The sequence below is a fragment of the Mobula hypostoma genome, chromosome Y, assembly GCF_963921235.1.
Source record: "Mobula hypostoma chromosome Y, sMobHyp1.1, whole genome shotgun sequence".
In the NCBI taxonomy this organism is placed as follows: Eukaryota; Metazoa; Chordata; class Chondrichthyes; order Myliobatiformes; family Myliobatidae; genus Mobula; species Mobula hypostoma.
Genome location: NC_086130.1, coordinates 3,387,670 through 3,459,758, shown reverse-complemented (window position 1 = coordinate 3,459,758; position 72,089 = coordinate 3,387,670). Strand labels below are relative to the sequence as shown.

Genomic DNA, 72,089 nt, shown 5'->3' with positions numbered 1-72,089 from the left:
TTACTACTTTGATATTAATGCCTAACGATTGAACCTTCCTAACTAACCCTCCGTGTGCAACCTTGTCAAAGGTCTTACTGAAATCCATATAGACAACATCCACTGCTTTATCCTCGTCAAGATTCTTAGTAACCTCATCAAAAAATTCAGTAAGATTTGTCAAACATGACCTTCCACGCACAAATCCATGTTGACTATTCCTATTCAGACCCTGTCTATCCAGATAATTATATATACCATCTCTAAGAATACTTTCCATCAATTTACCCATCACCGACATCAAACTCACAGGCTGATAATTGCTAGGTTTACGCTTCTAACCCTTTTTAAACAATGGAACAACATGAGCAATATGCCAATCCTCCGGCACCATCCCCGTTTCTAATGACATTTGAAATATTTCTGTCAGAGCCCCTGTTACTTCCACACTAACTTCTCTCAAGGTCCTAGGAAATATCTTGTCCGGACCCAGAGACGTATCCACTTTTATATTCCTTAAAAGCGCCAGTACTTCCTTTTCTTTAATTGTCATACTTTCCATAACTACCCTTTCAGTACGCTGGATGAACTCAGCAGGTCGGGCAGCATCAGTCAGAAACGATGAGTCGACGTTTCGGACTGGAACCCTTCATCAGGACTGAAGAATGAAAGATGGGGAAGGATTTGAAGAATGCTTGTAGGGTCAGTTGAAAGACCAGTAATTTGAAAGACAAAGGGGTGGGGGAGGGGAAGCATTGACATCAGAGCCCTGAAAACAATGGGTAATAGAAGAAGGAGGCGGAACCATGAGGGAGCTGAGGGAGGGGGCAGAGTGAAATAGGGATAGAGGAAGGGAGGGGGAGGGAATTACCGGAAGTTGGAGAATTCAATGTTCATACCAAGGGGCTGGAGACTACATAGACGGTATATGAGGTGTTGCTCCTCCAACCTGAGTTTAGCCTCATCATGGCAGTAGAGGAGGCCATGTATGGACATATCTGAATGGGAATGGGAAGCAGAGTTGAAGTGGGTGGCTACCGGGAGATCCTGTCTGTTGTGGCGGACAGAGCAGAGGTGCTCGATGAAGCGGTCCCCCAATCTGCATTGGGTTTCACCGATGTATAGGAGGCCGCACCGGGAGCATTGGATGCAATAGATGACCCCAACAGACTCACAAGTGAAGTGTTGTCTCACCTGAAAGGACTGTTTGGGGCCCTGAATGGTTGCAAGAGAGGAGGTGTAGGGACAGGTGCAGCACTTACGCTTACAGGGAAAAGTGCTGGGTAGGAGATCAGTGGGGAGGGACGTGTGGATAAGTGAGTCGTGGAGGGACCGACCCCTGCGGAAAGCGGAGAGGGGTGGAGAGGGAAAGATGTGCTTAGTGGTGGGGTCCTGTTGAAGGTGGCGGAAGTTGTGGAGGATAATGTGCTGGATCCGGAAGCTGGTGGGGTGGTAGGTAAGGACAAGGGGAACGCTGTCTCTCTCGTGGTTGCGGGAGGATGGGGTAAGGGCTGAAGTGCGGGAAATGGCGGAGATGCAGGAGAGGGCATCATTGATGACAGTAGAAGGGAAACCACGATCCTTAAAGAAAGGGGACATTTGAGATGTCCTGGAACGGAAAGCCTCATCCTCGGAGCAGATGCGGCAGAGACGGAGGAACTGGGAATAGAGAATGGCAGTTTTGCATGTGGTGGGGTGGGAAGATGTATAGTCGAGCTCCACTAGCCTCCGGATCAAGTCTACCACCCACCAGCCTCCGGATCCAGCACATTATCTTCCACAACTTCCACCACCTTCCCTCCATTTCTGTGAACTTGTACACTTCCATTGATACCACCATATTATTGTCCAGTCTTCCTCAAATATAATTATCCTTCCTTCCTTCTCCCATTTTGTTTTAATGTATGAAGTCGAATGTGTTTTAAGATTTGACAAACCCTTATACACGCTTTAAATGATACATCAGACATAATGAAGTTATCAGGGGAATTACTATTAAAGGGACAGAGCATAAATTGGCCTGTTATGTGGTGACATGTTGATCTATCTAGGACAACCAACAGACTCTTTACCTAAATTGGTGCAATCCTTTGAACAATACACGATCAATCTAGATTAAACCCAATTACGTTCATATAACTATAGTCCACCAAGAGAAATTGAAAGTAGATATCCCTGGGCATGGCAAACAGAGTCTACCAAATATTTGGGCATCATTATCTCAAAAGATTTGGCAAAATTATCAGAATGCAATTATCAGCCTATATAAAAAAAATTAAGGAAGATATAACAAGGTGGAACCTAATCCCTTTTCTTGGTCTCAGTTCAAGGATTGAATCTACTAAAATGAGTATACTGCCCAGACTACTATATCTCTTTCAGACCCTACCAATAGAGATGATCTAAAATCAATTCAAAGAATGGAACAAAATGTTATCAAGATATATATGGCAAGGTAAAAGGCCTAGAGTTCATCTCAAAACTTTTCAATTAGCCAGGGAAATTGGGGGATGGGGCCTACCTTCTCTTAGATATTATTATTTTGTAGCACAGTGATATTTTGGTGTAACCCATCATATGACGCTCAATGGAAAAACATTGAGGAGAGGATACATCCCCATACAGACAATTTTGGCTGATAACAACCTACAAAGGTACATAAATACTATTGATAACCCATGGGTGAAATGGACTCTTAAAATACAAAAAAGTATTATAAAAAATATAAACTAGAGGGAGATACTGCAATTCTTAAATGGTGTGCGTATGACTCGGATTTTACGTAGAATAAACGGGATGCTAGATTTAAGAACTGGACAGCTAAAGGAATAAAAGTTCTTTGCAATATAATAAAAGAAGGAATACTGTTCAGTTTTGAAATACTTAAAGAGAAGCACTTACTAGAAAAACAAGACTTTTATCGGTATTTACAGATGCAACATTATGTTAATAGGACAGTTTAAAATGTAACCAAGGCAAGTACATGTTTGATGAGTTATTTAGCATATAGTTCAGATAGTGGGAGCTAATGGTTTCAGATATAATGTGAAGAATAGCGGTAATCATGCACAACTCTGTCTCGTGCCCATTTCTAGGGTAAAACTATTTGACAAATATCCATTGATGTTAATCCTAGCAGTAGGGTTGTCATATAGTGCATGCATAGTTTTAATGACTGTGTCATGGAAACCAAATCTATGTAAAACTCTGTAAAGAAAAACTCCAGTTAACAGAATCATATGCATTTTCAGCATCCATGCTTATCACTATTGCTTCATTTTTATTTTTTTGTATGATCCATAATGTGAAGTGTCCTTCATATATTGTCTTGTGTTTGCAGTTGTTATATAAAACCTGTCAAATCATTATGTGTCAGTGTGGGTAGAAACTCTTCTAATCGTTTGGCCATGATTTTAAGAACGACCCACATTCCATTTTATCCCTGCCTTCTTTTGGTATAGCTGAGATTATCACTTCCTTCCAGCTAGGTGGTATTTGTGCCTTTTTTAGAGCCCAGTTCAGTTTGGGGAGTTAACTCATTTTTAAATTCTTTGTACTACTCTGCCATATACTCATTTGATCCTGGTGGATTGCTTAATTTAAGCCTACTAATTGCAGCTTTTAGTTTAAGTTTAGTTATGTCAGCAGTCATCATTCTATTTTGTTCTTTGCTTAAAGTGGGTAACTCTAGAGAATTCAGGAAGGTGTCAATTTGGGTTATACTCCCCCCCCCCCGTCACCTGGAACTTTGGAATACAGAGTTTTGTAAAACACTTCAAAAGCTTCTTGAATTTCACTTAGCTTATTTTTTTTATCACTTTTGTTCTTGGATCCCTAATTCTATGAATTGTATTTTCTGCTATCTTTTTTTTCAGTTTCCATGGCAGTATTTTCATAGACTTAGATCCACTTTCATAATGTCTCTGTTTCAGAAACATTAAAATTTTCCCTGATTTCTTGCATAGCCAAACTATTAATTCCATTCCTACTTTTTAAAATTTCCTCTAATGTATCCTGTGCCAAATTCAATTTTGTGTTTTTTTTCTAGTTCCTTCAGCTTATTTCGTAATTCCTCTAGTGTTTTATTCCTTATTTTTTCTTATATGAAGATATTGCTATAATTTTCCCTCTTAAGACAGCCTTCAGAGTATCCCGTAGAATGGGAGGTGAAACCTCTCCAAGTTCTTTTCTAATTTGTTCCTTAAAGTAGAGATCATTGAGTAGGCTTGAATTTCGTTTCCAAGGAGTATTCTTTGGTTGTAGGTCAAAATCAACAGATACATATATAAAAACAACAGGAATTCTGCAGATGCTGGAAATTCAAGCAACACACATCAAAGTTGCTGGTGAACGCAGCAGGCCAGGCAGCATCTATAGGAAGAGGTACAGTCGACGTTTCAGGCCGAGACCCTTCGTCAGGACGTCAGGGTCCTGATGAAGGGTCTCGGCCTGAAACGTCGACTGTACCTCTTCCTATAGATGCTGCCTGGCCTGCTGCGTTCACCAGCAACTTTGAGATACATATATAGTTGCATGGTCAGTTACATCTATTGTCCCAATTCCACAGGTGTTTACTTTCTCTTTCTCTTTTCCAAATGTTATGAAATAGTCTATTCTTGTATGTACCGAATGGGGGGCAGAATAATGAGTGTAATCCCTTCTGTTGGGGAAAAGGTCCCTCCATATATCAATTAGACCAACATCCTCAAAAAGTGTATTAACTTTCTTATGTAAGGATTTTGTTTCATAGGTTTTTCTATTGGAAGAGTCTAACTTTGGTTGTAATTGTAAATTTAATTCTCCCCCACATATCAGGAGACCTACAGTTTCCGTTACCACAATATAAGTAATTTTCTGGAAGAAACTAATATCACTTCCTGGGAGTGCGTATATATTCAATAAAGTAACTGGATTTCTGTCTATATTCCCCCTTACCAGAATATATCTGCCCTCCTTATCTCCCATTTCAAATACTTTTTCAAAATTTAGCTTACTTGAGATAAGAATAGCAACTCCTCTCCTATGTCCTGATTCATATAAGGAGAAAAACAACTTAGTGAAGGCCATTCTCTTTAATTTTCCATGCTCATTATCACTTGTGAGTTTCCTGTAAATATACTACATGGGCTTGTTCTTTTTTCAATTTTACTGCATTTGATTGGATTTTACAGCCCATTGACATTAAAAGTAATGAATTTTACTTCGTCCTTGGCCATGTATATTTATCTGTCAATATATCATTGAAATTAGCAGAATAAAACTTAATCGATCTACTCCCTGAACAAATAAGAACCAAGAAACGCAAATAATTTTAAAAAAGGCAACAAGGGTGTGATTCCAAGGTCAAGGTCTCTAGTAGATGACTCTGGGTTGAGCTAGAGGAAACGTCTAGCCGTGGGGGATATCCTCTCCTATCTGTGAGTTGAGGGCCCCAATTGCAGTACCCATAAAAGTAATTGAACAAATCTATGTCTGTTACACAGAAAAGATTTCCCTGTGTATTCCTCCCATATATATACAGTATTCTCATTTAGGTGGGAAAAAAGGTGTGAATGAATGAATAAAAAAAACTGAATAATATAAAATCTGCATTATACATAATAAGTATTTCTTGAGATAGGTATAGCACGATCTATTTTTGCTTCTGTTTAGCTTATCAACACTTTTAAAGTTAGACAAACCTTATGGCTCTTCTGGAGGGGGTGAGGGCTGTGTCTGGAAAACTCACAGTCTCTTCCTGATATTCTTCTCTCACCCTCCTCCGTCCCCTGCTTTCTCAGTTCTCTTGCTATTTCCCAAGCAGATCAAGGTAACTGCTCAGCCAGGCTTTCCCTCTGTTTGCTAACGGGCAGTCCTCTGTTGTTCATGTCTGTGGTCTCCTCTTCCACTGTCTGATACAGTTGCGTCCCATCTTCAAAAAACACTTGCAGTTTAGCAGGGTACGGAGTTTGGAATCTAATCTTTCCTCGCTTTACTTCAGAGTATTCCTTATGTTTCTGCAGGACCACCGGCGGGGGGGGGGTGGTTATCTTGATTGAAATATATTAATTTCCCATTCAAAACCACTCCTTTCTTACCCCAGGCCCTTTGTAGAATCTCCGCCTTGGTATTGTATTGAAGGAATCTAATTACTATTGACCTTGGCTTACCTTCTCTGTCTCTAGTAGGCCTCGGGATGAGTGAACGATGTGCCCTCTCAATTTCAATCTCCATAGTCGGGGGAATTTCCAGTGCATCCCACAGCAACTTTCCTACAAACTCCATCACAGACAAACCTTCCGCTCCTTCGGAAACATTGTATATCCTGATTATTTTTCCATTGTGATCTTCCCTCCTGGTCAATCAGTTTACTTTCTTGTTGATTTAATATTTTTATCATCTTACTTAGTATCCGTTCCACGTTTTGTACGCGATCTTCCACCTTCTCAATTTGTGTCTCTGCCACCGTTATTTTTTGACATTGATGAGCTCTGACATGGTATCATTTAGTTGCTGTTTTATATCTTTTTGGAATTCCCATATCCCTTCCAGAATCCTTATCATATTTGTTGCTTCGCCTGAACGAGGCCCATCGTCAGCCTCGCTAGCATGCATTTGGGTAGAAGAGCCACGCATTGCACCTCTCTCATCCCTAAGCTCTGCAATGTTTTTTTTATCTCCATTCTTTTTCCCCATTCTTGCCCCCTTTATCAATTCAGATATTTTTGAAATATCTTATATTTGATGGATTAACGGGGCAAAATACGCGTTTTTCTGGAGCAGCTATTGATTTAAGCTGCCATTCTGAACAATGACGTCACCAGAACCGGCATCTGTGTGTTCTAACCCTTGAATTACAGAATTAAGCATTCTCTGGAATGTTCCTGGAGCATCTTTCATTCCAAATAGCAGAAGATTGTATTCCTACAACCCAGAAGGCGTCACAAGGCAGAAATTTCTCTACCTCTATCCGTTAATGGAACAGACCAATATCCTTTTAACAGATCAATCTTTGTAATAAACTTAGCTTTTCCAAACTTGTCTACACAATCATCAACTCTAGGGATTGGATAAGCATCTATTTTTGTTTTAACATTCACCTTTCGGTGATCAGTACAGATTCTGATAATACCATCTGGTTTAGGTACCATGTCACAAGATGAACTCCAATCTGAAGTAGAAGGTCTAATAATATTATTTTCTAACATCTACTCAATTTCTTGTTCAGAAAGTTTACATTTTTCAATATCCGTATGATATCGATGTTGTTTTATAGATGTGTTATTACCCACATCTACATCATGTAAGGCCACTGTGTTTCTTTTTGGGATATCAGGAAATAAATCCTTAAATTTCATAATTATCTGCTTCATCTGCTGCCGCTGCTGTGGCTATAAATGAGCCAGTTTCTCATCAATATTTTCCAGTTGTTTACAGCAACTGCCACAGCTGCAATTTGTTTTTCATGATACAGCTTAAGCATATTTATGTGACAAAGCTGCGTTGGCCTTTGTCTATCTGGAATTTTGACTACATAGTCCTTATCATTAACCTTAGCCACAATTTCATAGAGACCATAAAACTTAGCTTGTAGAGGGTACAGGAAACAAAACAAGTACTTTATCTCCTGGCTTGAGTGACCTCATTCGGGCTTGTTTATCATACCAAATTTTCATTCTTTCCTGGGCTGATTTTAAATTTTTCTTTGCTAGGTTGCAATCCCTTTGCAATTTGTCCTTGAACTTCAAAACATAATCTAGCATATTAACATGCAAGTTATTGTCAACCCACTGTTCCTTTAACAATGCCAAAGGTCCTTGGACCTAGTGACCAACCTAGTGATCAAAGGGACTAAAGCCTAGGGACTGTTGTACTTACTCCCTTACTGCAAATAAAGCCAAATAAACTCCCTCATCCCAATCCTTCTCATTTTCAATACAGAATGTCCTATTCATAGTTTTGAGTGTAGAATGGAATCTCTCTAAGGCCCCTTGGGATTCTGGATGATATGCAGATGACGTAATCTGTTTGGCTTCCTCTTTGTATATTCCTGCTGGAATAATCTTGATATAAAATTACTCCCTTGATCAGACTGAATTTCTTTAGGCAAACCAAATATAAGTAAGAAAAAACTTTACGAGAGCCTTCAACACAGTTTTGGCTTTTATATTTCTGAGAGGTATTGCCTCCGGAAATCTAGATGCTGTACACATGATAGTTAGCAAATACTGATGACCAGCTTTAATCTTTGACAATGGGCCAACACAATCGACAATAACTTTTGAAAAGGGTTCACCAAATGCAGGAATAGGCCGCGGTGGGGCCACTGGGGTGACCTGATTAGCTTTACCCACAATCTGACAAGTGTGACAAGTCCAGCAAAATGTTGCAACATCTTTCCTCAAACTAGGCCAGAAGAATTGTTTTAAAAATTTGTTCACAGCTTTCTTCACACCTAGACGGCCCCCAAGGATTTACTATGGATCAAAATAAAAATCTCATTCCTATAGGCTTTAGGAACTACAACCTGGTGAACAATTGCCCATTCCTCACTTGCAGGAATATCAGGTGGTCTCCACTTCCTCATTAACACTCCATCTTTGAAATAAAACCCCAATGGCACTTTGTCAATCTCCTCACCTGAGAGAGCTTTTTCTCTTAAAGCTTCAATCTCAGGGTTTCTGCTCTGTTCTGCTATAAACTTCTTCCTAGACAGAGATAAACCTTTATTATCAGAATTAATACCTGGATCCTGGTGAAACAATATTTCACCATATTTCAAATATTGTTTCACCAGGATCCAGGAAAGTCCCTGACAAGTCATCAAAATCTGATTCCCTATTTGGGCTATCATGAGTAGCCGAATCATGCTGCACAGGCCCATCCGTATTGGCAAGTTTCTTGGCCTAGCTCGGGTTACTGCACACTAAGGATAAATGTTAGGGTCTGTCTTTGAATCATCATTGATTGTCTTAGTTGTCAGCTGCACTGCAGGAACAACTTTACCACCTGTTAGGTCATTCCCAAACAACAAAGAAATACCTTCCACCGGTAAATTGGGTTGTAGTCTTATTGTAATGAGTCCTGAAACTGACTCTGACTTCAATATTACCTTGTGCAGAGGTACAGGAACAGCGTCACACCCAATACCTCGAATAAGATTTACCTCACCAGTGACATTCTCATCATCAAATGTTAGAACACGGTGTAACATAAGTGACTGAGATGCCGCAGTATCTCAAAGAATTTTTACCGATACCAGGGTTGGCCCTTCCTTTACTGAAACAAACTTTATACTTTATACTTTATTGTCACCAAACAATTGGTACTAGAATGTACAATCATCACGGCAATATTTAATTCTGCACTTCACACTCCCTGGATTACAAATATTAAATATTAAAATATTACAAACAGTTAAAATTAGTAAATATTAAAAATTTAAATTATAAATCATAAATAGAAAATAGAAAACTAGGAAGCAAGGTAGTGCAAAAAAACAGAGGCAGGTCCGGATATTTGGAGGGTACGGCCCAGATCTGGGTCAGGATCCGTTCAGCAGTCTTATCACAATTGGAAAGAAGCTGTTCCCAAATCTGGCCGTATGAGTCTTCAAGCTCCAGAACTTTCTTCCAGAGGGAAGAGGGACAAAAAGTGTGTTGGCTGGGTGGATCGTGTCCTTGATTATTCTGGCAGCACTGCTCCGACAGCGTGCAGTGTAAAATGAGTCCACGGACGGAAGATTGGTTTGTGTGATGTGCTGCGCCGTGTTCACAATCTTCTGCAACTTCTTTCGGTCTTGGAGGACAACTCCCATACCAGGTTGTGATGCACCCTAGAGGAATGCTTTCTACAGTGCATCTATAAAAATTAGTGAGGGTTTTAGGGGACAGGCCAAATTTCTTTAGTTTTCTCAGGAAGTAAAGGCGTTGGTGGGCCTTCTTGGCAGTGAACTCTGCTTGGTTGGACCAAGTCAGGTGATTTGTGATACTGACCCCGAGGAACTTGAAGCTTTTGACCTGTTCCACATGTGCACCACCGATGTAAATTGGGTCGTGCGGTCCGCTACTCCTTCTGAAGTCAACAACCAATTACTTTGTCTTGCTGACGTTGAGGGATAGGTTATTGTCTTCACACCATGCCACCAGGTTCTTAATTTCCTCTCTGTACTCAAACTCATCATTACCCAAGATACAGCCTACAACTGTTGTGTTGTCAGCAAACTTATATATTGAGTTTGATGGAAACTTGGCTACACAATCATGGGTGTACAGTGAGTACAGCAGGGGGCTGAGTACACAGCCTTGTGGGGCACCGGTGCTCAGATTGATTGTAGAGGAGAGCTTGTCCTCTATTTTACAGCCTGGGTCCTGTCTGTGAGGAAACTGAAGATCCAGCTGCAGATCTTAGTGCTAAGGCCCAGGTTCCAGAGCTTAGGAATCAGTTTATTTGGAATGATGGTACTAAAGGCAGAGCTGTAGTCAATAAAAGGAGCCTTACATATGCATCTTTATTCTCCAGGTGTTCTAAGGAGGAATGTAGGGCCAGAGAGATGGCATCTGCCGTTGACCTGTTGCTCTGGTAGGCGAATTGCAAAGCGTCGAGGTTGACCGGTAGGCTGTGGTTGATGTGTGCCATAACCAATGGCTCGAAGCACTTCGTAGCAATTGATGTCAGAGCCACAGGTCGATAGTCATTCAGGCATGCCACCTTGCTCTTCTTCGGCACTGTTGCCTTCTTAAAACATGAGGGGTTCTTAGATTGAAGCACTGGAGCAAACACTCCAGCTAGCTCGCTTGCTCAGGCCCGGAGAACCTGTCCTGGGACACCATCTGGGCCCGTCGCCTTCCTTGGATTTATCTTCAGGAAGGCCCTTCTAACGTCCTGCTCAGTGATGATGAATCTCGATGCCACCAGGTCCGGTTCATCCGGAGGGAGCGGGACGCTCCTCTTCTGTTCGAATCTTGCATAGAATACATAAAGTTCATCAGGAAGAGAAGCACCACAGTTATTGATATTCCCAGACTTTTCTTTGCACCCAGTGATCTCATTTAGACCCTGCCATAGTCTACTGGCATCCCTTTGGTTAGCCTGGGCTTCCAACTTGGCTCAATATTGCCTCTTGGCACCCTTAATGACTTTCCGGAGTTCACGCCTGGATTCTGTGTAGCGACTGGTATCCCTGGACCTAAAAGCCACAGCTTCTGCCTTTAAAAGGGACTTGACCTCATAATTCATCCAAGGTTTCCAGTTAGGAAATACCTGGATCGTCTTGCAAGACACACAGTCCTCCGTGCATTTCCAAATAAAGTCCGTGACAGCTGAGGCATACTCATCGAGGTTAGCTGCCGAGTCCTTGAATACTAACCAGTCCACCGATTCAAAGCAGTCATGGAGGACCTCATCTGTTTCCTCCATCCAATGCGACACTACTTTTGACACCGTGACCTCCCGCTTCAATTTTCTCACCAATGACATTCTCATCACCAAACTTTAGAACACTGTCTAACATAAGTGACTGAGAAGCCATAGTATCTCGAATAATTTTCACCGGTACCCGGGTTGACCCTTCCTTTACTGAAACAAACCCATCTATGCAAAATGAAGGAATTCTTTCCTAACCTGACCAGATGTTTTAGCCTTTGACAGAGCTTCATAAGAATGTTCAGAACCCTGTGGGTTCACAGGTGTTTCAACATTTTGAACACAGGAATCTGGAACTGCATCCCGTTCCTTCTCTTTTTTCAGAAGGAAACAGTTAGCCATAACATGACCAGGTTTCCACAATAGTGACAAGTAGGACCAGAGGGTTTCTCCTTAATTGTTTCCCTTCATCCTTACCTTTGTCACTAGACCGAGATTTGATTTCTGGTTTACCCTGACTATCCATTCTATTTTTTTGAAAGGTCTTACTCGGGTAAACTTAAACTTGTGGGTTAAGTTAAACTCATCTGCTAATTTAGCAGACTCTTTTAAAGTGCCAGCATCCTTTTCATCTAAATAAGCCTTTATGTCATTATGGATGCAAATTTTAAATTCTTCAATTAAAACCAACTCTTTCAAGTTGTTAAAATCACCATCCACATTTTGAGATGTGCACCATTGTATAAAACACACAGATTTCTCATAAGCAAATTCAACATGAGTCTGGTTCACAGATGTTTTCAAATTCCTAAATCTTTGCCTATAGGCTTCTGGAACCAGTTCATAGGCTTTAAACACAGCCTGCTTCACAGCCTTATAATTAGCTGCATCTTCAATTGATAGGGCAAAATAAACCTGTTGAGCTTTACCCTTAATTACACTCTGTAACACAAAAGGCCAGCTTCCTTCCGGCCAACTTAGGCTCTGAGCCACTTTCTCAAAATGCTGTAAGTATTTATCAACCTCAGTTTCATCAAATGGAGGGATCAATTTAACTTCCTAACTTGCAAAAAACTTATCACCAGAGTCAAGCGCTAGACCCCTTTGCTGCAAACTTCTCTACCTTCTCTAGCTTAAACCTCTGTCTCTCTGCTTCCTCCTTCTGTTTTTCTGCATTCTCAGCTGTAAACCGCCTGTTTTTGTCGTAACTCAATCTTGAGCTGTTTTCCTCTTAACACTCAGCCTCAGCTGTTTTTGCTTTAACTCAGCCTCCATCTTTAGTTTTTCCAACTTGACTTGGAGCTCAAGATCATTGTGTTTACTTTCAGGAAACCTTTCTAACACCCCCTCATCAAACTTCCTCAAAGAAATATAGTGCTCAGCTATTATCCTCTGAATCTGTACCTTTTTAATATCCTGTTTTACCGCAGTAAGACCCAGCACCTTAGCAATAGCCAACAAGTCGTCCTTTCTGGCATCCCTTAACGTCTTAGGGGTTGGCAATGTCAGAAATTCCCCAATATCCATTGCTGCTAGTTTCCCCACACAAGTCAATCAAAAGCATAGTAGCCAATGAGATCGATAATCAATCAATCAATAAGCTCCAATTATGTTCATTTTGAGGACGAGCTCCTAAATTTGTTATGATTTTGTAACATACCAGCAGCAAAAGATGACAAATTGAGTCAGGTTTTAATATTAAAACCTTTATATTTATTTACATTTACTCAAAAATATAGAAAATTAAATAACCTACTTTCTTAAACAGAAATTAAGTGTTATGCATCTATAGCTCCCCTACTCAAATTTAGAACCCGTTCTTAACAAATCTTACTCAAGTACAGTCTTAAAGTGGCAGTTCAGAGAGTCCCAATAATTCATGAACTAGGTGAGAGGAGATACTTGTGGATTCACGATGCAGCGACGAGATGATCACAACGAATTCCAAAGATTCCACAGCTAGTGAATGAAGAAACGGTTACTGAAGATCCCAGCTGAGGAATACTGTTCCAAAGTCCACGAAGAGCAATTTCACAAAGTGACTGTCACGAAATCCACACCCATGGATCATATGAAGGACAGACACATCTCCACAATGCACAGTGTGCCGTTGATTAACCCAATCATTTGTGTATTGGTAAGCGTTAGACTTTACCCTTCTCGATCATGAGCGATTTCCTGATAGCTCAAAGTCTGCAGTCTTCACTCTCTCTCTCTCTTTCCTTCGACTCCTTCTCAGTACTATGTCCACATTTCTTTTATACCGTCTGCACCTGTCCCTACACCTCCTCTCTTGCAACCATTCAGGGCCCCAAACAGTCCTTCCAGGTGAGACAACACTTCACTTGTGAGTCTGTTGGGGTCAACTATTGCATCCGGTGCTCCCGGTGCGGCCTCCTCTACAGCGGTGAAACCCGATGCAGATTGGGGGACCGCTTCATCGAGCACCTCTGCTCCGTCCACCAAAACAGGCAGGATCTTCCGGTAGTCACCCACTTCAACTCTGCTTCCCATTCCCATTCAGTTATGTCCATACATGCCCTCCTCTACTGCCATGATGAGGCTAAACTCAGGTTGGAGGAGCAACACCTCATATACCGTCTAGGTAGTCTCCAGCCCCTTGGTATGAACATAGAATTCTCCAACTTCCGGTAATTCCTTCCCCCTCCCTTCCTCTATCCCTATTTCACTCCGCCCCCTCCCCCAGCTCCCTCATGGTTCCGCCTCCTTCTTCTATTACCCATTGTTTTCAGGGCTCTGATGTCAATGCTTCCCCTCCCCCACCCCTTTGTCTTTCAAATTACTGGTCTTTCAACTGACGCTGCAAGCATTCTTCAAATCCTTCCCCATCTTTCATTCTTTAGTCCTGATGAAGGGTTCCGGCCTGAAACGTCGACTCATCATTTCTAACTGATGCTGCCTGACCTGCTGAGTTCATCCAGTGTACTGAAAGTGTTGCTTTGATCACAGCATCTGCATATTATTTTGTGCTTAACATTCAGATTGGAGGATTGTGACTAGTGGTGTCCCACCAGGATCTGTTCTGCGACCTCTACTTTTCGTGATTTTCATTAATGATCTGGATGCAGGGGTAGGAGGGTGGGTTGGCAAGTTTGCAGACGACATAAAGGTTGGTGGGGTTGTAGACAGTGTACAGGATTGTCAAAGATTGCAGAGAGACATTGATAGGATGCAGACAGGGGCTGAGAAGTGGCAGATGGAGTTCAACCCGGAGAAGTGTGAGGTGGTACACTTTGGAAGGACAAACTGCAAGGCAGAGTACAAAGTAAATGGCAGGATACTTGGTAGTGTGGAGGAGCAGAGGGATCTGGGGGTACATGTCCACAGATCCCTGAAAGATGCCTCAAAGGTAGATAGGGTAGTTAAGAAAGCTTATGGGGTGTTAGCTTTCATAAGTCGAGGGATAGAGTTTAAGAGTCGCAATGTAATGATGCAGCTCTATAAAACTCTGGTTAGGCCACACTTGGAGTACTGTGTCCAGTTCTGGTCACCTCACTATAGGAAGGATGTGGAAGCATTGGGAAGGGTACAGAGGAGATGTACCAGGATGCTGCCTGGTTTAGAAAGTATGCATTATGATCAGAGGTTAAGGGAGCTAGGGCTTTACTCTTTGGAGAGAAGGAGGATGAGAGGAGACATGATAGAGGTGTACAAGATAATAAGAGGAACAGATAGAGTGGTTAGCCAGCTCCTCTTCACTAGGGCACCACTGCTCAATACAAGAGGACATGGCTTTAAGGTAAGGGGTAGGAAGTTCAAGGGGGATATTAGAGGAAGGTTTTTTACTCAGAGAGTGGTTGGTGCGTGGAATGCACTACCTGAGTCAGTGGTGGAGGCAGATACACTAGTGAAGTTTAAGAGACTACTAGACAGGTACATGGAGGAATTTAAGGTGGGGGTGGGGTTATATGGGAGGCAGGGTTTGAGGGTCGGCACAACATTGTGGGCCGAAGGGCCTGTACTGTGCTGTACTATTCTATGTCTATATCCATGTCTATATCTATGTCTATGTCTAACAAAATATACTTTATAGCAATTCATAACGATGGATTAGTAGAAACAACTAAAAGTCACCAAAAAAGTAAATTTATCAGTCTTGTGCACATAATATTTTAATACATTGGAGCTCACGCCTCCGATTCCATCCACAACATCCTTCCGAGACTCCGGCCACCTTCCAAACCCCCGAGGTCCGGTGTCCGCTGCCCTGGAACCGCTGTCTGTTCCTCACATGTCCGTCCTCTCTGCTCGCCTCCCGAAAAAGCCCGCGCTCCTCAACTCAGCACACATATACAAGATAACAGAACATGACTTCCATTGGCTAACAAATGAATACAATTTCCATTATCACACTGTATAACCCAAACATTGCAGTTACAGAGAACCCCTTGCTCAGCAGTTAACATTACGAGAAGCCATTTTAATATAACACTTCAGAGAAGCCATTTTGGTAATAAGCGATCAACAGTTAACACTCCATCTGGTATACTGAGAGCCCTACATTCTCCCCCCACCGAAATAAGTGATGCCCTCATAACGCTCAGATAATTCGCCATCCCTTCCTCTAGAACACACAGCCCAATCCACGTGCAGAAAGCAGTGATCTGCCTCCCCAATACAGTAGAGATCACACCTTGTTCCCCAGGTGCTACGTAGGCCAACCTCCCAGGGAGTTTCCAACTCCACTGAGGCCTACGTAACCCCTCGTCTACCCCTTCTGCCTTGGACACTACAGAGGACCCTTTGAAACTACGAGGCAAATCCTCCCCCGAGCGGTCACCCAAGTCCCTCTGCACCTCGGAACCCTCTATCTCTGGTTCAGGCCCTATATCCTCTCCTCCAGCGCCCTGCGGTGCCATGGACTGCCCCTCACTAGCCCGTTCTAACCCAGTGGGGGAAAGACCAGGAGTCTCTTCCTCCATCCCGGGAGCATCAGCGAACGGCAGAATGTACCAACCATCTCAGTTATCATCTTCTGAATCAGTATCCCTCACAGGGGCTGGGCCCGGGCCTGTCTCTCCCGGGGTAGGCACATCCTCCACCCTGTGGGGACACAGAGTCCTGGTACTGAATGCAGCCACCACTTCAGGCTCCTGCTCTACCTGCACATCTTGCCCCAGGGGCAACAGGCGATTCTGATGGAGAATCTTGACAGCCCCCTTTCCATCCTCAGGCTGTACCCAGAAAACCAGCAGGTTTGGCATCTAACTCTCCACCACATAGGGCGTGGCTGCCCAGCGATCAGCCAGCTTGTGTTTTCCCAGTCATCCCAGATTCCTGATGAGGACTCGGTCTCCCGGCAGGAGTTGAGAGAATTTTATTTTCTGGTCGTACCTCCTCTTATTTTCCTGATTCTGCCAGGCAGCAGCCTCCCCGGCCAACTCGTAAGTTCTTTTCAGTTCTTGCCTCATATCAGACACCTACTTCAAGTAAGGCTTCGGCAACACCTCACCCGCATCAGTCCCGAAACAAAGGTCAATGGGCAACCTTGCCTCATGCCCAAACATAAGATAATAGAGCGAGTAACCAGTAGCTTCATTGCGTGTACAGTTGTAACAGTGAACAAGATGTCCAATATGTTGACTCCAACGATTCTTTTTGCTGATCTCCAGAGTCCCGAACATGTCTAGTAGCATCCCATTGAACCTTTCTGGCAGGGGATCACCCTGCAAATGATAGGGTGTGGTCCTCGACTTCTCAACCCCTAGCATGCCCAGCAACTCATAGATGAGTTTGCTCTCAAAGTCTCGTCCCTGGTCACTATGGATCCGCCCAGGAAGACCATAATACACAAAATACTTCTCCCATAGCACTTTCACCACTGTTGTCACCCCCTGATCCCTAGTAGGAAAAGTTTGAGCATACCTGGTGTAGTGGTCCGCGATGACCAAGACACTTGCCGTGTTGCTGGTATCGAGTTCTCTGGACAGGAAATCCATACACACCAGGTCCAAAGGCCCTGCACTCTGCAAGTGGGACAAAGGGACAGCCTGCCTGGGCAGCGTCTTCCGTCGTATGCAACGAATGCAGGACTTGCAGTACTCTTCAACCTCCGTCCTCTTTCGGGGCCAGTAAAACCGATCCTTGAGCAATCCATAGGTCTTTTCCACCCCCAAATGTCCAGAGTCATCATGGAGGGACTTCAACACAACCTTCTGATACTTCTCCGGCGGGACCAGCTGCCAACACCGAGGTCGGTCCGGGGGTGACATTACCCGATATAACATTTGGTTCTTCAACCTCAATCGAAGCCATTCTTTCAGTAACGGGGACACGGGACTGTGCTTAGCCTTTTCCGCCCGTGTCACGTCCCCCTCTTCCATGGTATACCAGACCAGGCCAATGTCTGGGTCATCTCGCTGCACAGCAGCCACTTCCCCAGGGCTTAACCCTGGCAGCTGCATGGTCTTCAGAGTAGTCATGTCACAGTACACTAGGGGCAGAGCGTCATCGGATGCCCCAATGAGTCCACTGCTCGATCTGGCTTCTCCTTTTCCTCAGCCTGCACAGTGATAGCAAACTGGCACATCGCCTTCACCCCGGATGCAGAAACACTCTACCACTCCTCGTCCTACCCTGGCTCCTCATGGCCCCGTCGGGACAGAGCATACGCATCGACATTCCGGCTCCCCGGCCGGTACTTCGGCTGAAATCATATGAAGACAAAGCTGCCAGCCACTGATGGCCTGACACATCCAGTTTTGCTGAGGTCAAACTGGATGTGTCAGGCCATCAGTGGCTGGCAGCTTTGTCTTCATATGATTTCAGCCGAAGTACCGGCTGGGGAGGGGAGGGGAGCCACGCAGAAGCTGGTTCAAGGGATGACTCACCTTGGTGTAGCCCTTCACGAATCTCGGATAGTACCCACAGAGTCCTAGGAACGAGCGCAGAGCACTCAAGGTCTGGGGCTTCGACCAGGTGGTCACTGCTTCGATCTTAGCCGGGTCGGTCGCTACACCATTCCGCGAGACAATGTGTCCAACATAGCTAACAGACATCTGGCAGAACTGGCACTTGTCCAGGGAAAGCTTCAACCCTTCCTGCTTCAGCTAGGTGAGCACCTTCATTAGCCTCGCTTCGTGTTCTTCCAAGGTAGATCCAAATACTATGAGATCATCCAAATATACCAGCACTTCGAGCAGGTTCATATCCCCCACTGTCTTCTCCATGACCCTCTGGAAGGTGGCAGGAGCCCCCGATATGCCCTGGGGCATCTGTTCGAACTGGTAAAAGCCCAAAGGGCAAATGAAGGCCGTCTTCTCCTTATCGGCCTCACTCATCGGGATCTGGTAATACCCACTCAAGTCCAGCACGCTAAACCACTTCGCCCTACTCAGATAGGCCAGCGCTTCTTCTACCCGGGGGACCGTGTACTGATCTGGGACCGTGCGCCCGTTCAATGTTCTATAGTCCACACACATGCGAACCTTCCCATTCTTCTTCCGGGCCACTACGATAGGAGACGCATACAGACTTCGGGACTCCGTGATGATCCCGGCCTCCTTCAACTTGCCCAAGTGCTGCCACACGTCTTCCACATCTGCAGGGGCCAGTCACCTTGATCGTTCTCTAAACAGAGTATCCTCAGTCACCCATATGGATTGGCGAGTGCTCCTGGAACAACCCACATCAAACTCGTCAAGGGAAAAAACATCTGTCATCATCAACATCTTCTCCACCAGCCTCCGCTTCCAGCCCTCCGGTACAGGTGATACCCCAAAGTTAAAAGCTTCAGCAGTCAACTTAGGCCTTTTTCCCGACTGCTCTTCCCCAACTGGCCTCACGGGGGCGCTATGCATCACCGTCACCAGGAACAAATAAGGCACTCCTCACTTAAAGGTGACCTCCCGTGCAGTAGTGTTCCTGATGATCACCACCAGCCTGCGTGCCTGTACCACCGAGGGCTTCTGCAACTCAGGTCGCACCAGCACCCCAGCAGGGAACCTCGACTCCTCCTCGAGATCTTCTGGGGTGTCCACTAAAAGTGCTTCACCCTCAGGCACCCCCAGGAATCTAGGGATCCCCATCACTCTCGCTACTTCACCCGGCCGCACCACCCTGAGCTTCGACTGGGCACAACACACAGTGCCTCGGTCACTCGTCACGTCCAGCCCAGAGCGACCCCACGCTTCCTCAAAAGCAGCTCGGAACACTGGGTGCACTGACAGGGTCTCCAAAAAGTCTTCACCCGCCTTCTCCTTGCAGGCTCCCAGGAGTACCCGCATAATAGGGGTGTTGGTCCCCACCACAATTGACACTCCCCAGTCTCACTGGGGTCTGGGCACACCAGTACCAGGGCCTCATCAGCCTCATACACCTCCACCTCAGCTTCCAGGAACTCCAGTTTCACAGACAAATAGCCATCGTACGGGTAATCACCATCACTGATGCCCCAAATCTCCAGTGCACTGAAAGATGTCAGGGGTAAATGCGCCAGATACTGGTCATAGAACCATCGGTACAGTAATGTGACCTGCGACTCCGTGTCGAGTATGGCTTTTGCATCGAATCCCCTCGATCGGTATCGACACGCTGGATCGGGGCCCCACCAATCCTTCTGGGATAGGGCCTTTTCATCTCGAGGATCCCGCGGCACATTGTTGGGAACGTATTTTCCCAGAGACTCCAGTCCGTTCCCTCACTGAATCCCCTCTAAGTTTCACGACCCCCCCCCCGCCCCTTCCTGCTGGGACACCCGGGGACTCTCCCTCCGAGGGGCTCCCTGCCATTCACATTCCCATCTGAAGTGCCCTTCTTCTCCACAGTTATAGCACATGCCTTGCCTCGCCGAACCCCGGCCTCCGCCTGGCCTCAGTGCCATCCGCAAGTCCCCTCCCGCGGAGGGACCCCACCTGCCGCGACCCCCTTATGTGTCTCCTGCGTGGAGCTGGCCCTGGTCATTTCACCACAAGCGGCTACTACGGAGGACTGTACCTTGTTACCAGAGCCTTCTTCCGCTTCCAATTCGTCCTCCTCCTCCCTGACCTCTCTGAGCAACTCAACAAAAGCGGGGGGGGGGGGGGGGGACGCGCTCTACGAGACTGCCGGAGGCTCTTAGCGATCGCATAATGTCTCTGCGTGCTCCTAACTACCTGGTCGATCCTTATCCGATCCACCTCAGTGGCCGAAATGACCCCCCGGCGCCTCAAGCAATTTAGCCTATGCTCAAGTTGGAGAAGATACTCAGAAAGCTTTTCCCCTTTCTCCTGATGCAGATTCTGAATCCCCGCTAAAAGCTCCACCAGGCTTCCTGTCAGCCCAAATGCCTCCTCTAGGATGACTAGACACTCCCTCCAAGAAGCCAGGGGCTGATTAACTCTCACCCCTTTTACCACCTCAGCTGCCGCCCCTCTCATACTGTCACCCAATCTTTGCCACTTCTCCTCAGAACACTGCCACTCACCTAGCAACTGAGAAATATGTTCTACCCAGGACTCGTAATCATCCTCCCCATCGGGGATGGGTACCCTCCCTGAGAAAAATGTTAACTTCTGTTGTGGACCCACCGCCCGGTTCACCAAAGAGTTAATGGCTGAGGCCAACTCAGAGCCCTCCCCCTTCCGTGGGGAATGAGAACTAAATACATTCTCCAAATCTGACCACTCCCTTCCTTCCTCCCTCAAAAACGATTGGACCCGCTCTCTAAAATCTCCACCCCTAGCTTCGGGCAACCCCTCTGGTGTCTCTTCAAACCCTTCCTCCATGACAGCCCCACCTCACCGAGGTCACCGATACACGGCGGCAGTCCCAATTCCTTGACGTCAGCACCCATCTGTAACAGCAAAAAGGCTGAGTCCCCCGCTTTACCAATCTTTCTGCTTACAATCTCAACCTTACCGATAGCTCTGACTGTACTCAGACGTCAAATTAACACATCATCCGGAGTACGTATATCCACCCCACTTAATACGCTGGCATGAGTAACCGGAACATCCTCGATCTCACACCAAAGTTCATCTTATCCATGTCCATCCCTATTAATTTAAATGGGTGATTTACACCGTATCCGCCAGAATTCAGATCGCAGACGAGCAACCCACAGTGTAACCTCTTTAACCCCACCTGACTCCCGTTGTCTAGGGTGCATAGCAGTCGACCCCCCCCCCCCCGCCAAACAGTGTAAATGCTTGGTGCAGATATGGTGTGAGACCCCTAAATATCAGCAGCGACACAAATATCAAACACTAGACTTAAGTGCGAGTAACGAAATATACTTCATAGCAATTCGTAATAATGGATAGTAGAAACAACTAAAAGTCACTAAAGAAGTAAATTCATCGGTCCTGTACACATTTTAAAACGTTGGAGCTTACGCCTCCGAGTCCATCAAGAACGTTTTTCCGAGACTCCGTCCACCATCTGAACCCCCCAAGGCCCGGTATCTGCCGCCCTGGAACCGCTGTTCGTCCTCTAAGCTCGCCTCCCGAAAAAGCCCGTGAACCTTAGCTCAGGACACATACATATACAGGATAACAGAACATGACTTCCATTGGCTAGCAAATGAATACAATTACCATTATCACTAATTATAACCCAAACACACTGTTACAGTACTCCTTACTCAGCAGTTAACAGTACGAGAGACCATCTTATTTTAACACTTCAGTGAAGCCATTTTGTAATAAGCAATTAACAGTTTAACAGTCCAGCTAATATTACTGAGAGCCCTACAACTCCTTTCCAGAATCTGTCTCCCCATCTGCTCCTTAATGTCCCTGTTACTATTGGGTGGTCTATAAGAAACACCCGGTAGAGTTATTGTCCCCTTCCTGTTCCTAACTTCCACCTACAGAGACCCGGTGGACAATCCCTCCATGATTTCCTCCTCTTCTGCAGCCATGACACATCTCAAATCAGCAGTGCCACACCCCCACCTCTTTTGCTTCCTTCCCTGTCCTCTCTGAAACATCTAAAGCCTGGTACCCTAAGTAACCATTCCTGCCTGAGCCATCCAAGTCTCTGCAATAGCCACATCATCATAGCTCCAAGCACTGATCCACGCTCTAAGCTCATTCACTTTCTTCACAACGCATTAAAACAGACACATCTCAAACCATCGGTCTGAGCATATCCCTCTCTATCACCTATCCCTTATCTCAGTGACTCCAAGGTTTCTCTATTTGTGAGCCCCTTCTTCCATCTCTTCAGTTCAAATGATTGGCGTATTTGATCAGTTTCCTTACTAACCAAGATTTTCACCCTCCAAAATCAAAGTAAATTTATTAAGCAATGTAAATGTCACTATATACCTTGAAATTGATTTTCTTGCAGGCATTTTCCAGAGAAGAAATGCAATAGAATTTATGAAAAACAATGTAAAAAAATCAACGACCAATGTTGTTCAAAGGCAAATTGTGAAGTTACTAAGTGATACCGAGAACGAGTTGTACGAGCCCTTGAAAGTGAGACCATAATTTGCAGGATCAGTTCAGTGTTGATGTGAATTAAGTTATCCACATTGGTTCAGGAGCCGGATGGTAATAGGGCATTAACTGTTAGTGAATCTATTGCTGTGGAACTTGATCTATATGTTTTCTCTTGTACATCTCTATCAAGTTACCTCTGTTTTGTGGAATTAGTTCGGAGTAGAAGTGAGTAACATTTTTCACAACAGTTCAGGGACCAGATGGCTGAAGATCCTGCTATGTGCTGTGATATTCTATGTTCTACTACACACTGTGCTTGGATTTCTCTCTACCCTATGCCTGTTACCATCAATGTTTTAGATACAGCTTCTTCCCTTTTGTCAGCTTCTGATTAACAATGAACCCATGTATACTACCTCAGTATTTTTACTTATGCTTTGCGCTATTTAATTTATAAGACCAAGCAGCATCTATAGAAAAGAGTAGTTGAAGCTTCAGGCCGAAAATTGCTTGGATCTCCAGCACCCGTAGATTTTCTCTGTGTTATTTTTTAATTCTTATGGATTGCAGAGTACTGCTGCGACATAACAAATGTCACGACATGTACCAGTGATGTGATGACTGATTCCGTAGGAATTTCACAGGTATCACTCGGCCACTGTAGTTCTCAATTATGTTATCAATTCAAATGTCAGAATCAAGTAAAGCTTATAAATTTGATATGCCCACCATAAGAAAAATACTGAAAAGCGTTCACCAGCAACTTTGATGTATGTTGCTTGAATTTCCAGCATCTGCAGAATTCCTGTTGTTTGCTGAAAAGGAATGGTATTGATATAAGGACACCACTCTCCAAAAGAAAATTTCAAAAGAACACCTGGATTTTCCACACCACTTTTGGCACAAGGTTCTGTGGATAGATGAGACAAAAATTGAACCTTCTGGCAGAAGTGCACATTGCTATGTTTGGAGGGGAAAGGGCACTGCACACCAACACCAAAACCTCAACTCAACTGTGAAGCACGGTAGAAAGAGCAGCTTGGTTTGGAGCTGCTTTGCTGCTACAGGGCCTGGACAACTTACAGTTGAGGGAACAATAAATTCAAAATTACATTAAGACATTTTAAAGGAGTATGCGCTTGAAGCTTAACGGAGCCTGGATGATGCAATAAAACAATAAGCTGAAACACATGAGTAAATCAACAACAGAATCGTTTAAATAGAAGAAAATTTGAGTTTTGGAATGGCCAAGTCAGAGTCCTGACCTTAACCCAATTGAGATGTTATGCCATGACCTGAAGAGGGCTGTTCATGAAAGGAAACCCAGAAATATTGATGAACTGTAAGTTTTGTGTGGAGGAATGGTCTAAAATTCCTCCTCAGCATTGTGCACGTCTGATCACCAGCTACAGAAAACATTTGTTGGAGGTTATTGCTGTGAAAGGAGTTTCGACTAATTGTTAGAAACAAGGGTTTTCGTACTTTCTCCATCCTGGACTGTGAATGATTAATCAACATGTTCAATAAAGACATGAAAAGTACAATTGTTTGTTATTAGTTAGGCAGATTATAATTGTCTACTACTGTATCAAACCACATTTTCTAAGTAGTTAATGCGGAAAACCAGATAATGCAAAGGGTTCACCAACTTATTCTTGCAACTGTATGAATTATTAGCTTCTTTACTTCCTATGCTCTTTCCCTATTTAATTACACTTACTTTCTTTATTGTATTTTCTTCTCTTTTCAGATTAAAAATTTTGGTATCAGCCCTATCTTTTGAACATGTTGCACCTTAACAAGTATAGAGTAGAAAGAAATCCAAGCACACTGTCTGTAATAGATCATTGAACATCACAACAGTACAGGCTATTCAGCCATCAGGCCCCTGCACTAATGTGGATAGCTTTAATCATAGCTCTCAACTGATTCCACAGAAATGCAAGATAAATTAATAGAGGTGTACAAGATGAGGCGTAAGTGGATAACCAGAGACCTTCTTCCTAAGACAAAAATGGCTCATACAAGACACAGATTTAAGTGAAGGGCAGGTTAAAGATATATTACTACCAAAGGAGGTGTAAGGCATTCCTTCTCCCCACTGGCTTGCAGGTCCCCTGTGCGCTAAGTGTAGCTCCTACATAGCCCCATCAATCAGGGTCATGTGAAGCCGTGGGAGCAGCTGGTGTTTATCAGATCCTGGTTAGGCGACCACTGACACCAAGGCAGACAATCTCTGAACAGAGTTGTTAATGGCTGGAGTCACCTGTCTTTTAAAGAAACTCCCAGAAGAAAGCAATGACAAATTATTTCTGTAGAAAAATTTGCCAAGAACAATGATAGTCATGGAAAGACCATGAATGCCCACATCTCAATACACAGAACATGATAATGATGATAATTTTAAGCTGATTGGAGGAAAGTATAATGGAGATGCTTGTTTTCTTTAGAGTGATGGATATGTGGAACACTCTGCTAAGATGTTGGTAATGGCAGATACTTTACACTTAAGAATCTCTTAAAACAGGCACATACATGATATAAAAATGTAGGGCTATGTAGAAGTAAAGGGTTAGATTAATTTTACAGCAGGTTAAAAGGTTAGCACCTCACAGGCTTAAGAATCAGTACTGCTCTATTAAATCGGAGCACCCTGATGAATACCACATGGTTGCAGGGAGAACACAACAAACTCTTTACGCAGTGGCAGGACTTGAACTATGGCCTTGCAGCTGGTGGGGTAAAGTGTTGTGCTTACTGTATGCATTGTTTCTAGACCAGAAACCTTCATTGACTGCATACTTCTCAGAAGATTGTTTAACCATTTTATTCAGACATTAGTCCTGTTGTATTAAATCAAAGCGTTGTCAAACAATTGACTGGACAAAACGATACCCCATTTGAATACTCGGTGGCAGAAGCCATCTATCCATTACTCTAATTTACTCTTCCCCCAGCCATCTTCCAGATCTCACAGGAATTTACATGGCAAACAGGATGAGGAAGGCAACCATCAAACAGAAGAGCCCCATGGCCTCAGAGAGGGCAAAGCCCAGGATGGCGTAGGAGAAAAGCTGCTGTTTCAGGGAAGGGTTCCTGCAGAGGAAAAAAAGACGTAAAAAACTTTTAAACGCAAGAAATTCTACAGACACTGGAAATCTTCACAACATACAAAATGCTGGAGGAACTAGGCTGGTCAGTTATCACCAAAGGAGGGGAAATAGTCTGCGTTTCAGGTTAAAACCTTTCATCAAGATTGGAAATCAAAAATAGTTGCTTTCTCCAGGCAGTAAGGCTGATCAACACCTCCACCCATTAATCCATTCCACCAGACACCCAACCAATACTACTTCACCAATTCCTGTCAGAGTCACCCTATGTACAGACACTCCTGTGGCGACCGTCACTTTATGGACATACAATCAATCAATGTATATAAGCTATATCACAAATTTATATTTATTGTGTTCCTTATCTTATTCTGTTGTTTGTACTGCACTGAATCAAGAGTAGCAATTATTTTGTTTTCTTTTACACTTGTGTACTAGAAATGATATTAAACCAGGGGTTCCCAACCTGGGGTTCACACCTTGTCCAAAAGGGTATTGGTCCATGGAATAAAAAAGGTAGGAAACCCTGTATTAAACAATCTTGAAAAGAAGGGGAAGAAGCCAGAATAAGGCAGGGGAGGGGAAGAAATACAAGCTGGCAGGGAAGACACTGCCTGAAACTTATGCCATCTACAACATTCAATGCACCAACTCCCCCAACCTACACTCAACGGAGTTAAAATGGGCCAACTTGACATTTGGTGCCTGGGGGTGGAGAGGGGAGATACTGTCCATGGCTCCCAGAAGTTGAAGGTATTCAGTTCACAAAGAACTATACAAAATAACTTCACTTTTTACCATGATGAAGCAGGATGGGTGTAGAAGAGCAATAAGCTATATTCTGCCTAGGTAGCGTTCAACCAGATGGCATTATTTCTCCTCCCAGTAAAAATATCCCTCCTCTCCCCTCAATTCCCACTTTGACTTCTTACCTCTTCTCCTCACCTGCCTATCACCTTCTCCTGGCTCCCATACCTTACCTTTCTCCAATCAGATCCCCTCAGATTCCTTTCTCTCAAGTCCTTTAACTTTCCCGTCCACCTGGCTTCACCTATCACCTTCCAGCTATCTTTCTTCTCCTTCCACCTTTTTATTCTGACATCTTCTTTCCTTCCCAGTCTTGATGAAGGGCCTTGGCCCACAATTTCAGTTGTTTATTCTAATGACCAGAAGCCTCATGGGTAACTGGCAGTAATGAGATTAACTACAGCATAGTACAAGCCCTTTGTTGCATGATCTTGTACTGACCATTTAACCTACTGAGAATAATCGAAACCCCTCCCCTAAATAGTCCTCCATTGTCCTATAATTCAACTGCCTTTACCACTACCCCCCGCTAGACATTCCAAGCACTCACAACACTGTGTTTAAAAAAAACGATCTCAAACACCCCTTCCTATAAGACCATAAGATATAGGAACAGAATTACATTTGGGCCATTGAGTCTGCTCCACCATTTTCCTCTCAGCATCAATGTCCTGCCTCCTCCCCATAACCCTTCACGTCCTGACTAATAAAAAATCTTTCAACCTCTGACTTAAATGTATCCAATGACTCAGCTTCCACAACTGCCCGTGGCAATGAATTCCAGATACACCACCCTTTGGCTAAAGATATCCCTCCTCTTCTCCACTGCAAATGGACATCCATCCATGCTGAGGCTGTGCCTAGACTCCCTTCCCATGGGAAACAAGATCACCACATCCACTCTATCGAGGCCTTCAATATTCAATAGGTATTAATGAGCTCCCCACCAAAACTTTACTTCAATTACCTGAAAAATGTGCCCCCTCATATTAACCATGGCTGCCCTGGGGAAAAATGTCTGCCTCTCCACTCTATCTATGCTTATTACCATGCAAACAGCATTCTTCTAGGGTGCATCACAGTCTGCTAGAAAGGCAAGTCAAAACTCCCGTTTGACTGCAAAAGACCTTCAGGAAGTTTTAGCAGACTCTGGAGTGGTGGTGCAATGTTCTACTGTGCAGCAACACCTGCACAAATATGACCTTCATGGAAGAGTCATCAGAAGAAAACCTTTCCTGCATCCTCACCGCAAAATTCAGCGTCAGAAGTTTGCAAAGGAACATCTAAACAAGCCTGATGCATTTTGGAAACAAGTCCTACGGACGGTGAAGATAAAATAGAACTTTTTGGCTACAATGAGCAAAGGTATGTTTGGAGAAAAAAGGGTGCAGAATTTCATGAAAAGAACACCTCTCCAACTGTTAAGCATGGGGGTGGGTTGATCATGCTTTGGGCTTGTGTTGCAGCCAGTGGCACGGGGAACATTTCACTGGTAGAGGGAAGAATGAATTCAATTAAATACCAGCACATTCTGGAAGAAAACATCACACTGTCTGTAAAAAGCTGAAGGTGAAAAGAGGATGGCTTCTACAACAGGATAATGATCATAAACACACCTCAAAATCCACAATGGACTACCTCAAGAGGCACAAGCTGAAGGTTTTGTCATGGCCCTCACAGTCTCACGACCTAAACATTATCAAAAATCTGTGGATAGACCTCAAAAGAGCAGTGCATGCAAGACGACCCAAGAATCTTACAGAACTAGAAGCCTTTTGCAAGGAAGAATGGGCAAAAATCTCCCAAACAAGAATTGAAAGACTCTTAGCTGGCAACAGAAAGGGGTGTTACCAAGTACTGACCATGCAGAGTGCCCAAACTTTTGCTTCAGGCCCTTTTCCTTTTTGGTTATTTTGAAACAGTAAAAGATGGAAATAAAAAAGTAATCTTGCTTAAAATATTAAAGGAATGTGTCATCTTTAACTTTATGCCTTTTGGAAATCAGGTCATCTTTTACTCACTTATTCACAGTAACAGAAATTTTGAGCAGGGATGCCCAAACTTTTGCATGTCACTGTATATCGTTTATTTATAGGTTCAGTAGTTCTTTATCCTTTCAAGATCATTTGTTTTTGTTGGTTTCCTAATAAAGGATAAAACATTACTTTCTACAGCTTAGAACTTGGTTATTGTGGAGAATATGTCCTACAGTGTTAAACCTCTGTACTTTGCATCTAAGTGATTTTGGCGTTTTCAACTGCTACAGAAACTTTGAGGCATCCATGAGCGTGGACCCCTGGTTCCCTTGGTTCCTTCACACTTCTAATAATTATATATGGGGAACAGTCTGTGTGTAAAATGAGAAGAAGAGATTAGCATATGAAGGATGCTCACCTGGCATATCCAATAATCAAGCTGCCAAATACAGTCCCAATGCCAGCACCAGAGCCGGCCACTCCCACAGTGGCAGCACCAGCACCAATAAACTTAGCAGCGGTGTCGATGTCCCTAGAGGTGACACTGGTCTGGAGGTCCCGCTGTATAACCGGCATCAGTATACTCCCTGGTGTGGGGAGGAGCTGTACCTAAAGAGGTGCCAGAAAATATTAACAGTCAGTGCGTCAAAATGTAAAATCTGTCCTCTTGGACTACATTCTTTGCAGCTTATCCAATTCTACCACTTGAAGCAAGTCACAGCTGAGTGGCCAAATGACTTCTCAAGATTTTCCTGCCCGAAGAGGAAGGACTAATAAACATTACCTTGATTTGTCACATGTATATTGAAACATAGAGTGAAATACAGCATTAGCACCAATGACCACAGTTTGAAGTCTGAAAATCACATTCTATAAAAATGAAGAGCTATGTAGCAAAGAAGGGTTAGAATGATTTGAGTAGGTTAAAAGGTCAGTACAACATTGTGGGACATAAGGTCTGTACTGTGTTGAAATGTTATATGTACTAAAGGTAGCCAGTAAGAACCACCACACTTCCATATATCTTTTGGGAGAAAATGGCACAACCAGAAGAGATGCACAGAATCATGGGAAGAACGTACAAACTCCTTACAGACTTACAGAATTGAACTCCGATTGCTGGTGCTGTAAAGCATCACAATAACAGAAACTGTGCTGCCCCTGGGAAAAATAGTCTTCAGCACCTAAGGACAACAGCCTAATCAAAAACAACTCTAAGGATCAGGTTCTAAATAATATGCATGAATAGAGGTGTGAGGTCACTCTAGACTGTGGCTGTTAGGAACAGTGGATTGTTCATGCATCATCATCATCTGCTGTGTCATTTGATGTAGGCAGTCATGGCCCTCCATCATTCTCTAACCATGATTATGATTGTTCCTGACTAATTTTTCTGCAAACGTGGTTTGCCAGTGCCTTCTTCTGGACAGTGTCTTTACAAGACGGTGACCCCAGCCATTATCAATACTCGTCAGAGATTGCCTGCCTGGTGTCAGTGGTCGCATAACCAGGAGTTCACTTTACATCTCCTTTGGTAGAGACTTATCTACGCTCTACCACTCACTGATTGATTGTAGCATAGGTTAACAGTACATCATGTAACCTTTTCCCTAGTGCAAATTTTTTAACTTTGAATAGAGAATGAATTGGAAGTGGAGATTAATGGAGCAAGAGCCCTTCAATTCCCTTGTGTCTACTTCTCTATTTTGATGGATTATACCTCATTTCCCTCCCATATCATGTACCTGTTAACACTTGGAGCCCATTTAAAGTGAAAGGCACCAATCGTCAAAGCCTCAGTACTCTGAGAAAACACCTTGGCCAAGTTCTGCGCCAGTGAATACTACCACTGAGGTTGTAACACCAGTGTTAAGTTCAGTGGAAAACAGAATCTGCACCAGACACAACACAGGAGCAGATTTTTAGCCTTTCAGTTTCCAAAGTACTCCAGGTATGTTTCTCAGACAGTGATCTAAGATTTACACCAGTACTGAAAAATCTTAACCCCACAGTTTAGCTGCAAAGGTGTGATCTGCAGTGCATCGGGCAAAGGCCACTGTCTTTTAGTGACAATAGGCAACATGATGGCACAGTGGTTAGCACGATGCATTGCAGGCGGCCCCCAGCATATATCTGCACTGTGTTGATTGGTATTTGGCACAAACAATGCATTTCATTGTATGTTTCAATGTACATGCAACAAATAAAATTAAACTTCCTTAATTTTCTTTATGGGGCAATGAGCAGGCTCTGCAGCTCAACAATTCCATTTATGGAGTCAAAACCAAGAAGTTTTCAGAAAGTGCACACTTACTTGTTCATTTCGGGGCTCTGGTCTGCTTAAGACAGAGATCGACACAGGCCTAAAGAATGTCCCTGAAATGCTGCGAATCTACAAAGGAAATCAAGTGGTTTAATAATGATGTCAAATAGCCTCCACCCTACTCCAGATCCATCAAAGGGCCACACCCACATCAAAACAGTATAATCATTAACTGGAGCAGTACACAGTCTGTTGAGGAACTTAGGTCAGGAAACTTCTATGGAGGGAAATGAACAGCTGACATTTCAGGCTGAGACCCTTCATCAGGAGTGGAAGGGAAGGGGGCAGAAGCCAGAATAATGAGTTGGAGGAAGGAGGGGAAGGAGTATAATCTGGAAGGTGCTAGGGAAAATAAATGGAAAAGATGAAGGACAGCAGAGAAGAGAGGTCAGTGGACCATGGAAGAAAGGGAAAGAGGAGCAGTGCCAGAGGGAGGTAGTGGCAGGGTAAGAAAGGGTGACAGGGTATCCGGAATGAGAAATGGAAAAAGAGAAAAGAGAGGAGGAGAAATGATCATGTTTGAGAAATTGATATTCATACCATCATTTCACCAGGTGCCACAGACAATCCTTCTCCAGACATTCCCAATGACCAATGGTCCTGTCAAGGCTCAACTACCATTTGCCTTGAATGCTACCTCTTGGCATAATCACCCACAACCTACTCCAACTGCTCATGTTCCATGTACAGCAGCCTCCAGGAGATAGCCACACTAGATCCTGAACAACTGAAACTCCAGCCATATTTCTCCAAAGCTACATGCACACTTTCCAAACCATTGCTAAGTGTTTTACTAACTGCTATCAAGCTACTCTGTTTTCAGAGCAATATAAGCAGTGGAGGTTCATGAAAATTATCCGAAAAATGCAAAAGGGTTAACAAATGAGGAACGTTTCATGGCTCTGGGCCTGTAATTACTCAGAGGGGGTGACAGGAGGGATGATGTGCTGGAGGTAGGCATCTCAATGAAAACCAGAGTGAAGTGTAGAGAAATGCATTAAAACACTCACCACAGCAGGACAGGAGACAAACTTTGCACATGCGTACATCATGGTTAAACCTTAAAAGGAAGATAAAGCAAGTTACACCGCTTTCAGAACACTTCAACAACTCAGCAAACAATAGTCATAGAAAAATACATCACAGAAACAAATTGGCTGGGCCATATAGACTGTGCTGAATCATTTAAACTTCTTACCCTTCTCATCCATGTCTATACAAACTTCTCTTAAATCGAACTTGCAAGCACCACTTCTGCTCGTCCCACACTCTCAAGAGCATAGCCCAAAAATTAATCAATTTAAACCACCCCATCCTTTATTCTATGTGCTATATACCCAGCAGTTTAATTCAAAGACAACAAAAAAAACCATTAACAAGAGTCTCCCTGTATCCAATCAATGGGAAACAGTGTGACATTACAACACATACAAAGTTGCTGGTGAACCAGGCAGCATCTGTAGGAAGAGGTACAGTCGACGTTTCAGGCTGAGACCCTTCATCAGGACTAATTGAAGGAAGAGTTAGTAAGAGATTAGAAAGTGGGAGGGGGAGGGGGAGATCCAAAATGATAGGAGAAGACAGGAGGGGGAGGGATGGAGCCAAGAGCTGGACAGGTGATTGGCAAAAGGGATATGAGAGGATCATGGGACAGGAGGCCTAGGGAGAAGGAAAAGGGGGAGGGGGGAAAACACCCAGTGGATGGGCAAGGGGTATAGTGAGAGGGACAGAGAGAAAAAAGAGAGAGAGAAGACAGAGAGGAAAAAGGGGAAAATAATAACTGAACGGACGAACGAACAAATGGATGAATAAACAAACAACGGATGGGGTACGAGGGGGAGGGGCGCATTAACAGAAGTCAGAGAAGTCTCTGTTCATGCTACCCAGACGGAATATGAAGTGTTGTTCCTCCAACCTGAGTGTGGTTTCATCTTAATTCATTGCTTGATTCTCTGACCCTTTCTTCTGCAGCCTCTGGAGGTCAACATCGAGGTGAGTACATTGCGGAACAAGAGCTTACGAGCCCCGCTTTGCCCTTTGGACATTTGGGTCAGTTCAAACACAATGTCGGGAAAAGGGAAAGATGTCAACTTCTCGGGGGTGGGGAAGGTCCTTTGGGAAACGGCCGCACCGCAGATCCCCCAACCCCCGTAGGCGTGACTGTGGATTGGGCGAAAGCAGCGAACAGGCACCCACCCACGAAAGGAAAACTGACCAGCGAATAAAAACTTGACCGGTCTCAACACCACCTCCCGCCAGCAAATGGGTAATCCCGGTCCCAGTCTGCAATGAGTACGACGCTTGACCAATCCCGTAAACCCCAGCCGCACTCTAACACTGGCTCCAGGCCCCAAATCCTAAATGTCTGGGGTGAAGGCGCTAATTACCTGCGAATGTAGCACGTCCGACCCCCTCCAACCTTCGTCCCGCAATGGCGCCGTCACCGAACACTCAACTCCTCCTTTAAGCCACTTCCACTCTCTTCTCCGCTGATTGGCCTTCCTGGTACGGACATCCCGCCCACATCTTCTCTCCGCCCCTCTAAGTTAAGTTCCCACCGTGGATGATTGGTTATCATATCTGAAAGGCAGTGTGTCTGCCCAATAGAAGGCATCCTACCCTGGCAGACTGCTGCGAGGGAGAGGCGGCTTTGTGTGTGTGTGTGTGTGTGTGTGTGTGTGTGTGTGTGTGTGTGTGTGTGTGTGTGTGTGTGTGTGTGTGTGTGTCTGTGTGTGTGTGTGAATGTGTGTGTGTGTGTGTGTGTGTGTGTGTGTGTGTGTGTGTGTGTGTGTGTGTGTGTGTGTGTGTGTGTGTGTGTGTGTGTGTGTGTGAGTGTGTAGCGCATGCGCCGACTGACTAGAGGACGTCAGCTTGTAACTGTTGAATCTCTTCCTGGTTATCTGCACGGTGAAGGTGACTTTGCGCCGTGCATCTGTGCTTAGCTCTGTAGATTGTCAGCCATTTTAGCAAACTCCCAATAGTTCTTCACAGATTTATTAGCAAGGGCCATGCGAACTTCTTCAGGCATTTGCTGCATGGGGCTGTTTGAAAGTGTAAATAAGGATGGGTGTGATTTCCCATTACTGGTCCATTAGTTCTGAAGGCCTTACATCACCCAGGATGGGCTAGGAGAGCAATTGTTTGGTGTGCTCAGACTAATACCCCGTACACACTACGCTGGATATTAGGCGTTTTCAGATTTATTCACTCTGGACAGTGTTCCTGAAAAGCCGGCGGCTACATCCACACTAGACTGGATAAATTTGATAACTCCAGTTTTGATTAACGTTTTAGAAAATATCTCTGTCTACATTAAAACGGATATTTGGGCAAATCTCCTACTGGGCATGAGCAGGCACATCTACAGAAGACAAGGGAAGAGAAAATGGTATAATATTTAACGTTTTCACAGCAGCATTGTGCTATTTCCATTGATCAAAAACCAGAATACCTACAACAGCGAAAGAATGTTTTCAAAAATGTCTTCGAGGAATACAAGGAAAACCTCCGCTGGAAAAATATGACTGGACTTCTTCGTTTAGACAGACAATGAAGTCGAGCTGTTTTTGCGCATTGAGATAGCTCTACCATTTCATCATGGCTTATTCCAGATCTCACTCAACCCTGTACACCTGCCTTCTTGCCATATCCTTTGATGCTCTGACCAAAGCGGAGACAATCAACCACTTCCAATATACCCATAGACTTGGCCTCCATCACAGTCTGTGACAGAGTATTCCACAGATTCACTACTGTCTACCTGAAGAAATTCCTCCTTACCTCTGTTCTAAAAAGGTTGCCCCAACTAGTCCTTTTAACATTTGGTAGATTTCATTGAGATCCTCCTTGGTCTCCTTGGCCCAAAGCTGCCAAACAATCCTCATTTGTTCATATACATGAATATCGACTTCTCTAACTTCTGTTAATGCCCCACCTCCCCCTTGTACCCCATCTGTTATTTATTTTTATACACACATTCTTTCTCTCTCTCTCCTTTTTCTCCCTCTGTCCCTCTGACTATACCCTTGCCCATTCTCTGGGTCCCCCCCCCCCGTCCCGTCTTTCTCCCCGGACCTCCTGTCCCATGATCCTCTCATATCCCCTTTGCCAATCACCTGTCCAGCTCTTGGCTCCATCCCTCCCCCTCCTGTCTTCTCCTATCATTTTGGATCTCCCCCTCCCCCTCCCACTTTCAAATTTCGTACTAACTCTTCCTTCAGTTAGTCCTGACGAAGGGTCTCGGCCCGAAACGTCGACTGTACCTCTTCCTAGAGATGCTGCCTGGCCTGCTGTGTTCACCAGCAACTTTGATGTGTGTTGCTTGAATTTCCAACATCTGCGGAATTCTTGTTGTTCTCATATGTTAACTCCTTCATTCTCAGAATCATTCTTGTGAATCTCCTCTGGGCTCACTCCAATGAGAATCATCATTTCTGAGATGTGGGAACCTAAACTGTTGACAATACTCCAAGTGCAGTCTGACTAGTATCTTATAAAGGCTCAGCATTATCTCCTTGCTTTTATATTCTATTTGCCTTGAAATAATTGCCAACATTGCATTTGGCTTCTTTACCACAGACCCATCCTGCAAATTCTTGCCCAAGGTAAGTCTCTCTGCACCTCTGATGTTTGAGTCTTCTCCCCATTTAGATAATAGTCCGCACTATTGTTCCTTTTACCAAAGTGCATCATCATACATTTCCCAACACTATATTCTATCTGTCACTTTTTTTGTCCATTCTTCCAATTTGTCCAAGTCCTACTGCAATAGTATTGCTTCTTCAGCACTACCTACCCCTATACCTATCTTCATATCATCTGCAAACTTTCCCACAAAGCCATTACTTCTATTATCCAAATCACCGACAAAACAATGCAAAAAGTAATGGTCCCAATACGGCCCTCTGAGGAACACCACTACTCACTGGCAGCCAACCAGAAAAGGCCCCTTTTATTCTCACTTGCTGCCTTCTGCCTGTCAGCCAATCCTCTATCCATGCTAGTATATTTCCTGCAATGACATAGGAATTTAAGCAATGTTATCAAATGCCTTCTTGAAAATCCAAGTAAATGACATCCACTGCCTCTCCTTTGTCCACCTTGCTTGTTACTTCCTTGAAGGCTTCCTCCCTTCTTAAAGAATGGGGTGACATTTGTAATTTTCCAGTCCTCCTGAACCGTGTCAGAATCAAGTGATTCTTGAAAGATCATGACCAATGCATCCGTTATCTCTTCAGCAACATCTCTCAGAACTCTGGGATGTAGTCCCTTTGATCCACCTTAAGACCTTACAGTTTGCCTAGCACTTTTTCCTTTGTAATAGTAATGGCACTCAGTCCTGTTTCCCAACACTCATGGACCCCTGGCCCACTGCTAGTGTCTTCCATAGTGAAAACAGATGAAAAGTACCCAATAAGTTCATATCTCATTTCGTTGTCCCCATTGCTACCTCACCAGTATCATTTTCCAGTGGTCCAATGTCAACTCTCACCTCCCTTTTACTCTTTATAAAACTGAAAAAACTTTTGGTATCCTGCTTTATATAATTGGCTTGTTTGCCCTCATATTTTATCTTTGTCCTTTTTTAGTCACTTTTTGTTGGATTTGAAAAGTTTCTCAATTATCTAACTTCTCACTCACTTTTTTACCTCATGTGCCCTTTCCTTGGCTTTAATGCAGTCCTTAACTTCCCTTGTCAGCCTTAGTTGCCTACCCCTGCCATTTGAGAACTTCTTCCTCTGTGGGACATATCTATGCCGAGCCTTAGGAACATTTACCAGAAACTTCAGCCATCTCTACTCTGCTGTCATCCAATTTTCCTGAGCAAACTCCTCTCTCATGTCTCTGTAATTCCCTTTATTCTATTGTGATACTGATGCATATGAGTCATGCTTCTCCTTCTCAAATTGCAGTATGAATGCAATCATATTATGATCACTGTCTCCCAAGGGTTCCTTACATTAAGTTTCCTAATAATATCTGGGTTGTTATACAATACCCAAACTAAGACAGCCTTTCACCTGGTAGGATCAAGAATAAGCTGCTCTAAAAATCCATCTGGTAGACATTCAACAATTTCCCTCTCTTGCGATGAGACACCAACCTGATTTTCCCTATTCCTTTGCATATTGAAGTCCCCCATAACAATTGTGACATTACCCTTATTACATACCTTTTCTAGCTCCCTTTGTAATCTCAACCTCATGTCTTGACTACTATTTGGAAGCCTATCAATGATTCCCATAATGATTTTTTACCCTTGCAGTGTCTTAACTCTACCTACAAAGATTCAACGTTCTCTGACCTATGACACCTCTTTCTAAAGAAGTAATTACATCTCTTACCAACAAAACCACACCACCAACCATGCACCCCTGCCTGTGCTTTCAGCACGAAGTATATCCTTTGATGTTAAACTCCCAGTTATGGCCTTCTTTCAGCCACGACTCTGTCCTTTTATAGTTTCTTAACTCAACCCACAAGGATTCAATGTCCTTCAATCCTTCACATCTTTCTGTTGATTTGTTACCATTCTTTACCAGCAGAGCCGTACCACCCCCTCAGACAATGTTCCTATCCCTCTGATACAATGTGTAACCTTGGACAGTCAGCTCCCAACTACAACCATCCTTCAGCTAAGATTCAATGATGGCCACAACATCATACCTGACATTCTGTAATAATCCAGCAAGATCAACCACCTTATTTATTATATTCCATATATTAGGATATAACACTTTGAGCACCTTTTTGGCTATACTTTTTGTTTCTGCATCCCTAATGCAGATACTCACCCTGATGGCTGTAATTATGTCCTATTATCTGGCTGTCCTTCCTGAGTGCACACTATCTTTGCTTTTTACCATCCATCCCATCATGAGTCTCTCACTCAGTTACTCACCCCTTGCCAAATTAGTTTAAACCCACTCCAATAGCTCTAACAAACTTGTCTGTGAGAATATTGGCCATCCTTGGGTTCAGGAGCAACCCATCACTTTTCAACAGATCTTGCCTCCCCCAGAAGAGAGTTCATATGTGTTGTGTGTGTCTGTGTGCGTGTGCGTTCATGTGTGTGTGTGTGCACGAGTGTGAGTTCATGTGTGTTTGTGTGTGGGTTCATTTATGTTTGTGTGTGTATATGCGAGTGTGATTTCATGTGTGTGCATATGCATATGTGTGAATGTGAGTATATATGTAGTCATGTGTACATGTATATGTATATGTGTTTATTGTGCATATGTGTATGAATGTATGAGTGTTGTGTTTGATTCTGTATGTGTATTGTGCATGAGTGTATGAGCATATGTGTGTGGTGTTTGTGTGTGTTTATGTTTGTATATGTATGTGAGTACATTTTGTTAATTCGTGTATGTATGTGTTATGTCTGTATATATATGTGTGTGTGTGTGTGTGTGTGTGTGTGTGTGTGTGTGTGTATGTGTCTGTGTGTGAGCATGTGACTGTTTGTGTAGGTGAGTGTAAATATATCTGTGTTTGTTTGTGTGTATTAGTAGAACTCCCTTCCTAATGAGTGGAGTGACATTTGCAGTTTTTCTGTCTTCTGGAACCATTCCAGAATCTCGTGATTCTTGAAACATCATTACTAATGCCTCCATGATTCTTTCAACCACATAATTCAGAATCTTCCATGTGACATCTATTTTCAAACTTTTTAGTTTCCCAAGAACCTTCTCCCTAGTTATGGTAACTTCACACCGACTCCATGACCCTGACTCCTGGAACTTCCACCATGCTGCTAGTCTTTTCCAAACTGAAGATTGATGCAAAATACTTATTCATTCGTCCACCATTTTGTTGTTCCCCATTACTCCAGCATTGGTTTCCAGTGGCCGGATATCCATTCTCATCTCTCTTTTACTCTTTATGTATTTGAAGAAATGTTTGGTATCCTCTTTAATATTATTAGCTAGCTTATTTTCATATTTCACATTTACTTTCTTAATGACTGCTTTAGTTGCATCTGTTGGTACTTAAAAGCTTCCCAATTCTCTAACTTCCTATTAATTTTTGCTCTACTGTATGCCCTCTCTTTGGTTTCATTTTGGCCTTGACTTCTCTTGTTAGCTATAGTTGTGTCATCTTCACTTTGGAATATTTCTTCCTCTTTGGGATGTATATACCCTTGCATTCCAAATTGCTTTCAGAAATTCCTGTCATTGCTGCTCTGCTGTCACCACTACTAGGTTCCTTTCCAATTAATTCTGTCCAACTCCTTTCTCATGCCTCTGTAATTCCCTTTACTCCACTGTAATACTGATTTATCTGACTTTAGTTTCTCATTGTCAAATTTCAGGGTGAATTTTGACAACCCTAAAGGTTCTTTACCTTAAGCTCTCTAATCAATTCTGGTTCATTGCACAACACCCAATCCTGAAAGCTGATCTCCTGGTAGGCTTAACCATGAGATGTTCTAAAAAGCCAAACCATAGGTATTCAAGGAAATTTCCATCTTGGAATCCAACACCAACCAGATTTTCCCAATCCCCTATGATTACCTTTTTGGATTTCATTTTGTATCTCCTGCTGTAATTTGTAAGCCACATCCTTACTACTGTTTGGGGGTTTGTATGCAACTGCCATCAGAGTCTTTTTACCTTTGTAGCTCTGTTCACAATGATTCAACACCTTCTGACCCTATGTCACCTCTTTCAAATGATTTGATTCTAATTTTAACCAACAGAGCAACACCTGCTCCTTTGCCTTCCTGCCTGTCCTTTCAACACGATGTATATCTTTGGACATTAAGCTCCCAGCTATAATCTTCTTTCAGCTTTGATTCAGTGATGCTCTACAACATCATACTTGCCAATCTGCTTCTGTGCTCAAGTTCATTAACTTTATTCCATTTACTGCACGTATTCAAATATAAATACACTTTTTGTCCTATATTCACCATTTCAGTTTTGACTGATTTTTGCATTGCAACTCATCCTGGTCACTGCAATTTTGCCCTGTCATCAACCTCTCCTTACTAGGAGTCTCATTACAAATTGTCTGTTTGTAAACCAACTACTTCACCTTCAGCCCTATCATTCCAGTTGCTTGCCAAATTAGTTTAAATCCACTTGAACAGCTCTAGCTAACCTGCCAGCAAGGACATTGGACTCCCTCTGGTTCAGGGGTAACCCATTCCTTCTGTACAGATCATACATTTCCCAGAAGACATTCCAATGATCCAGAAATCTGAATCCCTGCCCCCTGCACCAGTTCCTCAGCCACACATTCTCCTGCCAAATCATCCTTTTCTTACCTCACTGGAATGTGGCACAGGTGGCAATCTAGGGATTGGTACGCTGAAGGTACTGTTTCTCAACTTTCTACCTAACTCCCTAAAATGTCTCTTCAGGACCTCCTCTCCTTGTCTACCTATGTTTTTCATGCCAATATGCACCAAGACTTCCAGCTGCTCACCCTCGCCTTTGAGAATGCTACGATCCCATCAGAGACATCCCTGATCCTGGCACCAAGGAGACAACACACCATCCAGGTGTCTATATTTTGCGCACAGAATCTCAGCTCTATTCCTCCGACTAAACAATCTCCTAACAATTCTGTAGTCCTCTTCACCTCTCTGCTCTTCTGAGCCACAGTACAAGCCTCAGTGCCAGCGACCCAGTCACTGTGGTTGTTCTCCTTCATAGTATACTTACTACTGAGGGAAATGGTCACAGGTGTACTCTGCACTGTTCCTTTCCCCTCCTTCTCCTGACGGTCACCCACATGCCTGGTTCCTGCAACCTAAGGGTGACTCCCTCTCTGCAGCTCCGATCTATCACCCCCTCATTCTCCCATATGAGCTGAAGGTCACTGAACTGCAGCTCCAGTTCATTCTGTCAGGAGCTGCATCTCAATGCATCTGGTGAAGATACAGTTATCAGGGAGACTGGAGATCTCCCGAGGTCCCAATGTGTCACACACAATACAAAACACTGTCCCCGGAGCCATTCTCACTACATTGCCCTCACAGACAAGGAGTGATGAAATAAATACAAATAGAGCAAGTTGCCATGAATCCCTCATTGATTGATTACTCCTCAACTCTTTTTATGCTCCTTGATGTCAATTGCCCAATTCAGAAAACTGCCACAAAACTCTACTTTTTAAATCTTAAATGTGAATTTACTGAAAGGTAGCTGTTCACCCACTGCCGTTTGCCAATTGGTCAGCTCAGAGAAAATGCTGCAAAGTTCCATCTTTTAAATCCAGGTCGCCATCCTGATCAAAAGGTAGCTCTTTTTATGTTCTCTTAATGCTGACTTCCAACTTTTATGGAATGTTAACTATTTTGGCCAAGCAAATTATAAGTCAAATTATTAAGTGAATTAGGTAGCAATATTTAAGTACCTACCAAAGCACATCCATAAGTCTGTGTAGGTCAAGATACTCATACCAATTACTGTCACTTTCCCATGTTTGTTCAATATTCTTTTGAACCTTTCCTGATAATATATGTGTCCAACTTGTCATTGTATCTGCCTCAACCACTTTCTCTGATAACTTACTCCAAATATTTATCATGATGCCTTAACATAACATATCAGTTAATTTCAGCAAATTCAAAAATCTGATTATTATCTTTAGGAGGAAGACATCAAGGACAATGAGCCAGTCCTCATTTTAGGATCGGAGATGGTGAGGGTCAGTAATTTTAAATTCCTTGGCATTATCGTTTTGGAGGATTTGTCCTGGGACACCAATGCAGGTGACACTGCAAGAAGGCACAGCAGCTATATATCTTCACAGAGGTCTGTGTAGCTTCAGCATGCCATCTAATAACTAGACAAACTTCTATGGATACAGGGTGGAGAGTATACTGACTGGGCACATCATTGCCCATGAATGGAAAAGCCTTCACAGATTTGGCAGGTAAGTTCCAGTCTAACAAGGCGAGTGCAATGCTGGCATTCATTTCTAGAGGAATAGAGTATATGAGCAGGGATGTGATGTTGAGGCTCTATAAGGCGCTGGTGAGACCTCACTTGGAGTACTGTGGGCAGTTTTGGTCTCCTTATTTAAGAAAGGATGTGCTGACGTTGGAGAGGGTACAGAGAAGATTCACTAGAATGATTCTGGGAATGAGAGGGTTAACGTATGAGGAACGTTTGTCTGCTCTTGGACTATATTCCTTGGAGTTTAGAAGAATGAGGGGAGACCTCATAGAAACATTTCAAATGTTAAAAGGCATGGACAGAGTGGATGTGGCAAAGTTGTTTCCCATGATGGGGGAGTCTAGTACGAGGGGGCATGACTTATTATCAAAGAATGTATAAATTATACAATTTCAAGAATTGTCTGCTTACAGGAAAGCCACAAAGCAAAACCCAAAGAACCCAATTTTTAAAAAAAAACACCCAATATGCAGTGTTACGTACCCCATAACTGGGTTGCCAAACCAGCAGAAATGGATCACTCAGTTGGAGTCTGGATTACTAGAACTAAGAAAGTTTTATTAAAGAAACAAGCAACACAGTAATCGAAAGGATAATAAATGCAACAGTTCAGCAATGATAAACACACATGTGCACAGAATTAAGATAACAGCATCAATCAAGCTCTATCGTTGTCTAGGGGTAAATGACCAAATTTCAAAGTGACTCAAAGTTCAGTCCAGTTTAGTAGTTCAGTTCGCAGTAATCGTTGCCATGGCGATGGACAACGTGGGGAGAGAGAGAGAGAGAACAGGAACAACTGATCATTCAGAACGGCTTCACTCACAGACCAGCGAGATGGCTCACAAGCAGCTTTTGGGCGGGTCCTTGGTGATGTCACCTGAGGTCACCGACTGTGACCCCTCCTCCAGATGCGGTCGATCCTCTGCAGTGAACCCGGCACCCAGGCAAGGGCGGACACACACCGGGTTCCCGCTGATCGTACCTTTCCACCCTTGTCGTTGTCTGACACTTCTCACCCACTCGTGAGAGGCGCACCGCTTCCAGGGTCTCGTTACCTCGGGTGGCGTGTGTGTCTGTCTTAGCGAACCAGTCCCTTTTTATCCCCCTGCTGGGGTATCGCCTGTCCATCACTTCAAACAGTTCAGGGTTCAAAGGGGGGAGCCGCTCCAGACAGCTCTCTCTCTCCCACGTCCCTTCATTACACATCTCCAAATCGCCTGTCCATCACTTCAAACAGTTCAGGGTTCAAAGGGGGAGCCGATCTTGACAATACCCAGACTGATGGCTCCTTCATTAACATCTCCAAATGCTGCTTCATTGTGTTCCTTATCTCTCCCTCCCCTGAGGGCAGGTGGCAGACCAACTGCTGATGCCACTGGTGCTAGCCCAGGCCAGCAGACATCTTAATTTATGTGTATTCTCGTCACAGCAGAGAGAGAGAGAGGGGGGAGAGAAAGAAATAACACAAATTGTGCAAACAATAAAAGCAAGCAACAACATTGAGAAAATGAGTCCATGGACCTAAACCCCAGAGTAGTCTCACAGCTTCAGCCTCAGTGCCACGGAGAGTGAAGTAAATGTGGCAGAGCTGCAAGCAGAACCATTCTGATCATTGCCTCCAGTCCCAATACTAGTCCAGTGTTTAAACTGTTGAAACGTCGTGTCATTCCCCGCACCTGCTCCTGGGCCCCATCACATCAAAACACTCTGGGCCTGAAACCTGCCATCCAAGTTCTGGCCCATACCCAACGTTTCCAAATCGGTCCATGCTTAGATCGATCAGACCTCGCTTGGTTTAATTGGATAGGTTCCAAAACTCCACCACTTCACATAAACCAGCTCCATCTTGATCACTCCAACCACTTTTCAAATATGCCTCAATCTTACTCTTTGCATCCACCACACACCTAAACTCTTGAGTCAACCTTGCCTTCACTCGCCTCTTCATTGTTTGTGTTGATCATTTACCACAATTACCCATATAAAAAGAATTACTAATGGAGTACGCAAACACCAGGAAATCTGCAGAACTAGAGGACATGAGTTTAAGATAAGAGGAGAAGAATTTAATGAATTTCATGGACAATTTCATTTACATAGAGGATCAAATTTCAAAGTTCAAAGTTTAATCGAAGTATGTATATGTCACCATTTATTACTCTATCTTTCCTTTTTTTCCAAATATTATGGTACAATAAAGAAATATAAGAAATACAAGAACTTCCGTTTAAGATGGCACTACTGAAGATTGGACAGAGCTTACTGGTGGTTTGTAAAGCAAGAGATAAAACAAAATTTCATTAATAATACACATAAAAGTTGCTGGGGTGAACACAGCAGGCCAGGCAGCATCGCTAGGAAGAGGTACAGTTGATACTTCAGGCTGAGACCCTTCGTCAGGACTAACTGAAGGAAGAGTGAGTAAGGGATTTGAAAGTGGGAGGGGGAGGGGGAGATCCATAATGATGGGAGAAGACAGGAGGGGGAGGGATGCAGCCAAGAGCTGGACAGGTGATTGGCAAAAGGGATATGAGAGGATCATGGGACAGGAGGCCCAGGGAGAAAGACAAGGGGGGGAAGCCCAGAGGATCGGCAAGGGGTATAGTATGAGGGACAGAGGGAGAAAAAGGAGAGAGAGAAAAAAGAATGTGTGTATATAAATAAATAACAGATGGGGTTCCAGGGGGAGGTGGGGCATTAGAGGAAGTTTGAGAAGTCAATGTTCATGCCATCAGGTTGGAGGCTACCCAGACGGAATATAAGATGTTGTTCCTCCAACCTGAGTGTGGCTTCACCCTTACAGTAGAGAAGGCTGTGGATAGACATATCAGAATGTGAATGGGATGTGGAATTAAAATGTATGGCCACAGAGAGATCCTGCTTTATCTGGCAGACAGAGCATAGGTGTTCAGCGAAACAGTCTCCCAGTCTGTGTCGGGTCTCGCCAATATATAGAAGGCCACATCGGGAGCACCGGACGCAGTATATCACCCCAGCCGACTCACAGGTGAAGTGTTGCCTCACCTGGAAGGACTGTTTGGGGACCTGAATGATGGTAAGGGAGGAAGTATAAGGGCATGTGTAGCACTTGTTCCGCTTACACGGATAAGTGCCAGGAGGGAGATCAGTGGGGAGGGATTGGGGGGACGAATGGACAAGGGAGTCGCGTAGGGAGTGATCCCTGCGGAATGCAGAGAGGGAGGGGAGGGAAGGATGGGCTTAGTGGTGGGATCCTGTAGCAGGTGGCAGAAGTTACGGAGAATTATATGTTGGACCCGGAGGCTGGTGTGGTGGTGGGTGAGGACAAGGGGAACCCTATTCCTAGTGGGGTGGCGGGAGGATGGGGTGAGAGCAGATGTGTGTGAAATGGGAGAGATGCGTTTGAAAGCAGAGTTGATGGTGGAGGAAGGGAAGCCCATTTCTTTAAAAAAAGGAAGACATCTCCTTCATCCTGGAATGAAAAGCCTCATCCTGAGAGTAGGTGTGGCGGAGATGGAGGAATTGCGAGAAGGGGATGGTATTTTTGCAAGAGATAAGGTAGGTCCAGGTAGTTGTGAGAGTCCGTAGGTTTATAGAAGACATCAGCAGAGAAGCTTTCTGCAGAGATAGAGACAGAAAGATCTAGAAAGGGGAGGGAGGGGTTGGAAATGGACCAGGTAAACTTGAGGGCAGGGTGAAAGTTGGAGGCAAAGTAAACGAAGTCAACGAGCTCAGCATGCGTGCAGGAAGCAGCGCCAATGCAGTCGTCGATGTAGTGAAGGAAAAGTGGGGGACAGATACCAGAATAGGCACGGAACATAGATTATTCCACAAAGCCAACAAAAAGGCAGGCATAGCTAGGACCCATACGGGTGCCCATAGCTACACCTTTAGTTTGGAGGAAATGGGAGGAGCAAAAGGAGAAATTATTAAGAGTAAGGACTAATTCTGCTAGACGGAGCAGAGTGGTGGTAGAGGGGAACTGATTAGGTCTGGAATCCAAAAAGAAGCGTAGAGCTTTGAGACCTTCCTGATGGGGGATGGAAGTATATAGGGACTGAACATCCATGGTGAAAATAAAGCGGTGGGGGTCAGGGAACTTAAAATCATCGAGAAGTTTAAGAGCGTGAGAAGTGTCACGAACATAGGTCGGAAGGGATTGAACAAGGGGTGATAAAACAAAACAGTGTCGAGGTATGCAGAAATGAGTTCGGTGGGGCAGGAGCAAGCTGAGACAATAGGTCGGCCAGGACAGGCAGGTTTGTGGATCTTGGGTAGGAGGTAGAAACGGGAAGTGCGGGGTGTGGGAACTATAAAGTTAGTAGCAGTGGATGGGAGATCCCCTGAGCGGATAAAGTCGGTGATAGTGTGGGAGACAATGGCCTGGTGCTCCTTAGTGGGGTCACGATCGAGGGGTAAATAAGAGGAGGTATCCGAGAGTTGTCGCTGTGCCTCGGCAAGGTAGAGGTCAGTACGCCAGACTACAACAGCACCCCCCTTATCGGCGGGTTTAATAGTAAGGTTAGGATTGGTGCGGAGGGAGTGGAGAGCAGAGCGTTCCGAAGGAGTGAGGTTGGAATGGGAACAAGGTCGGTGAAGTCGAGACGGTTGATGTCCCGTCGGCAGTTAGCGATAAAGAGATCCAGAGCAGGCAGAAGACCAGAGCGGGGTATCCATGAAGAGGAGGAGGGTTGAAGACAGGAAAAGGTGTCATCGGTGGGGGTGGAAGAGTCCTTGCTGAAGAGGTAGGTTCAAAGACGGAGCCAGTGGAAGAAGAGTTCAGTGTCATGGCGAACGCGGAACTCACTGAGGTGTGGGCGAAGGGGGACAAAGGTGAGGCCCTTACTGAGGACAGAGCATTTTGCCTCCGACAGTTGAAGGTCGGAGGGGATGGTAAAGACCCGGCACGGATGAGAGCTGGGATCAGAGGGGGGAGAGGGGAGGCTGGTGGTGTCAGTGGAGAGGGGAGGGTTAGGGTGAGAGGAAGATGGAGCCTCTGAGGACCCAGGAGCTGACGGTGGGATCTGAGGGAGATGGGGTTGCAGAGTGGTGGTGGGGGAAGGGGAGATGGGAGTCACAGGTATATGGAGGAATTTAAGGTGGGGGCTTATATGGGAGGCAGGGTGTGAGGGTCGGCACAACATTGTGGACCGAAGGGCCTGTACTGTGCTGTACTATTCCATATTCTATGTTCTATCTATGTAAAGACCCGGTCTGGAGTTCAGGGCTAGAGTAGCAATTGGAAGTTGCGCAATCGCTTTGAACATGGTCGTTGGAGCCCGCATTGCTGATGCTGAAGTCCTCCCCTTCGTACACCATCCATTATTTATTTATTTATTAATATATATATTTTTCTCTCTCTCTTTTTTCTTTCTTGGTCGCTCTCACTATACTCCTTGCCCATCCTCTGGACTTCCCTTCCCCTTTCTTTCTCTCTAGGCCTTCCGTCCCATGATCCTCTCCCTTCTCCAGCCTCATATCCCTTTTGCCAATCAACTTTACAGCTCTTAGCTCCATCCCTCCACCTGCCCCTCTCACTTTCAAATCTCTTACTATCCCTTATTTCAGTTAGTCCTGACGAAGGGTCTCGGCCCAAAACATCGACTGTGCTTCTTCCTATAGATGCTGCCTGGCCTGCTGCATTCACCAGCATTTTGTGTGTGTTGTTTGAATTTCCAGCATCTGCAGATTTCCTCATGTTTGAGATTTTCATTTCAGTTGTTCTCCTTTTTGAAGAATGAAGAGAAAACTGTCTGATGTTAAAAATTTCCAAGATCATTCAGCAGTTGATTGAAATTCTGAGCTGGTTTCTGCTATTACCTCACTGACTGATAAATGCTATAACATACCACCCTCTTCTTCTCCATCTTGTTTTACGGCGGTTGGCACCCAGCTTAATGGTACATTACCGTCACCTTCTGCTCCAGAGTGTGCAATAGACTTACATTCTAAATCCCTTCAGACAATCATTCACACACACACACACACACACACACACACACACACACACATAGCCCAACCTACCATTTATGCTCCCAATCTTTGGCCTTCCTAGTACCCTATTCCTGTTTATCCATCATATCCTATAAAAACCCCTGTATCCCTTAAGAAAGCTAAAAATACCCTGACCTATGCTTTCTCACTAATGCCCAGCAACCCTTTTAATGTGAATTCCTGCACCCCCAACTCCCTTTGATTGATTATCATCATCTCTCTGTATCACATACTTCTTGCAACTCAGAACTTGTTCTACTTACTCCTCTTCCTGACATTCCTCACCAATCCTGTCTGGTGTTTCCCTGTCATTTTCAATGTTTTGTTTAACGTACAGTGCTCCAGCCTTAACCTAATCCACACAATCTCCTCTCTTCTGTATCCAGTACCTACCCTAGTACCTGCAACATTCTTTTGAACTAAGAAGAATGCAACTGATGGCAAACTACTGGGCTAATTTGCGGGGCACAATGATTCTCACCCTGCTAAAGGAGTGTTGCAGGAGTGCTGGGAAAATGGGAGGTTTCAGAGGGATACCTTTAGTCAGGTAGGGAATGATATCACTAAAATGTTTCATCTAAAGATAAGTCCTTCTGTAGTTTATCTGATTGTAGCTCCATGGTTGCTTGTATGGCTTAACATAGACTGGCATTTGTTAGAGGTAAAAAGGAAAGGAAAATATAAAACTGATTTTGTAAGTACATTTAACTGTCATGTGATGGAAAAGTATAGTGATTATACTCAGATTTATACGGATGGTGCTAAGGAACCTGAAACAGGAGTGACAGGGTTTGGGGTGGCTATACCAGCAAAAGAAATTGGAATCAGCAGAAGAACATCTAATAAATTAGGGGTGTATACAGTGGAGATGCTGGCAGTGTTGGTTGCATTACGATGGGTGGAGAAAGCTAGACAAGTCAAAGTGTTGATATGCTCAGATTCATCCTCAGTTTCCACCAGCATCATCCACAACATCCACTGGAGTGACTTCGTCACCAACATCGAAGTCCTCGAACAGGCGGAGATCATCAGTATCGAGGCCATGCTGTTGAAGATACAGCTGCGCTGGACAGAGCACGTCTCCAGGACAGAGGATCATTGCCTGCCCAAGATTGTGCTGTATGGTGAACTCTCCACAGGCCACCATGACAGAGGAGCACCGAAGAAGAGGTACAAGGACTCTCTGAAGAAATCCCTTGGTGCCTGTCACATTAACCATTGCCAGTGGTCTAATCTAGACTCCGATCGCGAGGCCTGGCGACACACCATTCACCAGTCTGTCTCCTCGAAGATAGAACGGCACACAGGGCTGGCATTGAGGACAAAAGGAGAAGGAGGAAGAACCGTGACACAACAGCACCAAACCCAGAACAGAATTTCCCTTGCAGCTCCTGTGGCCGGACCTGCCTGTCCCGTATTGACCTCATCAGTCACCAGCGAGCCTGCAGAAGATGTGGGCAGTCCCCTTCCTAAATCTTCATTTGTGAAGCCAAGCCATGATCATTCAAAGACTCATTCGGCCAGATTTGGGAACAGCTTCTTTCGAACTGTGATGAGACCACTGAATGGATCCTGACCCAGATCTGGACCGTACCCTCCAAATATCCGGACTTGCCTCTCGGTTTTTTTGCACTACCTTACTTCCCATCTTTCTATTTTCTATTTATGATTTATAATTTAAATTTTTTATATTTACTAATTTTAACTATTTTAAATATTTTTGATATTTACTATTTGTAATCCAGGGAGTGTGAAGCACAGAATCAAATATTGCTGTGATGATTGTACCAATTGTTTGGCGACAATAAAGTATGAAGTATAAAGTGTAAAGTTTTAAAATCACTGGTGCACAGAGGCTTGGGAGTCGTTGTGTAGAATTCCTTAAAGGTTAACTTGCATGTTGAGTTGGCGGCAAGGAAGTCAAATGTAATGTTAGCATTCATTTCAAAAAGACTAGAATATAAGAGCAAGATGTGATGCTGAGGCTTTTTAAGGCATTGGTCAGACCTCACCTTGAGTAATGTGAGCAGTTTTGGGTTCCTAATCTAAGAAAAGATGTGCTGGCATTGGAGACGGTTCAGAGGAGAGTTCCAAAGATGATTCCAGGAATGCAAGGGTTATCATATGAGGAACATTTGATAGTTCCATTTCTGTACTCACTGGAATTTGGTAGGATGAGGGGGGAATCTCATTAAAACCTTTCAAATGCTGAAAGATGTGTTGGCATTGGAAAGAGTCCAGAAGAAGTTCACAAGAATGATTCCAAGAATGAAATGGTTAATAATGTTTAACGAATGTTTGGTCACTCTGAACCTGTCGTTACTGGATTTAGAAGAATGGGTAGGGTGGTTGGATCTCATTGAAAGCTACTGAATATTGAAATGTCTGAATAGAGGATAAGTAGGGAGGATGTTCCCTATAGTGGGTGAGTCTAGAACCAGAGGGTACAGCCTCAGACTAGTAAGATGTCCGTTCAGAATGGAGATGATAAGTAATTTTAGCCAAAGGTTGGTGAATCTGTGGAATTCATTGCAGCAGGCAGTAGTGGAAGCCAAGTCATTTGTTTAATGCAAAGGTTGATGGGTCCCTGATTAGTTAGGTTGTCAAAGGTTAAGGGGAGATGGCGGAACAATAGAGTTGAGAGGGATAATAAATCAGCCATGATGGAATATTGGAACAGACTCCTGGGCCGACAGGTGTCTAATTCCATTCCTTTGCCTTACAGTCTTATTTCTGTAATATGTGGTAGACTTTATTCACCAAATTTTCACTATTGTTCAAGTGTTACAGGGGCAATAGGAGAATATGTCTGAATATGAAAAAAACTGTTTATGGAGAAAATGTAAAAATCAGTCAAGTGAAAAGAATTAAATTAAAAAGAATCAAAGGAAGAGACTAGAGACAAAGAGCAGAACCATGCCAAAGAAAATGTGAATGATGAAGTAACAACATGAAAATGAGAGTAATTCAAAGCACAAATGGAAGAATGCTAATCAGCCCTCAACCAGCATCATTCAGCCATTGGTCCATAAACATTGATGCAAATACCCCATGCTGAAGTCATTAATCTAAAATGTTAACTCAATTTCTCTCACCATGAAGGCTATCCAGCCCACTGACTATTTCATACGTCTGGTCCATCACTGGTTAAGCCTTCCCCACCGTTTAACACATCTCCATGGAGCGCTGTTGCTGGAATTCAGCATCCAAAATCGAGGATGCCCGCCATCCAGTCCAGGCTCCCTTCTCACAGCTGCCAAAAGGAAAGAAAGCAATAGGAAAGAATAATGAAAAACTAAAATGCTAAATTCAAAAATAAATATTTTAAAAAGTAAAGAACACCATTTATTCTTTAAGGGACAAATTTCCTCTCCCCTCACCCCCACCTTGTTTGGAATAATTCGATTCCTCATGTCTTCAAGATGGGTAATGACTGCCACTCAGCAATACTTACTTAACTCAAACATTTGAATTGTTATAGATGAATTTATTGTAAACCATGTTGTGGTATTCAACATACTCACAAATGAAGAAAAGGAGTAAGTGTTTTGACAGTTAAGTGAATAAGATTTGTTCATCGAGAATATGTTCCAGTCTTTCGAATCAAATGATTGAAAGGTATTTGATCCAATATTCCTTCGAATCACAGACTATTTCACCTTCACAGAAAACAAGTCCCCTCCCTGAAAAAGGGACTCAGCAGGATTGGTAGTACATGTCGAGAAAAACTGAGTTAGTACAGGCTATCAGTAGCCATGATCTGAAGTCATCAAGGGCAGGTGCCCCCACTTCTCGAACGTTCGCTCTACAAAACCTCACTGTCACGAAAAACCTACATTAGTTACCTGTTTTTGCTAACAGAAGATGTTTCCACTGTTACAAAAAAAGGCAGCGCGCGCCCTGACCAGCCATCTCCTCCCCCGGATTCCGAACTATATTCTAGCCAGCATTGCCTAAACATGTGCCTGTGAGTATCTGTGCTTTATGTCGATTTATTTTGAGCATCCGTTAGCAAGATGAGTTCTAAGGTATTGGAAAAGCCTGAAAGAGCTCGTAAGGGTGTTACACTTAGTGTAAAACTAGACATAATTTAGCGTTTCGATCGTGATGAACGAAGTAAGGACAAAATGAGTTTGGCTTGTGGAAGCTGACGAAGATGATGTTGAAGAGCTTTTGTTATCTCATGACCAAGAACTGATAGATGAAGAGCTGATGCAGTTGGAAGAGGAAAGGATAACAATCGAAACTGAATGCAGTAGCGAACGGACCCAAAGTGAAGTCATTCAGGAACCGAGCGTGAAGCAACTGCGTGAGATTTTCACTGCAGTGTTTGCAGAAAAGTACAACTTTAATTTTGAAAGGGTACGTAGGTTTTGGGCATATTTGCAGGATGGTTTGAGTGCTTACAAAGAAATGTATGATAGAAAAATGCGCGAAGCTAAGCAGTCAAGCATATTGTCGTTTCTCAAGCCTTTCACATCAGCCACAGCGGACGATGAACCTCGACCTTTGACATCGAGGCAGGCAGAGATAGAAGAAGATGACATGATGGAAATGGACGACGATGAGATGACACCTCAGTGTCCCACCACCCTAGTTGTCCCAACCTCCGATACATTGCTTCGAAGAATGCACGGGTACAGCAGTAACTGGGACACACCCAGCACATCTTTAAGAAAAAAGCCAAAATAAACAAGCTAATTAGTTAATTGGTCCAACCAAGCAGAGTTCACTGCCAAGAAGGCCCACCAGTGCCTTTACTTCCTGAGAAAACTAAAGAAATTTGGCCTGTCCCCTAAAACCCTCACTAATTTTTATAGACACACCGTAGAAAGCAGTCTTCTAGGGTGCATCACGACCTGGTATGGAAATTGTCCGGTCCAAGACCGGAAGAAGCTGCAGAAGATCGTGAACACGGCGCAGTACACATCACATAAACCAATCTTCCTTCTGTGGACTCACTTTACACCGCACGCTGTGGGAGCAGTGCTCGCAGGATAATCAAGGACACGACCCACCCAGCCAACACACTTTTCGTCCCTCTTCCCTCTGGGAGAAGACTCAGGAGCTTGAAGACTGATACGGCCAGATTTGGGAACAGTTTCTTTCCAACTGTGATAAGACTGCTGAACGGATCCTGACCCAGATCTGGGGCCGCACCCTCCAAATATCTGGACCTGCCTCTCAGTTTTTTTGCACTACCTTACTTCCCATTTTTCTGTTTTCTATTTATGATTTATAATTTAAACTTTTAAATTTTTGATATCTTTAATATTTAATATTTGTAATCCAGGGAGTAGGAAGCGCAGAATCAAATATCACTGTGATGATTGTACGTTCTAGTACCAATTGTTTGGCGACAATGAAATATAAAGCATAAAGTATAATTGGGCCATCATTTAATGGGGCTGCTGCTTATTTGGGACAATTCTTAAAGAACAGAATCCAATGAGAAAATAACCAGGATTCCCTTCATTTATTTGGACACTATGCTACTTAATCGGGGTGCCACAATAGCAGAGTAGTCAGAGCAACACTATTACTGCTCAGAGTGTGGAGTTCAGAGTTCATTTCTGGCATTCTCTGTAAATAAGTTTCTATATTAATTTCCGTCTGTGAGTTTCCTTTCGGTTCCATCCCACAGTCCGAAGACTGTACCAATTATATGGTTGATTGATAATTGTAAATTCTCCTGTGATTCAGCAAGGGTTAAATTGTTGGGTTCTTGGATGGGACAATTCAAAGGGCTGGAAGGGCTTGTTCCATTTTATATTTCTAAAATTAAAATTAAAATAAATAATTGTGAAAGGATACTGCTGTCACACTTTCTAAGCAGCATTAGATGTGTGTATTTGTGTGGTCATTAGATAGTGCACAATTCTTAGAGCAGACAGTTTTTAAGCAGGGTCGTTATGTGGGCTTGTGTTCAAAAAGCAGCAAGTTTTGTCACTGAACAGATGGCAAGAAATAAGCAGTAATACAATTCAGAATGTTTTAGTCACGGTTTAAAAAATTCAGGTTTGGTGACGTACGTAATGGCTGGGAGTGAGAACTCAGTACTTCAACAAGTTAGGAAATATGAAGAATTTAAAGGTTTTGACAATCTTGAATGCTAAGATGTAAATAAAAGTTTGAAGAATTAAATCATTAAAAATGGTTAGAAATATCTGCACTAAGTATCTGCGCTGATTTTGTTATTTACAATCAATCGGAAGAACATTATACTGCACACTGGATCTGTTAATAAATATTAGGAACTAATACACAGTTCTGTAGTACTTTAGTAGTATTGATAGAGGTCTAATTAGCTCTGTATTTCATTGAAATACATAATTTATTACTCAGTTAAACAGTTTGTCAGTTTTATTCCATCTTAACTATTTCATAAAAATTCAACAAATGGGGGTAACCACTTAATTGGGTCAAAATATACTCATCCTAATGCATCTCAATTAACTGTAATTCACTGTATTTCAAATTCCAAACATTTGCATAATTTGGACTGGACAATTATAAACCAGAAATAAATACCAATTCCACAAAAACAGACTTTGTGAGTATTTTGAAATAATATTTAAATGGATATTTATATGTTAGATGGCATGAATTAGCAATTCTGTTAGGAATAGCAAATAATGGAGATAGTGTTATCATGGGCAGGAAATAGTAATAAAGGAGAAAATACACATATATCAAAGCACGTCCATTATGACAACCAATTTTCCATTCTATTGCTCTAAATGGATGCTTAAATGTGTTGCCATATTCAGTGACTCATAAAAGCTGTAACTATCTCTTCTCTTCGTAATTTAGTGGACACCTAAATCATTAGTAAGCTCTTCAAAGCAATAGCAGATAAACTATTGCACATTCATTCCAGTGAGATTTTCTTCCTTGCATATTAACCCCTCAGTGGCCATTCTCTTACATGTCATAAATGAAATGAACTAAGAAACCAAAGGAATAAGTTTGAGACTCAACAGAATATCCTGGGATTTAAATTTTAATTAACTAAACAAAACTGGAATAAAAGGCAGAAATTAGTGATGTCAGTCATGAAATTGGACATGGAATACCAATGACCAAGAATGGAAAAGCCAACAAATAGTTGCAGACACAACTCAGTCCATCACAGGATATACCTTTCAGTACATCTACAAGAAGCATTGACAGCAGTATTCATCATCAAGACTCACACCATCTACGCCATGGTTTCTTTCCACTGCTGCCATCAGGAAAAGTATACAGGAGCCTTAGGATCCACATCAGCAGGTTCAGAGACAGTTATTACCCGTCAACGATCTGGCTCCTGAAACAGTGTGGGTAACTTCACACCTCAACTTTGAACTGATTTCACAACCTATGGACTCACTTTCGAGGATTCTACAACACCTGTTGTTTCTATACCTACATATTTTTTGTATGTATTTATTAGTTTATTCTACTTACTTTATTCATTAAAAATATTTATTATTTATATCTAGCCCGAAGTATTTGGCTTAGTAGTGAAGACCTGTACTATTCAACTGGCTGACGTGTTCACTGATGTCTGTAACCCCTTGCTTCTGCAGTCTAAAGTACCCACCTGCTTCAAGCAAGCTTCAATTACACTCTGGAACAAGAAGAATGTGGTAACCTGCCTCAATGATTACTGTCCAGTAACATATTAAGAAATAGCCCACATCTCAAATAAAAACTGATTACTTTGTAGGTATATAGCCCAGTGCATGATTAAACAAACATAATAAACAGGATGCTAATTATCAATGATAACTGACTAACTGAAACAGAAATAAATATTGAAATGATTTTTTAAAAAGACTTATTATAAGATATTAGGTGAATTAATGAAGACCAAACTCATAATTTAAACATAATTCATACTTATTTAGCTAATTTGTGTATTTTTCTGGTAGAAGTCAGCATAGTAGTTTATCACCTTTCTGGTTTTTCATTGGCTAATTTTTAAGCGCATTATCCATGAGAAGTAATTGTGCAACTATTGACTGAATTATTCTTATTTTAGGAATTTCTCTTAGCTCAATTATCAAGGTGATGGATTTTTTCAGAGGCACTGTCTTTTCGCCTTCTCCATCTTTGCTTTATATTCAGACTTAGTTTGCATTGTAATTGTATGCTTGTTTAACCTTCAAAATAAATTGTTGTTAAGTATTAAAACTCCTTGCCATTCTTGACCCCAGAAGAATCTTAAGGATCAGAATATAACAGAGATCCAACAGAGGTGCAGAAGGAATCAAACTGGGTAAATGCGAGGGTGTGACAGATATGACAGTTCAACCTTCATTTCAACATTTCTTACACAATGGCAAGACTGATCATAGCAACAAGATACAAGGTCTCCACCCTGCTTCTCCCAAGCAGAAACATTTCAGCAGACAGGAGTTTCAAGGCATGCTGTCCAATCTTTTTTGAAAAAGCATAATGAAACAGCAAGGTTAAGGAACAGAATAGCAGTGATTGACCATGGAAACTGAGTGTAGCAGATGAGAGATACATCAGACTGATTCCTCTCTAAATAGGAAGACATCCAGCACTGCTTTCAGCTTTGAATTAACAGAAACCAGTGGAACCCCTCTACAGTCCCATGAAGTCTTATCAGAAGCAGTCTTCATGGAAGGTTTGCTGTCAAAAAGCAAAGAAAATCACCTAAGCATTAAAAAAATCACAAGAACTGAGATGCTGAACCATGGTATCAAATGTTGTGCACTAGTGAGTCAAACTTTGAAATGATTGACTCATACAAGAGACAGTTTGCCATAGAAGAGTTACGTGAATGAGTGCTTATAGCCAAGAGTGAAATAGGCAGAGGTCTTACAGGTTTTGGGTTGCATTTCTACAAATAGAGTTAGTGATCTGGTCAGAACTGATGGAATCCTCAAAGCTGAGAAGTACAAGCAGATTCTCATCCATCACACAACACCATCAGGGAGACGTCTGATCAGCATCAATTTCACTCTGAAACAGAACAATGAGCCCAAGCACACGGCCAAGGTCATAAAGAATTATCTTCAGTGAAAAGGTGAACAAAGAGTTCAGTAACAGATGGTTTGGCTTCCACAGAGCCCTGTACTCAACATCATCAAGTCTCTCTGGGATTACCTGGAGAGACAGAAGTAAGCAAGACAGCCAAAGTTTGCAGAAGAACTACAGTATGGTTGGAACAACCTACCCGCTAGTTCTCTTTTAAAACTTCACGACAGTGTACCCAAGAGAACTGATGCAGTTTTAAAGGCAAAGGGTGGGTGTATCAAATGGTGCTTTGATTTAGTTAGTGTTACTGGTTACTGCTCTTGATATATAATATATATATAGGATATTCAGAAACATTTCATTTCATTATTTTTAAAAGCATCTTTGCTATACAGAATTTTTTTTACATATAATTACAGTTCCTGAATTTGGTGGTGTGAATCCTAAGGCCCCTGTACCTTCTTCCTGATTACAGCAGTGAGAAGAGAGCATGATGTGGGTGGTGGGGTTCCTTGATGATGGATCCTGCTTTTCTGCGACAATGCTTCATGTAGATGTGTCAGGAGAGCTAACGAGTCGACTACTAGTTAGTTAATTATTAATTTGCTTATTTATTGAGATAACAGTGTAGAATAGGCCCTTTAAACTGCGCCACACAGGAACCACTAATTTAACCCTAGACTAATTGTAATATAATTCACATTGACCAATTAACCTTCTAACCAGTAACCACCAATATAAAGAAGGCATGAGAGAATTTCTACTTTGCGCAGATTCAGCATGGAATCTAAAACTTTGACAAACTTCTACAGATGTCACTAGAAAGTATACTTACTGATTGCATCACAGCCTGAAATGTGAATTTCATTGCCCTTGAAAGGTAATAATTACAAGTAGGATCTCTATCACAGGTAAAGCCCTCCTCATTATTGAGCATATTTACAAGGAGTGTTGTTGAAGGAAAGCAGCAAACATTATCAAAGCCCCCCACTATGCTTTTTTACTGCTGCTGCCATGAAGAAGGAGGTACAGAAATATTGACGGCACGCCTAATTGTTTAATGCTATTGTGTAGTAACTTTGGGATGATGTCAGCTTTAGACATTACTGCTGGGACATAGTAGTAATACCCTGTTCATATTCCATAAAATTTCAGTTTCCTCTTTTAATTCAGTATATTTCTGGTGTTTTACATGTTGATTTCTGTATATTAAATGCTAAAGCTGGCGCCAGTAACTGGCGACTTTGCGCGTGCTCTCCAGAGCAAACTGCCCTCTCCACTATCTGATAACCGAGAAACCCTTCTAAACCCCCAATTTAGCAAAATCAAGATCAACAACACCCTGGCGAAGCTACTGACCCATCTGGAGACCACCGCTCCAGAATTGCTTCTTAAACTCCAGACCGCACCTGGACCTGACCAGCGAGTCCCACCACGTTCCTGGAGACCCGCGGTCTGCCACCGTGCCGGAGCGCTTGGAGACACAGCCCGTTCTGACCAGCACCTCTCCGGAGCAGATACCACACAGAAGTGACGGCAGAAACCTCAAGGTGCCCCAGACGTTTCCCTGGAGCAACCACCGTAAAGCCCCATTGGTGGCCATCCACAGCTGCCAGAAGTGAGGCCTCCGCCACCGACCTCGGAAATCGAGCCCGAGGCCCGGCTGGAGCAGAGACCTCCGCAACCGTGACTCGGCTTAAGGACTTGTTTCAGCCAGGAGCCCGGCCATCCAGGATTAAGTGTCGGCTTCGGGGCCCAAACCAATCGACAGCCCGGGCCCCCGTCAGCTGGAAGTGGCAGTGGAGCCTCCCCCATCACTCGGCCCGACCCAATGCGCCCGACGACACAACCTGCCGATCAATCCCCACAGGACATGCCACCTACCTCAAAGAGCTGACAACAACACACTGCATCAATGGAAACCTGGAAAGATGCACTATTTACCGAGGAAGTGAGGGAAAAGAGCTGGGCTGCTGGTCAGATTGAAGCTGAGGGGCTTCAGGGTCCCTATGCCCACCATCCTACTAGCTGATATGCAAGTAATAGAGAACAAGGTGGATGATCTTAAAGGGAGACTCACCTACTGCAGGGAGATGCAGAACTGCTGTGTATTCTGTTTCACTGAGACATGGCTCTCCCCTGCCACCCCCCGACTGTGCCATCTGACCGGAGGGATTTTCGATCCATCGGATGGACTGCACGGCGTCTTCGGGAAAGACGAGGGGAGGTGGTGTCTGCCTACTGATCAACACTGTGTGGTGCTCGGACACAGTGGCACTGACAACCTCCTGCAGCCCGGACCTGGAACACGTGTCGGTGAAGTGTCGTCCCTACTATCTGCCATGGGAATTCACCTCGGTCATACTGACAGCAGTCTACATTCCCTCCCAGGCGGACGTGGAGTGTGCTCTGAACATACTGTATGCCAACATCAGTGAACTAGAGACCAGGTATCCAGAGGCTTTGCTCATTACAGCCGGGGACTTTAACCAGGCCAACCTCAGAAAGGCCCTGCCAAAGTTATACCAACATGTCTCCTGCCCCACTAGAGGCCCGAATATACTTCACCACTGCTCCACAGCAGTCAAGGATGCCTACCGTTCTGTCCCACGACCTCACTTCGGAAAATCAGACCATCAGGCCGTACTCCTGCTCCCAGCTTACAAACAGAAACTGAAGAGGGAGGTCACGGTGTCAAAAGTAGTGTCACATTGGATGGAGGAAACAGATGAGGTCCTCCATGACTGCTTTGAATCGGTGGACTGGTTAGTATTCAAGGACTCGGCAGCTAACCTCGAAGAGTATGCCTCAGCTGTCATGGACTTTATTTAGAAATGCATGGAGGACTGTGTGTCTCGAAAGATGATCCGAGTATTCCCTAACCGGAAACCTTGGATGAATTATGAGGTCAAGTCCCTTTTAAAGGCTAGAGCTGTGGCTTTTAGGTCCGGGGATACCAGTCGCTACACAGAATCCAGGCGTGAACTCCGGAAAGTCATTAAGGGTGCCAAGAGGCAATATCGAACCAAGTTGGAAGCCCAGGCTAACCAGAGGGATGCCAGTAGACTATGGCAGGGTCTAAATGAGATCACTGGGTGCAAAGAAAAGGCTGGAAATATCAATAACTGTGGCGCTTCTCTTCCTGACGAACTTAACGTATTCTAGGCAAGATTTGAACAGAAGAGGATCGTCCTGCTCCCCCTGGATTAACCGGACCTGGTGGCATCGAGATTCATCGTCACCGAGGAGGACGTTAGAAGGGCCTTCCTGAAGATAAATCCAAGGAAGGCAACGGGCCCAGATGGTGTCCCAGGACAGGTTCTCCGGGCCTGTGCAAGCGAGCTAGCTGGAGTGTTTGCTGACATCTTCAACTGCTCCTTGCTTCAGTCTAAGATCCCCTTGTGTTTTAAGAAGGCAACGATAATCCCAGTGCCGAAGAAGAGCAAGGTGGCATGCCTGAATGACTATTGACCTGTGGCTCTGACATCAATTGCTATGAAGTGCTTTGAGAGATTGGTTATGGCACACATCAACCACAGCCTACCGGTCAACCTCGACGCTTTGCAATTTGACTATCGGAGCAACAGGTCAACGGCTGATGCCATCTCTCTGGCCCTACATTCCTCCTTAGAACACCTGGAGAATAAAGACGCATACATAAGGCTCCTTTTCATTGACTACAGCTCTGCCTTTAATACCATCATTCCAAATAAACTGATTCCTAAGCTCCGGAACCTGGGCCTTAGCATTCAGATCTGCAGCTGGATTTTCAACTTCCTCACAGATAGGACACTGGCTGTAAAAATAGGGGACAAGCTCTCCTCTACAATCACTCTGAGCACTGGTGCCCCACAAGGCTGTGTACTCAGCCCCCTGCTGTACTCACTGTACACCCATGATTGTGCAGCCATGTTTCCATCAAACTCAATATATAACTTTGCTGATGACACAGCAATTGTAGGCCGTATCTCGGGTAATGATGAGTTTGAGTACAGCGAGGAAATTAAGAATCTGGTGGCATGGTGTGAAGACAATAACCTATCCTTCAATGTCAGCAAGACGAAGGAAATGGTTGTTGACTTCAGAAGGAGTAGCGGACCGCATGACCCAATTTACATCGGTGGTGCGCAAGTGGAAGAGGTTAAAAGCTTTAAGTTCCTCGGGGTCAATATCACAAATGACCTGACTTGGTCCAACCAAGCAGAGTTCACTGCCAAGAAGGTCCACCAGCACCTTTACTCCCTGAGAAAACTAAAGAAATTTGGCCTGTCCCCTAAAACTCTCACTAATTTTTATAGATGCACCATTGCATTCTTCTAGGGTGCATCACAAGCTGGTATGGAAGTTGTCCTGTCCAAGACCGAAAGAAGCTGCAGAAGATCGTGAACACGGCACAGCACATCACACAAACCCATCTTCTATCCTTGGACTCACTTTACACCGCACGGGGTCAGAGCAGTGCTGCCAGGATAATCAAGGACATCCAGCCAACAGACTTTTCGTCCCTCTTCCCTCCAAGAGAAGATTCAGGAGCTTGAAGACTCGTACGGCCAGATTTGGGAACAGCTTCTTTCCAACTGTGATAAGACTGCTGAACGGATCCTGACCCAGATCTGGGCCGTACCCTCCAAATATCCAGACCTGCCTCTCAGTTTTTTTGCACTACCTTACTTCCCATTTTTCTATTTTCTATTTATGATTTATAATTTAAATTATTAATATTTACTAATTTTAACTATTTTAAATATTTTTAATATTTAATATTTGTAATCCAGGGAGTGTGAAGCGCAGAATCAAATATCGCTGTGATGATTGTACGTTCTAGTACCAATTGATTGGCAACAATAAAGTATTATTTGTGTTTGGAATGGCTATATCTATTAAGTAAGTTGTTATTGCTCATTGATTCTGTATTATTATATCAGGATAGTTGTTATGGCGGTAATCCTATCTGTAATAAAGGACCAGTTTTAATATAATTTGTTGGAATCATATTTGTAGTTATAGTAAGGCATGGTGTCATTTTGAGTTTGCATTTTAAAACTACACGTTGATGAATGATGTTTGACATTTTATTGTGTCTGTGTAAGAAATCAGATTGAGTTAAACTGCTACAGGATCCTATAATGTACTGGATTGTTTCTGTTTTCTCTTGGTATTTTCTGTATTTATCATCTTGAATTTGTGAGTCTTTTTTATGTATTTTTGAAATTATCTTGTTTTAACTACATGGTTTTGTATTGCCACAAGGAACCCTACTGTTTCTGGGAAGAGGTCTCCAACTCTGATCCAGGTGTTTGACATTTCTTGTCGACATCTAGTCTGCTCAGATCATTGGAATGTCATCCATGGAGGGTCATGCTCTTCCATTGGTTAACTTTCTTTTCAACAATGATAATGCCTTCATTTTATCCCTCATGCACCAGTGAGGGTAGAAACAAGATAATTTGGCATTTTAATGTGTGGCTGAGAAGTGGGTGCAGGGCTCTGGGTTTCAAGTTTTTGAATCATTGGGATCTATTCTGGAGGAGGTATGATCTGTTCCAAAATGATGGGTTGCCACTTAACCTGAGGGGGACAAATATTCTTGCAGACAGGTTTGTTAGAGCTTTCGGGGAGAGTTTAATTGAATTTGGCAGCAGGGTGGGAAGGGGCTCAGGCTAGGATGGATAGTAAAAAAGCAAAGATAATGTGCAGTCAGATGATAGGATAATTTGTAGCCAGCAGCTTGAGTTTCAGTGGGTTAGGGATGCAGAATCAAAAAGGGTAGCAAACACAGCACTCAAAGTGTTATAACTCAATTCATGGAGTATAAGAAATAAGGTAGATGATGTTATTGCACTACTACAGATTGTCAGGTATGATGTTGTGGCCACTACTAAATTGTGGTTGAAGGATGGTTGAGTTGGGAGTTGAATGTCCAAGGTTACACATTATATCAGAGGGATAGGAAGGTAGGCAGAGGGGGAGGTTTAGCTCTACTGGTAAAGAATGGCATCAAATCAGTAGAAAGATGTGACATAGGATTGGAAAATGATTGGAAAATGTTGAATCCTTGTGGGTTGAGTTATATAAGGGCCTCCCAATGTGTTTGGGAGATGGACTACAGATTACAACAGGAAATAGAAAAGGCATGTCAAAAGGGAAATGTAGTGATAGTCACGGGAGATTTCAACATGCAGGTTGATTGGGAAAATCAGTTTAGAAATGGATCTCAAGAGAGTGAACTTGTTGAAAGCCTTTGAGATGGCTTTTTAGAGCAGTTTGTCATTGAGCCTACTGGGGTTTAGCTATACTGGATTGGGTGTCATGTAATGAATTGGAGTTGATTAGGGAGCTCAAGGTAAAAGGAGCCAGTGATCACAATATGATTGTGTTCAACTTGAAATTTGATAGGGAGAAAATAAAGTCTGATGTAGCAGTAAATCAGAAGAAAGATGTGACAAAAGGTAGGAAGATGTTGAAACCTTGTGGGTTGAGTTAAAAAACTGCAAGGGTAAAAGGATATTGTCGGCAGTTATATACAGGCTTCCCAACAGTGGCTGGGAGGTGGACCACAGATTACAACAGGAAGTAGAAAAGGTAAGTAAAAAAAGCAATGTTATGGTAGTTATGCGAGATTTTAACATGCAGTTCAATTGGGAAAAGCAGGTTGGTAATGGATCCCAAGAGAGTGAGTTTGTTGAATGTCCATGAGATGGCTTTTTAGAGCAGCTTGTCATTGAGCCTACTAGGATAGCAGTACTGGATTGGGTGTTACGTAATGAATGGGAGGAGACTGGGGAGCTAAAGGTAAAAGAACCCTTAGGAGGCAGTGATCACAAAATGATTGTGTTCAACTTGAAATCTGATAGAGAGAAAGTGAAGTCTTATGTAGCAATACAGGTGTCCCCTGCTTTTTGAACGTTTGCTTTACGAAATCTCATTGTTATGAAAGACCTACATTAGTTACCTGTTTTCGCTAACAGAAAGTTTTTTTGCTGTTACGAAAAAAGGCAGCGCGTGATAAAAGGTAGTGCATTCCCTGAGCAGCCGCTCCTCCCCCGGAACTGCATTCTAGCTGGCATTGCTTAAGCACGTGCCTGTAAGCAGCCGTTAGCAAGATGAGTTCTAAGGTATCGGAAAAGCCTAAGAGAGCTCGTAAGGGTGTTACACTTAGCATAAAACTAGACATAATTAAGCGTTTCCATCATAGTGAACGAAACGAAGGGTCTCCACCTGAAACATTGACTGTACTTCTTCCTAGAGATGCTGCCTGGCCTGTTGTGTTCACCAGCAACTTTGATGTGCATTGCATGAAGTAAGGACAATGTGAGTTTGGCTTGTGGTTGTTGACGAAGATGATTTTGAAGAGGTTTTGGCATCCCATGACCAAGAACTGATAGATGAAGAGCTGATGCAATTGGAAGAGGAAAGGGTAACAATCGAAACCAAATGCAGTAGTGAACGGACCAAAAGTGAAGTCGTCCAGGAACTGAACGTGAAGCAACTGCATGAGATTTTCGCTGCAATGATTGCAGAGAAGTATGACTTTAATTTTGAAAGGGTATGTAGGTTTAGGGTATATCTGCAAGATGGTTTGAGTGCTTACAAAGAACTGCATGATAGAAAAATGTGCAAGGCTCAGCAGTCAAGCATACTGTCGTTTTTCAAGCCTTCCCCACCAGCCACAGCAGGTGATGAACCTCGACCTTCCATATTGAGGCAGGCGGACATAGAAGAAGATGACCTGCCTGCCCTGATGGAAACAGACGACAATGAGACAACACCCCAGTGTCCCACCACCCCAACCCCCGGACCGCAGACCGAAACATTGCCGCGGAGAATGCAGCAGTAGCCGGGATGCACCCAACACATCTTTAAGAAAAAATGCTGAAATAAACATGCTAATTAATTAGGATTGCGTCGCCTCTGATCTGGGCCGACATTTATGTGCCAGGCGGCCCCTAATTAATTAGCTTGTTTATTTCGGCTTTTTTCTTAAAGATGTGCTGGGTGCCTCCCGGCTACCGCTGCATGCTTCGCAGATCGGTATCGGTTGGCGGCCCAGAGGTTGGGGGACCACTGCACTAAGCCTAACACACCATCATAAGTGTGCTCGGCGCTGTCTTCCCGATTCCCGTAAGTGATACCTCACTGGACATACATTATTTCTACTTTACATAGGCTGTGTATTTTCTAATGTGTTATTTGGTATGATTTTGCGGCTTCATAGTTTAAAGGTTACTGGAGAGAGTGTTTCTACCGAGAACGCTTGCACAAGATTTTCACTACAGAGAACAGTGCAGCAATGATTGTAGAAAAGTATTTCTACTTTATATAGGCTGTGTATTTATCATATTGTTCCTACTTTTACTATATGTTACTGTTATTTTAGGTTTGTGTGTTATTTGGCATGATTTGGTAGGTTATTTTTTGGGTTTGCAAACGCTTACAAATTTTTCCCATATAAATAAATGGTAATTGCTTCTTTGCTTTACCACGTTCTGGCTTATGAACTGTTTCATAGGAACGCTGTACCTTCAGATGGTGGGGGAAACCTGTATTTCAGTGGAGTAAGGGAAACTACAGTGGTATGAGAGATGTGGCGGTCAAAGTAATTTGGAAGGAGCTGCTGGCAGGGATGTCAGCTGAGCAGCAATGGTGTGCATTTCTGGGAAGAAAGTGGAAGGTGCAGGACATGTGTATTCCAAAAATGAAGAAATACTCAAATTGTAAAATAGTATAACCGTGGCTAACAAGGGAACTCAAAGCTATTGTAAAAGCAAAAGAAAGGGCATACAAGAAAGCAAAAATTAGTGGCAGGATAGAGGACCGGAAAGTTTTAAAAACCTGCAGAGAGTAACGTTCATTATTAGGGAAAAGATGGAATATCAAATTAAGCTGGCAAACAATATCAAAGTGGATAGTAAGTGCTTTTTCAAGTATGTAAAAAGTAAAAAAGAGATTAGAGTGCATATAGGACCACTAGAAAATGAGGCAGGAGAAATAATAACAGGAGACAAACAGATGGCAGAGGAACTAAATGCGTAATTTGTATCAGTCTTCACTGTGGAAGGTGAAGGCAGTATGAGTGAAGAAAAGTGGGTGCAGTTACTACTACAAGGAAGAAAGTGCTCAAAAAGCTGAAAGACCTAAAAGTACATAAGTCACCTTGACCAGATGAAATGCACCCTTGGGTTCTGAAAGAGGTAGCATTAGAGATTGTGGTGGCATTGGTAATGATATTTCAGAAATCATTGGACTCTGGCATGGTGATAGAGAACTGAAAAATTGTAAATGTCATTCCACTCTTTAAAAAAGGAGGAAGGCAGAAGAAAGGAAATTATAGACCAGTTGTCCAATCCTCAGTGGTTGGGAAGATGTTAGAATCAATTGTTAAGGATAAGATTATGGAGTATTTGGTGACACAGGAGAAGACAGGTTTGTTTGAGGGAATATCTTGCCTGATGAACCTGTTGCAATTCTTTGAGGGGATTATAAGTAGGATAGGTAAAGGGGATGCAGTTAATATTGTATATTTTGGATTTTCAGGTGGCCATTGACAAAGTGCCACACATAAAGCTGCTTACCAAGTTAAGAGACCATGGTATCACAAGAAAGTTACTAACATGATTAGAGCATTGGGTGATTGGTAGGAGACAGCAAGTGGGAATAAAAGGATTCTTTTCTGCCAGTGACTAGTGGTGTCCTGCAGGGGTCGATGTTGGGACCACTTCTTTTTATGCTGTATAGCAATGATTTAGATGGAATAGATGGCTTTATTGCCAAGTTTGCAGATGATATGAAGATTGGTGGAGGGGCAGGTAGTGTTGAAGAAACAGGTAGGGTGCAGAAGGACTTAGACAGATCAGGAGAATGGGCAAGAAAGTGGCAAATGAAATACAGTGTTGGAAAAAATCCAAAAATCTACAAAGCAAAAGCATCTGGGAGTTCTTCTGCAGAACACCTTCAAAGTTAACTTACAGATAGAGTCAGTGGTGAGGATGGCGAGGAAGACAAATGCAACGTTAGCAATCATTTCAAGAGGTCTAGAATATAAGAGCAAGGATGTGATGCTGAGGCTTTGTATGACACTGTTGAAGCCTCATCTTGAGTATTGTGAACAGTTTTGGGCTCCTGGTCCAAGAAAAGGTATGTGCTGGCATTGGAGATGGTCCAGAGGAGGTTCAAAAGGATGATTTTAGGAAGAAAGGGTACCATACGAGGAACATTTGATAGCTCTGGGTCTGTACTCACTGGAATTCAGAAGGATAGGGAGAATTTCATTGAAACCTTTTGACAGTTGAAAGGCATAGACAGAGTAGATGTGGAAAGGATATTTTCCATGGTGGAAGAGTCTAGAATAAGAGGCATATGTTTAAAACAGAGATACGGAGCAACACACACAAAACGCTGGAGGAACTCAGCAGGCCAGGCAGCATCTCTGGAAAAAAGGACACAGTTGACGCTTTGGGCTGAGGCTCTTTGATAGAACTAGAGAAAATATCTGAGGCGTAGGTTTGAAGGGGGGACGGGTAGAAAGAAACACCAGGCGATAGATGAAATGGAGGTGGAGGGATGAAGCAAAAAGCTAGGAAGTTGGTTGGTGAAAGAGCAGAAGGGCATGGATGAAAGAAAAAGGGAGGGGTGGGGGAAGGACCACCAGATGGAGGTGATGGATGGGCAAGGAGAAAAGGTGAGAGAGGGAAAAGGGGCTGGGAAATGGATAGGGGGGTATGATAGAGACATTACTGGAAGTTTGAGAAATCAATGTTCATGCCATCAGGTTGGAGGCTACCCAAACAGAATATAAGGTGTTGTTCCTCCAACCTGAGTGTGGCCTCATCACGACAATGAGGGAGGCCGTGGATGGACATATCCCAATGGGAATAGGAGTTACGGAGTAATATTTTTAGCTAGAGGGTGGTGAATTTGTGGAAGTTATTACCACAGGCAGCTATGGAGACCAGGTCATTGAGTGTACTTAAGGCAGAGGTTGATATTATCTTGACTGGGTATGACATTAAATTAAATTAAATAAAAAATACTTTATTATATTACACTAGTAAATAATAATTATTATAATAGTAATAATTATTATTATTATTATTTTAGGTTTTTTCTCAGCTTAAGCTGGTAAAACCCGAGGTATCTATAGCATTATAATATAGACTCATAAAAAAGTACAATTTAGAAACAAGTGTTTTGACACATTTAGTCTGTGCTGAACCATTATATTGCCTAGTCCCATTGGGCTGCACCTGGACCGTAGCCCTCCATGTCCCTAGCATCCATTAACCTATCCAAACCACTCTTAAAAATTGAAATCAAGCATGCATGCACCACTTGTGCTGGCAACACATTCTGCGCTTTCACAACCCTCCGAGTGAAGAGGTTTATGCTCATGTTCCTCTTAAGCGTTTCATCTTTCACCCTTAACCCATGACTGTTTGTTGTTGTCGCACTCTACCTCAGTGGAAAAAGCCTGCTTGCATTTCCTCATCAATACCACTCACAATTTTGTATATATCTATCAAATCTCCCCACAGCTAGTTATGCTTTGAGGAAAAAAGTCCTAACCTATTCAATCTTTCCCTATAAACTCAGGTTTTCCAGTCCTGGCAACATCCTTGTAAATTTTCTCTGTACTCTTTCAACTTTGAACAAAACTGCTTAGAATACTTCAAATTAGGCCTTACTGATGTCTTAGTTAACTTCAACATAATATTCTATTGTAGGGGTTTGTCAGTAATATGAAGTGAGATATTTTATGTTTAACAAAACCCATAACACAGTTTATTTAACTCCAAAACCTACACGACAAAGCACATTAAAGCTCCTTTCACAATAACATCATCAGGTCACACCAACCTCTTGAAGTGAAACCCCAACTCAGTGGCAGTGGTTGTGAATTATGTCATCTCTCACAATTACGATACCTTTCACAGGATGGTGGTGTCATTATGGTGGACCAAAACAAATAAGGTGGAATGTAGATCAACAGGAACCCAAGAGTGCTGTATGCCATGATGAGAGAGAGTAATAGGTGAAAAGTAATTGAATTTATTGAGGAGGGTGAAACGCTGTTGAGAGGCCATCCTGATGATTATGGTGTTAGTAATGAAATCACCTGGCACTCATAACAGCTGCTGATTACCAGCAGATGACCGTAGATCCCCTTTTGGAGCTGTTCTGAGAACCAGTAGGACCCATGAGAGATGATCATGCCAACACTCATTAGACATGTCCACTGACTGGTCAAGGATGTGAATAAGGGTATTGTCTTTAAGCATACTGTACAGGGGAGGCATAAATCCAGCAGCCTGCAGAATGAATCAGTGATAGAAATTAACTATATCTGAAAACTTGTAGTTTTTTAGTCGTGCGAGGCAGTAGGAAATCCATAAAAGTAGCTACTTTTGATGGGAGGGATTTCACACCTATGAAAATCCAATGGCTGAGAAAGTTAATGGTTAACAACCCAAAGTGGCATTTAGCAGGGTTAATAATTAATCTTTGCTGGCTTCAGCACTTTACTAGTGTGTGGTCTGGAGATGAGATATGCGTTTAGAATTTGGACACATTGGTAACAAGTATGTCATTCAGATAAACAAAAAGAAAATTTAAAATCTTTTAATATAGAGTCCACCAGCTTTTGGAAAGTCTGCATTTTATTTATCAGTCCAAATGGCATGCACAGAAACTTAGAGGCCTCATGGGTTATCACAGCTGTTTTGGGAACGTCCTCTGAGCACACAGACCCTAACTAAAGAGCAGGGGTGGTGGCTTCATTATGGCATTGAAATCATTACCAATGCCATAATGAAGCCACCACCCCCTCTCTTTACCCAATCCTCCAGATTCAAGACTTTCTAGCACATTTAGCTGGGAAGTTAATTTTTTCTAAAGTCAGTTTAGTTAGGGTCTGTGTCACACAGGGGGCATCACTCTGAAAAGGTGTCAATAATCAGCAGTAGCTGATCCTGGCAGCTGGAACCCATTGGTGTACACAGGTCTCTGTTGTCCTGATGTGCTGTCAATGTCAAAGCTGCAAGGCAGTCAGCCCTTCCTAGCATTCATACCAAAGTAAGCATGGTTCTTGCCACCATGGAATTTCTGAGCAATGCTACCACATAGAAAGACTTGGTGTTATTGGCACAGATCTCTCACAGGATGAATTTGGCCTCAGCTTGTATGAACCAAGCAACGGCATTCTGTTCCCACAACTCCAGCAGTTTCAAAGCGATTGTGTTGACCAGCATGTTCAATAACTCTCTGAATTTGTCCCAGAGCTGGGGTAGGGTAGCCATTTCCAAATCTCCAAAAAGGAGGACATTGTATGTGTCATCATAGGTTACCAGGTTCACTAGATTAATTCCTGGGATGTCCGGACTGTCTTACGCAGAGAGGTTAGAGAGACTGGGCTTGTACACGCTGGAATTAAGGAGATTGAGGGGGGATCTGATTGAGACATATAAGATTATTAAGGGATTGGACAAGATAGAGGCAGGAAATATGTTCCAGAAGCTGGGAGAGTCCAGTACCAGAGGGCATGGTTTAAGAATAAGGGGTAGGTCATTTAGGACAGAGTTGAGGAGGAACTTCTTCTCCCAGAGAGTTGTGGAGGTGTGGAACGTGCTGCCTCAGAAGGCAGTGGAGGCCAATTCTCTGGATGCTTTCAAGAAGGAGCTAGATAGGTATCTTATGGATAGGGGAATCAAGGGTTATGGGGACAAGGCAGGAACCGGGTATTGATAGTATATGATCAGCCATGATCTCAGAATGGCGGTGCAGGCTTGAAGGGCCGAATGGTCTACTTCTGCACCTATTGTCTATTGTCAGTGGCGGTGCCAGAGATTTTTTCTTGCTGGTGCTACAGTGGGGCTTAATTATTCAGTGATAGTGCTGAGGGATGTACCCTATGGTAATATGTATTCGCAAAGCCAGATGCGTGGCGTTCAAAAGTCAGTTTCAAGCATTATGTGCTTACTATAAATGCCTCTGTTGATTCACAAGCAACAGCAATTGACAGATCTAATATAGAAGTGAACTGTGACAATGTCAGCAGCATCGGAGACAACCCGGGCTACACAGAGCATAAACAAACAAACCAATAGAGCATCTGACCCACAGCGCACAATGTGAATCACGCACCAATCCCACAATCAGCGTCAAATGCATACTTTTCAACTGAAAAACACAACTCTAACCCACGATGTCCACTGCTATTTGCATTACATAGACAGAAAATGCCAAAAGATACACCGTTATTAAAGTCAAATAAGGCAAACAACAGATGCAAGGCTTTACCAAGAGTTGGACAAATTGTACTCTGACCTTGCAATACTTCAATTAATTCGGCTACTGAATTTAAAACAAAAATCAAGAGAATGACCGCTTGGAAGTCTAAGCAAAACCAGTAGGCTTAATAGCAGTAAATGTAATAGTTTGGGATTTGCAGGAAACATAAGGACTATGGGGTATCCAACACAAAATAATAATAATAATCAGCATTAGTCTTGGACCAAATTTTTTTTTAAAAATCAATTGCACTCACCATTGATGTTTTCAGAGGGAAGCACAATCCGTCCGTTGTTGTGATTGGTGGTGAAAGCCTCAATGATTTTCTGGATGTCAAGTGCTTTGGTCCTCCAGCTGTTTATGGCCAACAGGGCCAAGTTGCTGTTCCGAGCATCGCCGCTGCTATTCTTTAGGTAGTTTTTGAGGCATCTGAGACAAGAGAAACTCCGTTTGCATGAGGCAGATGTCACAGGTAGAGTCAGTGATGTGCAGATTAGTTTGTATAAATCTATAAGTGCATCGTGGTAGGGTCTCATTGGAGCTAGAAATTCCACTGTGCCATTCACTGTCTGTCCTTGCTAGAGACTCAACCACTGCTCTCATATACTCACGATTTTCTTGGACAACCTTTGCATGTCCTTTGTCAAGCATATTTCCCAATCTTGAACCATCTTGTTTTCTCAATCTGAATTCGGCCTGTGCCTCCATAGCAAACATAGGAGCTGCACTTACATGGTGGGTTTTGAAAGCTGTTGTAGCTGTCCGCCAGTTGCAGTAACCGGTGACAGTGAAGGTAGACTCACAATGGAACCCATGTCCTCCACACAGGAAATGCCTGCATGCGAAGCAGAACGTAGTATCTTTCATGATTGAATATTCCACTGATTACCAAACTGTTGCGAGCAGTGAAGGGTACTTTTTCAATGCTGGCCGACGGGGTCCTTCCTCAGGCTGCTGGTTAACATCACTAACAGTATTCCCACTAGCACTAAGAACAGCTTCAT

The 72,089-nt window shown here is 43.3% G+C and overlaps 1 protein-coding gene across 1 annotated transcript; it reads right to left on the bottom strand.

Moving 5' to 3' along the window:
• Positions 1 to 25,666: 25,666 nt before the first annotated feature.
• On the bottom strand, positions 25,667 to 31,977 carry LOC134341084 (ATP synthase F(0) complex subunit C1, mitochondrial-like). Its single transcript, XM_063038835.1, has 4 exons — positions 31,936 to 31,977; positions 30,917 to 30,994; positions 29,021 to 29,211; positions 25,667 to 25,805 (listed from the first exon to the last, which is right to left on the bottom strand). Exons 1-4 carry the CDS (start codon positions 31,975 to 31,977, stop codon positions 25,691 to 25,693), a joined length of 426 nt encoding a protein of 141 aa, XP_062894905.1. The 3' UTR covers positions 25,667 to 25,690.
• Positions 31,978 to 72,089: the final 40,112 nt, after the last annotated feature.

What these genes read in the sequence shown, in the direction of transcription:
- LOC134341084 (XM_063038835.1), bottom strand. Translation starts at nt 31,977, where the DNA reads ATGATGTACGCATGTGCAAAGTTTGTCTCCTGTCCTGCTGTG. An exon ending in TTGTCTCCTGTCCTGCTGTG is followed by an intron (nt 30,995 to 31,935) that starts GTGAGTGTTTTA and finishes TTTCCTTTGTAG; the next exon opens with ATTCGCAGCATTTCAGGGAC. An exon ending in CAGAGCCCCGAAATGAACAA is followed by an intron (nt 29,212 to 30,916) that starts GTAAGTGTGCAC and finishes GCACCTCTTTAG; the next exon opens with GTACAGCTCCTCCCCACACC.